The 71,565-nt window shown below is 45.0% G+C and overlaps 2 protein-coding genes across 5 annotated transcripts in view; one reads left to right on the forward strand and one right to left on the reverse strand.

The window, feature by feature from the left end:
• Positions 1–11,509: 11,509 nt before the first annotated feature.
• Positions 11,510–43,617, reverse strand: TMEM40 (transmembrane protein 40). 4 transcript variants are annotated; one of them, XM_059387916.1, is made up of 12 exons: positions 43,541–43,617; positions 28,578–28,658; positions 27,784–27,924; positions 22,936–23,025; positions 21,122–21,175; positions 17,694–17,729; positions 17,290–17,322; positions 16,876–16,923; positions 13,157–13,228; positions 13,001–13,075; positions 12,432–12,494; positions 11,510–11,666 (listed from the first exon to the last, which is right to left on the reverse strand). In XM_059387916.1, exons 2-12 carry the CDS (start codon positions 28,648–28,650, stop codon positions 11,647–11,649), a joined length of 705 nt encoding a protein of 234 aa, XP_059243899.1. In that variant the 5' UTR covers positions 28,651–28,658; positions 43,541–43,617; the 3' UTR covers positions 11,510–11,646. The 4 variants fall into 4 exon arrangements, with proteins under 4 accessions (XP_059243899.1, XP_059243896.1, XP_059243898.1 ...); XM_059387913.1 differs by lacking the exon at positions 22,936–23,025 and having other exon boundaries at positions 17,694–17,732; XM_059387915.1 differs by lacking the exons at positions 22,936–23,025; positions 43,541–43,617 and adding an exon at positions 42,738–42,801.
• A 24,722-nt stretch (positions 43,618–68,339) lies between these two features.
• CAND2 (cullin associated and neddylation dissociated 2 (putative)) overlaps positions 68,340–71,565 on the forward strand; it is a 34,191-nt gene continuing 30,965 nt past the window's right edge. Inside the window, exons 1-2 of the mRNA XM_059390370.1 lie at positions 68,340–68,573; positions 68,823–68,915. Of these exons, the coding sequence (XP_059246353.1) occupies positions 68,524–68,573; positions 68,823–68,915 (143 nt within the window). The 5' untranslated portion in view covers positions 68,340–68,523. The remainder of the gene's footprint in view (positions 68,574–68,822; positions 68,916–71,565) is intronic.

The raw sequence follows: 71,565 nt of genomic DNA on the forward strand, positions 1-71,565 counted from the left end.
TTCTCCCCTGCCTCAGGCCAGACCTGTGGAGAACTGCCACAGCTGGGCCACCTCTGCAGTAGCCCTGGCTGGTCCACTCTGAACACTGGCTCAGCTCCCTAGGCTTGGTAGCCTTGGGTCTTTCCCAATAGGTAGGGCATCCTCCCAGAATCCTTTGCTCAGCAGCTGGGCCACTGACAGCACCAGCCTGCTGCTGTCCAATCCTTCCCCCTCTCACCCTACCCCCGCCCCCATCCTGCCACATATCAAAGCCCCCCACATCCTCTGGACTAATATCCCCCTTTCTCTATGTCAGTCTCCCTTCATCCAGGCTCCATCCAGCTTCTCCCTGCCTATAGCCAGAGGGAGCTCCCCCAGACTCAGAGCTGAGTGCTTTGTGCCCCTCTCTTGCAATTTCCTTCTGTGGCTCCCTTACAGCCATTAGGAAAAGCCCCAGCTCCTCCCCAATTAAGGCCCTTTGACATCTGGCCCCACCCCCCTGGGCCACTGTATTTCCTGCTACTCCCCCATGGCCCCAAACTCTGACCTCTTCAGAAGTGCTCAGTGTGACCACATAGGCATCAGAGAGCCTCCAAGTCTGCACACATTATTTCTTCTTCTTGAACCACCCTTTCCCTACCTCTCCATCTGGGAGCACATGAGGTTAGGGGGTGGGGAACAAATGAAGGATGATAGGGCCTCTCCAGGGAGGGTTAAGACTCTTTTCTGTACTTGAAGTTTTGGTGACCTCATCCAGTCTTGGGACCTTGAATTCCATCCTCATGCTGATGTCTCCCAAACATGTATCTGCAGCCCAGACCACCCCGAGATCTCCAGACTCATAGAATCAGCCACCCACATTTCTACATGGGTGTCTGTTAATGTCTCAAAGTTTACACACTACAGCAAGAACCCTGCTCTTCCCAACCACACTCCCCCTACCCCACTGCAAACCCCACTCCTCCATTCCATCCCAGTCTGCTTGGTCTCAGTTGGCTGAGCCACCATCATCTCTTGCCTTCTAGTATCTCCTATTAGTGGAACCATACAATACTCATTTGTCAGAATCTCCTTCCTTTTTTTTTTTTTTTAAGATTTTATGTATTTATTTTAGAGATAGACCTTGAGTGGGGGAAGGATCAGAGAAAGAGGGGCAAGCAGATCTGCACTGAGGACAGAGTCCAGTGTGGGGCTGGATCCCACAACCCCAAGATCATGACCTGAGCCAAAACCAGGAGGCAGACAGTCAACCAACAGAGCCACCCAGGAGACCCAGCATATCCTTCCTTTTTATGGTTGAATAACATTCCATTGTACAGGTAGAGTGCATTTTGTCTCTATGCATTCATTCATCAATGGATGGACACTTGGGTTGGTTCCACATTTTAGCTACTGTGAATAATGCTGCTATGAATATGGGAGTGCAAGCACCTGTTTGAGTCCCTATTTTTAATTTTTTTGAATGTACATCTAGGAGTAGAATTGCCAGCTTTTTTTTTAAAAAAAGATTTTATTAATTCATTTGAGAGAAGGCGAGAGAGAGAGAGAGCGAGAGAGAGCGAGCGCACAAGCAGGTGGAGGGGGTAGGAGGACAGAGGGAGAAGCAGACTCACCACTGAGCAGGGAGCCCGATATGGGACTCCTGGGCGACCCTGGGATCACAACCTGAGCTGAAGGCAGACACTTAACCGACTGAGCGATGAATTGCTGGCTTCTATGTTTAACTTTCTTAGAAACTGTTGAACTGTTTTTGATAGTGGCTGCGTCATTTTACATTCTGATCAGCAACGTACAAGGAAGGTCTGGCAGGCATCCAGCTCCACATCCTTGCTAACACTTGCTATATTCTTGGTTTTTTGTTTTTGTCTTAAATACAATAGCCAGGGGTGCCTGGGTGGCTCAGTGGGTTAAAGCCTCTGCCTCAGGTCATGATCTCAGGGTTCCTGGGATCAAGCCCTGTATCGGGCCCTCTGCTCAGCAGGGAGCCTGTTCCCCCTCTCTCTCTGCCTGCCTCTCTGCCTACTTGTTATCTCTGTCTGTCAAATAAATAAATAAAATATTTTTAAATAAATAAATACAATAGCCATTCTAATGGGTGTGAAGTGATATCTCACTGTGGTTTTGATTTTCATCTCCCTAATGACTAAAGATAATGAGCGCCTTTTCCTGTGCTTATTGACCTTTTGTATATATCTTCTTTGGAGAAATGTCTATTTAATGCCTTTGCCTTTTTTCCCTCCCAGTTTTGAATTTGGTGTTTGTGGTTGTTGAGTTGTAGGAGTTCTTTATATATTCTGGGTATTTATCCCCTTATTGGATATGTAATTTGCAAATACTTCCCCCACCCCCACCATTCCATGGGCTGTCTTTCCACTCTCTTGATGCACAAAAGGGTGTAGGCTTATTCTTTGAAGGAAAATTGGAGTGGCAAAAAGCACCAGGGAGACAAATAGCAAATAACAACTACAACCATCCACTAAAAGGCCCAAACCAGAGCTCCAGGATCATCTGAGATTCTCCTTTTTAATTTACTTCATCTATCCATCCATTCATTCATTCACTCGCACACTCATTCACTCATTCATTTATTTATTGAAGAAACTCAGAATCTAGTGGGAGAGAAAAATACAGACATAGATAATCCTCATGCTGGGTGTCAAGAGCTACAACCCTAAGGAAAGCCAAGGGGGGCTGAGGGTGGGTGTACAAGTTGAAGACATCCCATGGCTTAGCCCTTTAAAATGCCTTCAAATTCATCCCTCCTCTCTGTTCCTGTGGCCACCAGTAGCCCCTGTCTCTAGTCTCACCCTGTTAGTCTGGGCCCTCTGAGAAGCTAATGCCAGGACAGGATAAACTATAGAAGGATTTTTATTAGGTGAAACACCCGTGTGAGAGGTAATGAGGAGGGAGTGGAAGGCTGGGAGAGCTGTCAAGCTGTGATATACATCTAGCCCCAGGTGAAGAAGAGAGGGAAGGAAGGTTGGGTAGAAGGATCTATCCTGCTAGATTGTCTAAAGAAGGTCTGGTAAATGTCAGGCAGTCCCATGTCTCCCAGGAAGGGACCTGCCTTAGTAAACCCCTTGTGTTAAGTCATTGGCTGGCGCATCCCATGGGAAGCCTGGCCTTGATGCAAACAAAGAGCACAGCAACCCTTTGTCAGTTACAGTCTCTGGAGTTCAAGGTCCGTGAGGCTCATTTTCTTGAACCCCACAACCCCCACAGAGGTGCCAGAGTGATCTTTGTAAAATGCAATCTCACTGTGCTCAAACACCTTCCATGGCTCCCCAGTGTCCTCAGGGTAAATCTTTTAAAATCCCTAAATTCTTATCCTGGTTCTCAAAGTCCATTGCCCACTAATCCTCACTATTAAACACAGCCTATATCCCTCAACCACACTGGACAGACTATCCATTGCTTCCCAGATGTATATTCTCTTCTATTCCCTTATGCCTTTGCCCACATTGTGCCCTCTGCCTAGAAAGTCCTTCCTTACATCTCTCCCATCAAAGCCTAGCTCAATGTCAAGTGCTTTCTCGAGCTTCCCAGTCAGCAGCATTCCTGGCTCTATCTCTGGTTCAGGCCCGCATCCTCTGGAGTAGACAGTAGATTCCTGTGGCTGTGACAGAAGAAGGGGGCAAACAACTATCACTGTCCTCTCGGGCTTTGCTCCTACCTTCCCAGAGCAAGCTGGCTTATATGGCCTCAAAACAGTCTCACACCGCCATCTTCTCTCCAGTGGTTGCAACAGAAACCCACTGCACAGAATCCAGGGCAACCAGAGACTGAAGCCCACCCCGATCCAAGGGCTTTCTCTCTCCCTCCTCCACTTGCAGTCCTGCCTTCCTGGACTTAGGATGTAATGGTTTATTTTTAGACCACATACTGGACTGGGAATCTGCTTGATGCCTGAGGTGTAACCAGACTCTGGGGTGGCACTAGCCTTGAGCTCTATCTTGGCAGAGGAACCATGAGAAGATTCAAAGGCTATACTGGGGGCTGGGGCCCCTGGGAGGCAGCACACTAGGACAGATGAACCCTCTACTGAGCTCCAGAGGGTGGGGGTGCTTTCTTTCAGGGCATGAGGTGCTCCTACAACCTGACCCACTGAGCCCCTCTTTTGACAGTTGGAGCTCAGAGAGGCCAAGGTTACCAGAGGTAGACCAGGGACTGAATTCATGTCCCCACAGCATGGTCAGGCTTCCCAAAGTTGGAAAGTGGAGCAGAAATGATTGTGTCCTTGTTCTTGCTCTAGTGTTCTCTCCCATTCTGTGTGCACCTCCAACTACACACCCTGGAGAAACCCCCAACAGAGAGGGCCTGCAGGCTGGATCCAGTTTTGTTTGGTCACAGATTATTTTGAATTTTTTTTTTAAATTGTGGTAAGATACACATAACATAAAATTTACCATCTTAACCATTTTTAAGTGTACAGTACAATGACACTGAACCGTTAAATGTCATGCAGCCAGCCCCACCATCCATGCTCAGAACTTTCTCATCTTCCCCAGCTAAAACTGTACCCATCAAACAGGAACTTTCCATTCCCCTACCCCAGCCAGCCCCTGGCATTAGCCTTTCTATTTCTGTCTCTGTAAATCTGATGACTCTAGAGACCTCATCTAAGAGGAACTATACAGTATCTGTCCTTTTATAACTGGTTGATTTCACTTAGCATTATGTCCTCCGGGTTCATCCATGTGGTAGCACGTGTCAGAATTTCCTCCTTTTTAAGACTGAGTAATATTCCATTTATGGATAGACCACATTTAGTTATCCATTCATCCACTGATGGACCCTTGGGTTGTTCCTACCTTTTAGAATTGTGATTAAGGCTGTTATGAATGGGGGTGTGCAAATATCTGTTTGAATCCCTGCTTTCAATTCTTTAGGGCATATGCCTCAATGTGGATTTGCTGGATCATGTAGAATAATACTTTTAATTTTTTGAGGAACCATTTTTCACAACAGAATTTGAATTTTTAAAAAATTAGTTACCAGCATTAGAAAAAATTTGTTAGTGTACAAGAAAGCAACTGGTTTTTGTATCCTGCCACATTACTGAATTGCTATATGAGTTCTAGTAGTTTGGGGGTGGAGTCTTTGGGTTTTCCATATAAAGTGTCATGTCATTTGTGAAGAGAGAGAGTTTGACTTCTTCTTTGCCAGTTTGGATACCTTTTATTTCTTTCTGTTGTCTGATTGCTACTTCTAGGACTTCTAGTACTGTGTTGAACAACAGTGGTGAGAATGGGCATCCTTGTCATGTTCCTGATTGCAATGGGAAGGCTGTCAGCTTTTCCCGATTGAGGATGATATTCGCTGTGGGTTTTTCATACATAGATTTTGTAAAGTTAAGGAATGTTCCCTCTATCCCTATACTTTGAATTGTTTTAATCAGGAACGGATGCTGTATGTGGTCAAATGCTTTTTCTGCATCAACTGAGAAGACCATGTGGTTCTTTTCTCTTGTTGATTTGTTCTATCACATTGATTGATTTGCAAATGTTGAACCACCCTTGCATTTCTTGGATAAATCTCACCTGGTCATGGTGGATAATGTTTTTAAAGTACTGTTGGATCCTATTAGCTAGGATCTTGTTGAGAATCTTGGCATCCATATTTATCAGGGATACTGGTCTGAAATTCTCCTTTTTGGTGGGGTCTTGCCTGGTTTGGGGATCAGGGTAGAGCTGGCTTCATAAAAAGAGTCTGGAAGTTTTCCTTCTGTTTCTATTTTTTTTTAAACAGCTTCAGGAGAATTGGTATTATTTCTTCCTTGAGTGTTTGATAGAATTCTCCAGGGAATCCATCAGGTCCTGGGCTCTTGTTTTTTGGGAGGTTTTTGATCACTGCTTCAATCTTGTTACTAGATATTGGTCTATTCAGATTGTCAATTTCTTCCTAATTCAGTTTTGGAAGTTTATAGGTTTCCAGGAATGCATCCATTTTGTCCAGATTGCTTAATTTATTGGCATACAACTAACTGTTGATTATAATTTCTGATGATTATTTCTATTTCCTTGGTGTTAGTCACGATCTCTCCCTTTTCGTTCATAATTTTATTAATTTGGGTCCTCTTCTCTTTTTTTTGGATTAGTTTGGCCAATGGTTTATCAATCTTATTGATTCTTTCAAAAAACCAGCTTCCAGTTTCACTGATGTGTTCTACTGTATCTCTAGTTTCTATCTCATTGATCTTTGCTCTAATCTTGATTATTTCCCTTCTTGTGTGTGGGGTTGGCTTAATTTGTTGTTGATTCTCCAGTTCTTTAAGGTGTAAAGAGAGCTGATGTATTCTGGATTTTTCAATTTTTTTGAGGGAGGCTTGGATGGCTATGTATTTCCCCCTTAGGACCGCCTTTGCCATATCCCATAGGTTTTGGATTGAAGTGTCTTCATCAAGATCAAAAGCTTCTGTTCCACAAAGGAAATAGCCAACAAAACAAAGAGGCAACCCACGGAATGGGAGAAGATATTCATGAATGACACTACAGACAAAGGGCTGATATCCAAGATCTATAAAGAACTCCTCAAATTCAACACACACAAAACAGATAATCACTTCAAAAAATGGGGAGAAGACATGAACAGAGACTTCTTCAATGGCTATCAGACAAATGAAAAAATGTTCATCATCATTAGCCATCAGGGAGATTCAAATCAAAAGCACATTGAGGTACCACCTTACACCAGTTAGAATGGCCATAATTAACAAGACAGTAAACAAGTGTTGGAGAGGATGTGAAGAAAGGGGAACCCTCTTACACTGTTGGTGGGAATGCAAGTTGGTGCAGCTACTTTGGAAAACAGTGTGGAGATTCCTTAAGAAATGAAAAATAGAGCTACCCTATGACCCTGCAATTGCACTACTAGTTATTTACCCCAAAGATACAGATGTAGTGAAAAGAAGGGCCATCTGTACCCCAATGTTCATAGCAGCAATGGCCGCAGTCGCCAAAAGGTGGAAAGAACCAAGATGCCCTTCAAAGGACATATGGATAAAGAAGATATGGTCCATATATACTATGGAGTATTATGTATCCATCAGAAAGGATGAGTACCCAACTTTTGTATCAACATGGACGGGACTGGAAGAGATTATGCTAAGTGAAATAAATCAAGCAGAGGGAGTCAATTATCATGTGGTTTCCCTTACTTTTGGAGCATAAGGAATAACACGGAGGACATGGGAAGATGGAGAGGAGAAGGGAGTTGGGGGAAATTGGAGGGGGAGACAAACCATGATAGATTGTGGGCTCTGAGAAACAAACTGAGGGTTTTGGAGGGGAGAAGGGTGGGGGGTTGGTGAGCCTGGTGGTGGGTATTATGGAGGCCACATATTGCACAGAGCACTGGGTGTGGTGCATAAAGAATGAATTTTGGAACACTGAAAAAAATCAAATAAAATAAAAATTTTTAAAAATTCCGCTTCTGTTGAGAGATTGGATGGAGTTCTGATATCACTGGTCCTGAGCCAGCCTCACTGTCCCTGGAGAGACACCAGTCCAACAAAAGCAGTGCCCCCTCCTCAAAGGGCTGGGATGCAGCTCTGTGGGGCCCTGTCCTGAGCTTCTTGGTTGTAAGAACTCAAACTTCTTTCCTTTCTTCCCCAGCCCTAGGTAGGCTCTGTGATACCTCAGTGACCCCTTTAGCCTTTTCATTCCTTATGTATGTGTTTAACATATCCCCTATATTAGATCTGTCTGTTGAAACACCTGGTATGGTTCCATTTTCCTGGCTGGCTCTGGCCTGTAGCACTTGGCTGCTATTCCTGCCTGGTGATGCTGGACAGCGGCTGACCCCCCAGATCAGGTATCATCCTGCCTGGTCACCTTTCCCTGACTTCTTGTTTTTCTACCTCAAGCTAACTTGGCCTGCCTGAGATCAGATGTGTGCCCCTGCTCTGATCAAGTACCTTCCAAGGAGATGCTCCTTATTGAGCAACTTACTGTGTGCCAGAGACCATGTATAAGACTTTATACATCAACTATACTCAAATAATAAAAGCAGACACCAAAAAAACAAAAAACAAACAAAAAAAAACCCACAAAAAGGATTTCAAATAAGAGAATATAAACCTGAAAGAAAATTCTCAAATAATAGGGTTTTAATAAAACCAATTATTATAATATATGAGACATAAAGCTAGGCATCTAATAATAATCTGTATGGATGATTCTTTAAAAATAAAGACGGTAGGGGCACCTGGGTGGCTCAGTGGGTTAAAGCCTCTGCCTTCAGCTCGGGTCATGATCCCAGGGTCCTGGGATCAAGCCCCATATCGGGCTCTCTGCTCAGCAGGGAGCCTGCTTCCTCCTCTCTCTCTGCCTACTTGTGATCTCTGTCTTGTCAAATAAATAAATAAAGATCTTTAAAAAAATAAAAATAAATACTTTATGCACTAATCCCAAGTAGTCCTTGCCACCATTGTGAAGTGGTGCTGCTCTGATCCCCACTATACAGAAGGAGACACTGAGTTCGGAACAGAGAAGGACTTGGCCAAAATCCCTGCCAGGCTGTAGCAGAGCCAGTCACAAGGACACAGCATTCTCACGAAATGAGGCTAACCACACTGTCCCTGAGTCAGTAGGTTCCTTTTTCTATCATAAAAATCTATATTCTATAACTGTTTGGTAAATATCTGACCTAGATTTGTGTCTTCATTTTCTCATCTCTAAAATGGAGATCATGACAGATGCTACCTCACTCACATGGGTTTCAGGGAAGATATGGTGTTCACCAAGTGCCTGGCTCCACAGTCAGCACATAAGAAGGGCTGAACAGATGTTAACCATTGATATGATTACCTAGATCTGGAAGGATTATTATGCAAACCATGAAATGCACAGTGGGTGGAGATGATGCTTATGGAAATATCCTTATTATGTAATGGAAAAATCCTTATCCTATGTGCAAGAGAAAAGGGCCCAAAATAAAAATAAATAACTCATGCACTAAAGACTCACAGGAAACGCACCCAAACATTAACTGTGGTTGATTCTGGGTGCTGGGATTTGGGGCAAATTTTTTTTTTCTAATGTAAATATTAAAAAGGTAATAAATCAGTTAAAAAAAAAAAGAAGAAGAAGCAGCAGCACCATACCCTTCAAATTTATCTACAGATGCAGTGCAATCCTATCACAATTCCCACTGGTTTCTTTGTGAAGTTGATAAGCTGCTTCTAAAATTCATGTGGAAATGCAAGGGACCCAGCACAACAAAACAATTTTGAGGAAGAGGAGTGCCCCAGGCATCTACATCAGGGCCGGGATCAGAGCTGAATGCTGAGACAGCACGATCCTGCTTACCGAGAACATTCCCTACTCAGAGGTCACTGTTCTTCTGAAATAATTCCTTAAGCTTCATTGAGAGAGGTGTCTTAGAATGAGAGTAGAAAAATGAAAATTTAAAAGTCCTTGGAAATTCTCTGGTTTTGTGGTTTCTGAGAGATGACTTTTTCACCAGACCACAGTGATTCGAGGAAAAAGGACACACAGTAAAGTTTTCATAAAGCTTCATTTATTCATTTAAAACCCTCTTTTGTTTCCAGTGATAACTTCCCTGCCTCCTTTTTTTTTAAGATTTTAATTATATCTTAATTAAAGATCTCTCTCTGAGAGAGAGAGCACGAGAGGGTGCGGGACAGAGGAAGAAGAGGACTCTCTGCTGAGCAGGGAGCATGACATGAGGCTTGATCCCAGGACCCCAGGATCATGCCTGAGCAAAGGCAGACGCTTAGCTGACTGAGCCACCCAGGTTCCCCTTCCCTGCTTTTTTGATGTGAAACTATTCTTTCTTTTATAAAATGATGCTGATGTTGTTATTGTCTTCAATCAGCAAGAGAAAGAGTTGGTAGCCTTCCTTTGACTATTTATTTATTCACTTGAGAGTGCACATGAACACCTGCAAGTGGAGGCTGGGGAGGGGCCGAGGGAGAGAGAGAATCTTAAGCAGGCTCTACGTCCATCATTGAGCCAGATGCAGGTCTTGATCTCAGGATCCTGAGCCAAAATAAGAGCTGGCTGCTTAACCAACTGAACCACCCAGGCTATTGAATTTATTTTTTAATATTTTATTTTTAAGTAATATCTACACCCAACACGGGACTTGAACTTACAATCCCAAGATCCAGAGCTGAATGCTCCATCAATTAAGCCAGCCAGACACCACTCCCCTCATTTAAAAAACAAACAAACAAACAAACAAAAAAACCCCAAAATCTCTCTAACTCAGAAATCCCAAGGTCTGGGAAACACAGGGGAAAACTGCAGCTGCCTTGGGGCTGCTCTCCCTGGAGTGGGGGCCTAGGTTGGCCAAGCTCTATAAGGCAGCTTGGCATAAGGAGAACATAAGCTTGGTTCAAATGGCGGCTCTGTCACTTGCTTACTGTGGGAACTTGAGCAAGTTACTCAAGTTCCTTGAGTCTCTTTCTCCTTCTGCAAAATTAGGCTGATCAACATGTCAAGGGTGCTGTGAGAATTAAATCAGATAACATGTGACTGTACTTGAACCATCATAAATGCTTGAGAAAGTATCATCTAAGAGTCTGTGAGCTCAGGGAAGGCTCCACTTTTCTCTTCTGTAAACTGAAGAGTTCTTATCTCTTCAGTCATTCTTTATAGTCCCACTCTGGTCTCTTCTATATGTTCTCTAGTTTGTCACTATTGCTCTTGAGATGTGAATCTACAACTGAATACATGCTATTGGTGTGGACTAGCTGTATAAAGAACTACTATCACCTCCTTCAATCTAGACTCTGTACCTCCATTTATGCAATCCAAGTTTGTAGTGAATTTTTGTGTATGTGTGTTTCTGTTTCATTCCTTTGGTATTTGTTGGGCTTAGAGTACCTAACAGCCCCAGATCTTTTCATAGGAATGTTTGCAAAACCCTCTTTCTGAACTTGTGCAATTGGAGTCTTGGCTCTAAAGTGAGGGGCTGTACATTTACTCTCTTTTATACTTTATCCAATAGACAAGTTGCCTTCCCTGACTAGATGGGGTCAAAGGAGACTCCAAATGTGTTCTCATACTTAAGAAACCTGAAGGAACATTTAGCTGACTCTTTTTTTAGTCCAGGGAAGAAAACATTTATTTGAATCTTGTTGGAATCCAAAGCAGCAGGGCCGGCACTAGGCAATGGGGCTAGAGAAGATGCCTTGATGCTGTGGCTTTAGTCCCCAGCAGCTCCCTGTATCAGGCTTACCCTAGGGGCATGGCATGATGGCTCCCTGCCTCAGGGCAGTAGGTTCTCTTTCTTTGGATGACTCTGTAAGGCTTAGAGGCCACCTGGATGGCCTGGCAATTTGAGAGGAATAAGAGGCTCACGCGGATTATAGCTTGTAGGGCCCAGGGGTCTCCTACTGTCTTCTGAGAAAGTAACATCCTAGAATCCTCCTGCTGATCCAGGAACCACGAAGGGCATAGGTGTGGTACCTTTCCTCTGCCTTCCAACCTGGCAGCTGGATTGAATGCCAGTACCGCCCAAATGATGCCTGGGTCCAGGCTGGTGTCAGCGTTCAGACTACATGGAAGGAAAAGCGCTCTCTTTATTGCTCTAGACTGGCCCGCCCGTGTGTCTCCCAGGACGGCGCTCTGCCCTTGTGCACTCAGGAGATGCAGTATGGTCATACTGGGGCCGAGCGTGGCTGCTGGCCCAGCACTGGCCTCAGTCAGTCTTCCTGAATCCTGGAAAGCAAAGCCCACAGGATGGCATGGGATTCTGAAGGCAGCAAGGTCTCATCTATACTATTCCCCTCAGTTGCCCAGATACTTCTCACAGCTGGAATAATGTGGTCACCCTAGAAGCCATGGCTCTCCATCACCTGCAGCCACTGCAATTAATTTCCCTTTCATAAATTAAATAGGTTATAGGAGACAGCCTCAGCATAGAGCCACACAGCCCCCTGGCCTCTCAGTTTTGAGACATCATGGTAGGCACAGAGCTGCTGTCAGAAAGAAAGAGGAGCTAGCTCCTTTAGCCTAGCCCAACCACACTAGCTGTGTGACCCTTGGCAAATCACTCCACCTCTCTGGGTCTCAGTTCCCTCATCAGTCCTTTGCAACATAACTGCAGCACACTTAGTAGGCAAATAAAATCCTGGCAAAAATGGTGTTTGGGTAAATGCAAAGGTCTATGAGAGAATGAGGAACACCCAGATTCCCTTCACTTTTCTACTGTGTTCTACACTTGAAAACTTTCACCTCTGTTTCTCACATGCTTTTGCACAACACCATTGTGCAGTGGGTATTACTACACCCATCATCCAGTGGAGGAAACAGAGGCTGAAAGATGATCCTGGGCCCCAAAGCTGGTGAATCAGCAAGAGCAGCCCTTGAACCCAGGCCCCTGACTCCAGACTCTGTGCTCTTTCCTATAGGGTAAGCCTCGTTTGCCACCAGAGACCCTGATAGGGAGAAAGAGGGTGAATGAAAGAAGGGTGGGAACATTACCCATCAGCCTAAGCTTCTGAAAGAGCGGGATGAAGCCGTGCAGAACACTGTGGATCCGGTAAACTGCTCACAAACAAAGAAAAGGAGTTTGACCTTTGTGCCCCAACAAGGGACTCAGGCTCACCCCCCACCCACCCGCAGACAAAAGCTTAAACCACACACACAGGGATTAGCAGTGGAATTTCAGGCAGCAGGTTGAGCTTAGATAATAGTACTGGAGTTATTATTATTAAAAACAATGACCTCCAATAGCAATAACAGTGCCAGGAAACTCAGTGAATTCAGTACCCCGCTCCTAAACTGCCCTGTTTTCCATCTCTGGCTAATTCTGTTTGTTTGCCACTTTAAACTGTTTTTGTTGCATTTTTGTGGAGCTACCCATTTTTTCCGTGGGGTTTTGCCAATGACCTCACCATGACCTTGAAAGTGGTCAGGAAGAAAACATAAGCATAAGGAGATCTTTAAGAAATGTTTATGTGGTGGCTTTCTGACCCTTGGTGGGCATCTGTGGGCGTCCAGTCACCACCCCTAAAGAGTCTGTGTGGGGGGGGGGCTGGGGGGGAGCTTACCCAGCCCAAAATAGATGCCGACAGTCTCCAGGGAGGCGAAGGTAAGTAGGCCGACCCCAAGGGACATGAACCAGTCTGGAAGGGCAGCAAGGGAGAGAAGTGTCAGCCTGCAAGTCTGGACCCTCCTATCCCCCCACCTGTTTCCATGGTCCTCACCTGCATAATAGTGATAACACACCAGCAAGGTCCCAATGGCAAAGCAGAGCAGGACAAAATGGAAAAACTCATCTGTAAAGGCAGAGGTGGGAAATTACTATTTGCCTCTTTCTCTCTCTCTTCTTTTTTCTTTTTGTTACTAAAAGTAGTGCTGTCTCTGCTCCAATGTAACTTTATTCAGAACCCAACTAAAAAATCACCCCAGCCCCACTCCTTTCCAGGCTTTATCTCTTTTTATTATTTTTCTGACACTGACGCCACTCAACTTATTTATTTCCACACTTATTCTCAAAAAACAAACAAACAAAAAAAGTGAAACAGATTTATTCTCTGTTCCTCTCAGTAGAATGGTAGGTAGGAATTTTGCTCAGAGACTAAAGTACTGCCAGGCGTGCAGAGCTGCCCAATACTTTGTTTGTCAAATGAATATTAAAGAAGACAATTGTATAAAATGCAAATGTGTCAAACCTAAAAGTTTCACAATCCCCCATTTTCCCTCTCTAATCCCCCTCCTTAAAGACAGCTTCCAGGCATATATATGCACATTCAAAAAAACCAAAAGCAGGGGCGCCTAGGTGCCTCGGTGGCTCAGAGGATTAAGCCTCTGCTTTAGGCTAAGGTCATGATCTCAAGATCCTGGAATGGAGCCCCGGCATGGGGCTCTCTGCTCAGCAGGGAGCCTGCTTTCCCCCCACCCTGCCTGTCTCTCTGCCTACTTGTGATCTTTCACTGTCAAATAAATAAATAAAGTCTTAGAAAAAAAAAAACAAGAACCAAAAGCAGGGAGGCGTCACAATCCCAGATTTAAAGATACACTACAAAGCTGTAGTAATCAAAACAGTATGAAATTAGTATAAAAATAGACACACAGATAAATAGAACCAAGTAAGGGCTCCTGGGTGGCTCAGTCATTAAGCATCTGCCTTCAGCTCAAGTCATGACCCCAAGGTCCTAGGATGGAATCCCATGTCAGGCTCCCTGCTCGGTGGGAAGCCTGCTTCTCCCTCTCCCACTCCCCCTGTTTTTGTTCCCTCTCTTGCTGTGTCTCTCTCTGTCAAATAAATAAATAAAATCATAAATAAATAGATATCCAGATAGATAGACAGAACAAAATAGATAGTTCAGAAATAAAGCCATGCTTTTATGGTCAATTAATCATCAACAAAGGAGGCAAGACTTTCCAATGGAAAAAAAAAACAGCCTCTTCAATAAAAGGTATTGGGAAAACTGGACAGAAACATGCAAAAGAATGAAACTGGACCACTGTCTTACATCATACACAAAATAAATTCAAAATAGAAGGAAGACCTAAATGAGAGACAGGAAACCATAAAACTCCTAGAAGAAAATATAGACAGTAATTTCTTTGACATCAGCCATAGCAAGTTCTTTCTAGATATGTCTCCTGATGTCAGGGAAACAAAAGCAAAATTAAACAAATGGGACTGTACCAAAATAAAAAGCTGCACAGCAAAGGAAACCATCAACAAAACAAAAGGAAACCTAGTGAATGGGAGGAGACTTTTGCAAATGATACATCTGATAAGGGATAATATCCAAAGTATATAAAAAGCTTATATAACCGCACACCAATATTAATAATAATACTAATAATCCAATCAAAAATGCACAGAAGACATGAACAGACATTTTTCCAAAAAAGACATCCAGATGGCTGAGAGACACATAAAAAAATGATGAGCATCACTCATCATTAGGGAAATGAAAATGAAAACCACAATGAGATATTACCTCACACCTGTCAGAATGGCTTAAATAAAAAAGAAAAGAAATAACAACTATGTGCAGGGTGTAGAGAAAAAGGAACCCTCATGTACTGTTGTTGGGAATGAAAACTGGTGTAATCACTGTGGAAAACCAATTATGGGGGTTCCTTAAAAAATTAAAAATAGAATTATTATACAATCCAGTAATTCCACTACCGGGTGTTTACTCAAATAAAAAAAAAACCACTAATTCGAAAAGATATATGTACCCCTATGTCTATTGTAACTTTATAACAGCCAAATTATGGAAGCAACTCAAAATGTCCATCAAAGGATGAATGGATAAGAAAAATATGGTATGTGTATGTTATGGAATATTACCCAGCCATAAAAAGAATGAGATCTTGCCATTTGTAACAACATGGATGAAGTATAATGTTATGTGTACCAAGTCAATCAGAGAAAGACAAACACAAGAGACAAAACAAAGAAAAAAGGGAGACAAACAAAAGAACCAGATTCTTAACACACTGATGGTCACCAGAGGAGAGGTGGGGGGGGGGGAAGGGGTGAAACAGGTGAAGGGGATTAAGAGTATACTTATCATGATGAGCAGAGTAATATATAGAATTACTTAACCATAATATTGTACACGTGAAACTAATGTATCACGTGAAACTAATGTATCACTGTATGTTAATTATACTTGAATTTTTTTTAAAAAGCAGGACCAGTTTGTACACCTGCAGCTCCATCATTTATTTTATTCCTCTCATAGATAGATCAGGGCCATCTTTCCATCTCAGAACATATGTAGATCAGCACTGTTCTTTTGGAAGGCTGCATAGTGTTCCATGGTATAAACTTAACCTAATTTATTTGTCTGGTCCCCCACTGATGAACCTAGAAGTGTCTGATTTTTCACTGTTACTGATGCTGCACCAAATACCACTACACATGAATCTCTGTGCACATATTTCTGTGGACCCCATGCCTAGAAGTGGAATTGTAGGCTTGGAGGGTTCTCCAAGGAGAGGCGCTGAAAGTGGGTTCTGTGCCTTGAGCAGTTGTTCAAGTGTTCTCTGTGAATGAGGCCCTCCTGCACTTAGTCAGGTGCTGGGCTAGTCCCTGGGGAGATGACCCAGGGCCCTCGACTCAGTGGAGGGGCTGAGATTAGTCGAGGCTCTGCTGTCTGTGTCCAAAGGACAATGAGCAAGGGTCAGGTTGGCATTAAAGGCACAGGGGTATCAAACTGAGATCATGCTCTAGGAAGGAGAGCAGAAAGGGGAATCACCTTCTTGCTTTAGGATATAATGTCATGTTCTGCACTTTAAGAGTCCTGGTTTTAGTCCAATGAGGCACATTTCATAGCCCAGGGAAGATCTAAAACTCTGGTTCATTTACTGAACAGAGACAGAGTTAGGGGCTCACATGGAGTCTCCCACTCCCTGAAGGTGGGACTTTGCAACAACCCCAGATTTTCTAGGACAACTGCCATTTGTTTAATCACACACCCTGGGCTTCTGCCGCCTTCTTACCCTCCTCCCTGAAGCCCTCAAAGACCCCAGGCTTAAGAGTGAAAGAGTTCCTTCCAGTTCTTATGGCTCCTTCTCTGGAGTCAAGGCTAATCTAGCCTCATGGCTTCCTCATCCCCCCCACCAGCACCCCCTCGTGGCCAGAGGGCTAGGGGGCATTTATCATTCCTAGAACTCCACATATAGCAGAAACAGCCCAGGACCAGGGTTCAAGCCCAGGTTGTGCCACTTGCTAGCTGAAAGTCCACACTCCATCCTTAAGCCTTAGTTTCCATATCTGCACAATGGGAGTCATCATACCACCTTCCTGAGGGGATTGCAAGCTGAGGAGTCTGCAAGCAGGGGACACAACAGAGGTGGGCTATGATCATTGGAAAGTCTGCCACTGGCCGACTTTCTACCCATAGAAATCGGGACCAGACAGGCAGAAGCAGCTTCGGGGCATGAATTTCCTTACCATCTTTCTTTATATTCAGTCTTCTTAACTCAGAGGCCTCCACTTCTCCTTAGGAACAAGAGAGAGATGAGTGTTGAACTCTGATGAGGGAGGCACGTGGGGTTTTCTCTTCCCTGCTTCACTGAGACTGACTCTCCTGGGTTCTTCTTCCTGGGTAGGAGGGCACTCACCCCAGGACTAGTCAGAGCAAAGCTGTGGGCCCCCACTCACCCCTCTCTTCTCTGCACAGGCCTGAGTCTGCATTCTGTTTCCCTTCTCCTGAGCTTAGAGGTCCCTTTCCAGAATCAAGGTGACCCTCTGGCTGGTGACAGCATCCCTGCTGTGACTGACCCACCCTCTCGGGCTGTCTGGTCCTGTTCTATACCCCCGGAATCCAGACCCTTCCTCCTTTCTTCTCAGAGTTTGTGTATTTACCACTTGCTGGGTCAGAGCCTCGTCTTCGGAGTCCTGGAAATGAGAAACTCAACATCAGTGCCAGGCTAGGTTGGGAACTTAACAAGTGCCTCTAACCCAGTGGGGGAAATAGGTGACCTCTGAAAATGCCGTGTCAGTTTCTGCAGCCCTCAAAGGAGCTTTCCATCTATCACTTTCTGGCTGTAATCCCTTTGCCTCTTGCCTGAAACCCTTTTCTAATCTGCACTGGACCCCTGCCTGGCTGAGCCCAGGTCAGAGCCCCAGGACCCCAAGTGGATTTGGAGTTCTATCTTACACCCATGAACCCAACAGTAGCTGGCTCTCCCAGGGGAAAGAAAGTACCCAAACCTGTCCATCATCAGCACTGACACCCCCTCTCACCCAATTCTCTAGAGGCCACTCACCCGATTCTCCAGAGGGCACCACCTCTCCAGGGGCACCTACTTGGAAGAAAAATCAGTGATTATATATCCCTTACATTCTGGGTGGAGAGAAGTTACACTGTGGGGAAGGCAGATCTCACTCAGAGACTTTGCAGGTGACCTGAGTGGGCCAAGTGGGTGACTGGAGCAAGCTAGAAGCTTATTGCTTCTAAAGGGGCAGCCCCCACCCATCTGCCATGCTAGTGTTATAGGTTATTCAATTTCCCACGAGAAGCCAGAAATCCAGGTTTTCACATCCACTTCTTGATTATAAAAAAGGTTGGAAACTCTTGGATTCCACAGAATCAAAGATGTCATCCTTCATGAAACATGACATTATTATACACATTACTATGTAAGGAAAACCACTGCCAATTTTAATTGTAAGTTGTCAGTGATTTTTAAGATGCATCTTGATTTCAGAGATGTCTAAATGTGAAAAAGTATGAGTTGATGAAATGTAGTAATAATAGGGCGCCTGGGTGGCTCAGTGGGTTAGGCCTCTGCCTTTGGCTCAGGTCATGATCTCAGGGTCCTGGGATTGAGCCCCACATCGGGCTCTCTGCTCAGCAGGGAGCCTGCTTCCCTCTCTCTCTCCCTCTGCCTGCCTTTCAGCCTACTTGTGATCTCTGTCAAATAAATAAATAAAATCTTAAAAAAAAACCCAGAAATGTAGTAATAATAATAACAATAATAATAATAGTAAATGCTCTATGAGCCAGACAAAACACACCTGCACACACATGGGCACCAGTTTGCCACCTGTGCCTGTTCTTGACTATGCAAGATGCAGGTGATGACACTCAGCAAGTGGACCCAGCCTCACGAGGCCCTGAGTTCATGGGAGCCAAGCCAGGCTACACACTGGTAACCACAGCCCCACATCCTGAGTGTTGAGCTCCCCGTCTGTGCTGCTAAGGGTGATGTGAGCTCTGTGTACTTGTCCCAAGCAGGAACAGCCTCCCCATTAATCTGGTCTAGGGTGGCCTACCAATTTACCCTTATTCTTGGTGCCTATTTTAGTTCCTAGGGACCTCTCTCCTAGGCTGTCAGATCCCTCCCCTCAAGGGCAGGCAGGACCCCGTGTAGCACCCCCACCCCACCACTAGTAGTACATTTTCCATTGTTTGGGTCAGCCCCAGGACACAGACACCAGAAGGGGACACTCGGCACATGAAAATCAACATGCTGGATTTTATGCATGGCTAATATGCAAATGAGAAGCATCATCAGCATGTGACCCAAGAGTGGCCAGTGCTGAAGGTAAGGAGAACATTCCTACTAGAAAGGCATGAAATGAGACTCCAAGAGTGTAACCTCCAATGTCTTGGGCAGGAAAGGTGATTCACAAGTTTGTGGCGAAATCTGCAGTCAAATGCTCTACCCCTGAGCTATACCCCTCCATTTGTGGTGAAATATATGTTCTCTACAGTAAATATGAATTACTTTTATGATGAGAAAAAAAACCTTTTGAAAAATATCTCATTTTAAAGTAATCTTTACACCCAATGTGGGGCTTGAATTCACAACCCTAAGATCAAGAGTCTCATGCTCCCCTGACTGAGCCAGCCAGGCACCCCAAAAACATTTTTTTAAAGACTTGTTTATTTGAGGGAGGAGGGGAGAAACAGAGGGAGAGAGAGAATCCGAAGCAAACTGCACACTGAGCACACAGAACCCAGTATGGGGGTCAATCTCATGACTCCTGAGATCATGACTTGAGCCAAAATCAAGAGTCAGATGCTTGGGCGCCTGGGTGGCTCAGTGGGTTAAGCCGCTGCCTTCAGCTTGGGTCATGATCTCAGGGTCCTGGGATCGAGTCCTGCATCGGGCTCTCTGCTCCGCAGGGAGCCTGCTTCCTCCTCTCTCTCTGCCTGCCTCTCCATCTACTTGTGATTTCTCTCTGTCAAATAAATAAATAAAATCTTTAAAAAAAAAAAAAGAGTCAGATGCTTAACTGATTAAGCCACCCAGGTGTCCCCAAAAACATTTAAAAATATATGTAAATGTAACAGTTTTTCTCTCTCTCATTTTATACTCAGTGAAACCATTCTTACACTACTTGAATAATTAAAAACATTTTTTCTAAACCAAGTAAGACTTGCTTTTGTGTAAAAAGAAAAAAGGAAGAAAGAAAATCAGGAAATTCAGTTAAGCAAATAAAACAGTGTAAAAATTACTCACAATGCTACCACCCAGAGGCAGCCAGGGGTAATATCTTGATGCAGAAATTAATGTATTTCATTTACATTTCTTAGAATGTGTCTATGTTTCTTGTTGGTTCTTGGGTTATTATCAGGTATTGGGAAACTACATAGATTATAGAAATGTTGGATTAAACAAAATTAAGATTTTTTAAAAATTATTTGACAGTCAGAGATCACAAGTAGGCAGAGAGGCAGGCAGAGAGAGGGAGGGGGAAGTAGGCTCCCTGCTGAGCAGAGAGCCCGATGTGGGGCTCGATCCCAGGACCCTGAGATCATGACCTGAACTGAAGGCAGAGGCTTAACCCACTGAGCCACGCAGGTGCCCCCCAAATTAAGATTTTTTAAAAGTAATCTCTATACCCAACGTGGGGGTTGAACTCACAACCCCAAGATCAAGAGTTACATGCTTTCCTGACTGAGCCAGCCAGGTACCCCAGGGATTAAACAAATTAACTGAGTTTTCTTTTCTTTTTCTTTTTTTTTTTTTTTATTTATTTGACAGACAGAGATCACAAGTAGGCAGAGAGGCAGGCAGAGAGAGAGAGAGAGAGGAGGAAGCAGGCTCCCTGCGGAGCAGAGAGCCCGATGTGGGGCTCGATCCCAGGACCCCGGGATCATGACCTGAGCAGAGGCTTTAACCCACTGAGCCACCCAGGCGCCCTTAACTGGGTTTCTTAACATTTGTTAGTCTTTTTGGCAAACTGGTTCATTCCTACAAATTGTCCCCATTTCATCAAAGTGCTTCCAAGGCAAGTACCAGAATGTTTATATCTCCTTGCTGTAATAATCACGATGTCTGGAGAGAATTATTCCATAACATGAGTTTTTTAGAGATGAGAGTCTTAATTTTCCTGTGCACCTGAAAACAGCCCAGTATTCCAACACAGTAGGTGCTAATCATGTTCCATTTTGCTGGCTGGGAAGTTCAGGCCTAGAATGATTGGGTGACTGCACTAAAGTCACCCTACAAGTCAAGGTTATAGTTCAGAAGAGAATCCAGAACAGTCTCACCATGGCAGAAAATGCTTGCCTCTATCTCCATCTGCTAATGCTAACCATTCATCTTGCCATGTCTCCTATATTTTCCTAGCACTTTTCAGCCATGAAACACCCTCATGAACTTGTTTCTGTCCAACAAAACTCAAAGCACTCATGTCCTTTGTGTAACTCCATTTTCGCCAAAGCCACTGGACAATGACTTACCTTCATAGAGCTGAAGCTCATCCTTCAAAAGGTCAGGCTCCTCATGCTCAGCACCTGAGTGGAGACAACCGTCTTTAGTCAGCATTCCCATCACTGCACCCCAGAGTAGCTTCCATCTCCCGCACATCTGAAGCCTTAAAAAGTAACACAGTCCTTGTTTGTGCTGGGGGTGAGCCAGGCAGTCTTCAAGAGACAAGGCAGCTTTACAAATACTTCCCCTTTACCCTGTCTATGCCTCCCCACACACACTCAGAGGTGACTGTGGTCATTTTCCTGAAAAAGAATTGAGGGTCTGAGTGGGCCTCCTTCAAAGTCAGTAAAAAGCATTGCCATTTATTGAGCACTTACTAGGTATAATATGGAACTAAATAACTTATATTTAATATTTCATTAGATCCTTACAAAAATCTTATCAAGAAGGTATTAGTACCTCTCCCTCACCCATTTTATGAGTAAGGAAACTGAGGCTCACAAAGTTAAATTATTCCCTCAAGGTAACATAGTAACATAGCCAGTAAGTGGAAATTCCAGGGTTCAAACCCAGATCTGACACCCAAGCATGCAATCCTAATCCTTTTTCTTTTTCTTTTTTTTTTTTTTTTTTTAAGATTTTATTTATTTATTTGACAGACAAAGATCACAAGTAGGCAGAGAGGCAGGCAGAGAGAGAGGAGGAAGCAGGCTCCCTGCTGTGCAGAGAGTCCGATGCAGGACTCAATCCCAGGACCCTGAGATCATGACCTGAGCCAAAGGCAGAGGCTTTAACCCACTGAGCCACCCAGGTGCCCCAATCCTAATCCTTTTTCTAAATATATTTATTTGAGAGAGAGAGAGAGAGCAAGAACGAGAGCAGGAGAGGGTGCACAAGCAAATGTGCAGGGGTAGGGAAGAGGGAGAGAATCTTCAAGCAGACTCCCCACTGAGCATGGAGCCTGAGGTGGGGCTCCGTCTCTCAAACTACGAGATCAAGACCTGAGCCAAGACCAAGAATCAGATGCTTTACCAACTGCACCACCCAGGCATCCCCAATCGCTTTTATTTTCAGAAAAATAACCCAGAGGGAGGCTCAGTCGCTTAAGCCTCTGCCTTCAGCTCAGGTCATGATCCCAGGCTCCTGGGATTGAGTACCGCATTGGGCTCCCTGTCCTCAGGGAGCCTGCTACTCCCTCTGCTTCTGCCTCTGTGCTCTCTCTCGCTCTCTCTCTCAAATAAATAAATAAAATCTTTAAATAAAGAAAAGAAAAATAACCCAGACGGCAACTCCAGCTTCAAGGGCAGCATTTATTAAGTATCTCATGTGTGCCAGGTTCCATCCTAGGCATTAATCTAGGCTCTTTCCTTCCCACAATCCATTTTGGCCAAAATTTACTTAAAATTTTTATTTTTCAAAAAATTTTCTTCTGGTTGTCAAAACAGAACATGCTCACTATATAATATTTATAGGATAGGTCAAAAGAGCAAAAATAAAAATCACCTATGATTAACCATCCAGAGATAACCACTACTTCCATTTTGCTATTTTTCCTTCCAGTATTATTTATCACCATGTATGTGTGAATTTTTAGAGTGTGTATGAGATCAAACAAATCATACAACTTGATGTCTTTCTCATTTACTTCAGAGCTATGTGAAGAGCAGAGCTATAGGCAGGACAGGGTGTCCTTTGCCAGTGTTGGACCTTAGGCTGCTTGCTACTGCTGCCTACTATCAACAAAGCTGAGAGGAACACCCTCCTGCAGGCACGCTCAGTCCCACTGAGAAACTCAGTAGTGAACTGGGCAGGCAAAGGAGAAAGGGCAAGGCCTACTGCCTACCAGGTGAGCTGTCCCTGGGGGGGTGTCTGGCTCCCTGGCTTTGCTGATGTTTCCCAGTCACTCCTGGGTGCTGGTCCTCATCACTGCTCTCTGCAGGGAACAAACACAAGCTATAGGGGAACCTCGGTCTGAAATGAGCCTGAAATACATTTGTTCTGGTGTTCTCAGAATTTAGCTTATATGAGTGTGGTTTGGAAGAAAGATAGCTCTTGGGGGGATAAGAGGGGTAGGAGATCGGCCACAAGCTTTCTGTGTGATCTTGGACAAATCATTTAATATTTCCATTGCTGCTTTAATGAAGATAAGAGAAGATCATCCAAGGTATCCTAGGACAAGCACAGGGGTGTGTTCCCACACCATGCTGACTTTGTTTGCTCCCACCTAGAAGGCCCTTCCCATTTTTCTTCTTTATCTTAAAGATTAAGGGGTAGGAAGTCTTTTCCAACTGCCCCAGCTCATGCTCATCTTGGCCCTCCTTCGTTTGGGGTTACTATAGCATCAACTGTCTGTGCTTGACACGGTGGGCCTGAGGGCCAGTGGTGGTGGTGTTCATCTCTCCAACCATCTTGAGCTCCTGAAGGACAAGGCCTCGGTCCTCACTGTTCTGAGGGTACCTGGAGGAGGAGATTGATTGAGACCTGAAGAATGATAGACTTGTTTGCACTCTTGGACTATCAGCATTGCAGGAAGTTCCTGGTTTCAGGTCCAGAGGACTCCCATTTCCTTAGGATGACCAAGATGGCTCCAGCAGTGCTGATATCCCTCAGTGTGCTTGGGGAGCTCCTGCTCAATCGATAAATTTCAAATTTCCAGGAAGCCAGATTAACTGTGCTTTAAAATCAGTGCATATGTGATCTCAGCTAGATACAGAGAAAAAGGTATCAGGAAGTACATCAAGATTACAACAGTAGTATTTACCTCAGAGGATAGGATTTGGGTTGGCTTCTATTTTCTTCTTTTCTGTATTTTATAAATCAGTGTAAAAAAAAAAAATGCTTTTTTGAATGCCTGGTGGCTCAATTGATTAAGTGGCTCAGGTCATGATCCCTGTGTCCTGTAATCGAGTGCCATGTTGGGCTCCCTGCTCGGTGGGGAGTCTGCTTCTTCCCCTGCCTGACACTCAACCTGCTCATACACCACCCTCTCTCTCTCTCAAATAATAAATAGAATCTTAAAGGAGGGGGCGCTTTTTCATTGCATTTTGCAAAATATCAAACAAGACAGAAAATTAAAACAAAAATTACTCCAAATTCTATCTGCCAGGGACAACCTCGATCACATGCAGATGAACATTATTTTAGCTTTCTCTATGATATATTCATAATATATAATTTTTTTTAAGTGTGGAGCCCAGTGTGGGACTTTAACTCATGACCCTGAGATCAAGACCTGAGCTGAGATCAAGAGTATTTTTGGGAGCTCCTGGATGCCTCAGTCATTAAGCATCTGCCTTTGGCTTGGGTCATGATCCCAGTGTCCTGGGATTGAGTCCCGTACTGGGCTCCCTTCTTAGTAGGAAGCCTGCTTCTCCCTCTCCCACTCCCTCTGCTTATGTTCCCTCTCTTGCTGTTTCTCTCTCTGTCAAATGAATAAATAAAATCTTTAAAAGAAATGAACAAAAAGATTTATTTAGAAAAAGTATTTTTTATAAAAGGTATTATAAAATTATATGCTGTCTAAAACGAGGACAAGGGGCGCCTGGGTGGCTCAATGGTTAAAGCCTCTGTCTTCCACTCAGGTCATGATCCCATGGTCCTGGGATCAAGCCCCGCATCCGGCTCTCTGCTAAGCAGGGAGCCTGTTTCCCCCCCATCTCTGCCTGCCTCTCTGCCTACTTGTGATCTCTGTCTGTCAAATAAATAAATAAAATCTTTAAAAAAATAAAAATAAAATGAGGACAACTCTATGTGCTTTCTAATTCAGTTACTTAAGAAATTAACCCTGGCAGAAAGAGTCACAGTTTGTTGCTGGTACCCCTAGTATCCATCCCAGAGCCTGGCGCATTTGGTGCTCAACAAATATTTATTGAATAAATGTAAGGAAACACACTAATATGTGTTTAGTAGTTATCTCTGGGTGACAGAGCAAAGGATGATTTTTTATTCTTTCTACTTCCTATATGCTCCACATTTTCCACAGTGTTTCTATGTGTAACCTTTCACAATAAAAAGTTGTCTTGTTTTGTTTAGAGAGAGAGAGCACACACACGTGAGCAGGGGGAGAGGGAGAGAAAAAATCTTAAGCAGGCTCCATGCTCAGCACAGAGCCTGATGTGGGGCTCAATCTCATGACCCTCAGATCATGACCTGAGCTGAAATCAAGAGTTGGCCGCCCAACTGATTGAGCCACCCAGGTGCCTCTCACAATAAAAAGTTTTAATTAAAAACCAACAGGATACAGTAAAAACAAAAAGAAATGTAGGCAGAGCAGTACTGGATGCTAGACTATGAGTTCGGGTCCTGTGTGTGGAGGAAGGCTGGCGCTGCAGTGAGGTATCCAGCCAGGCTCAGGGCCTTGGGAGCCATCCAAGCCCAAAGAATGGGCAGGGTCTGAGTTCTAGCAGCAGGCCAGCCACTGTGGACCAGAGATCAGAATCCTGATATCAGTATGTCTCTGTGCTTCTGTTTATTTTCTTGTTGCTTTTTTCTTAGCGTTCTGCTTTGCTAACTAGTACCATGTACAATGTGGAGACCTGAGGGAAGGGGTTCAGAGCCATACTTGGGGGGGGACATCTGTAGGGGAGCAGCATCCCTGAGGATCAACCACAATCAGAAGACAAAATGTCACCTTCCACCCAGAAGGAGAAACAAAAGGACAGGCAAGATCCCCCTTGCACCTGGAAGCTCTTCTTCCAGGGCTACCCCTAACAGGTTGGCTCTTGAACAGTACAGGTTTGAGCTGCACAGGTCCACTTACACACAGATTTTTCAGTGCACTGTATTACGAATATATTTTCTCTTCCTTTTCTCAATAACTTCTTTTCTCTAGCTTGCGTTATTGTAAGAATACAATATACATGATATAATACACATATTATACATACAAGACACAGAATATGTAGCAATCACTGTTTATGTTTTTGGTGAAGCTTCCAGACAACAGTAGGCTTTAGTAGTTAAGGCTGGGGGCAGTCAAAAGTTATACACAGATTTTCAACTGCCGGGGAGTCAGGGTCCTTAGCCCCCATGTTCTTCAAGGGTCAGTTGTACTTTTTTTTTTTTTAAGATTTTATTTATTTACTTGACAGACAGAGATCACAAGTAGGCAGAGATGCAGGCAGAGAGAGAGAGGGAGGGAGGAGGAAGCAGGTTCCTCGCTGATCAGAGAGCCTGATGCGGGGCTCGATCCCAGGACCCTGAGATCATGATCCGAGCTGAAGGCAGAGGCTTTAATCCACTGAGCCACCCAGGCGCCCCGGGTCAGTTGTACTTTTTAATAAGGACAGTGGCAGGGCACCTGGGTGGCTCAGTGGGTTAAGTGTCTGCCTTTGGCTCAAGTCATGATCCCAGAATCCTGGGATCAAGCCCCATGTTAGGCTCCCTGATCAGCAGGGGGGTCTACTCTGTCTCTCCCTCTGCCCCTCCCCCTGCTCAAGCTCTCCGTCTGTCCCTCTCTCAAAAAAAATAAATAAATAAAGTCTTTAAAAAAATAATAGTAAGGACAGTGACTTCCTTTCCAGTCCCACAAGGAGACTGGCTAAATAAACCCACTGGACCCACCAATCACTCACTTTCCTCTATCTGGAGAAAAAGCATAGATTTTGTGGTCTTGAGCCTCAGTCCCATCATTTGCAACGTGAGGATGTGAGGCCAGGGATTTGCGAGCATTTTTCAGGATTTAGCCTGAGAATTCTTTTTCCAAATAAAAGCTCAGGCCCAAGCCCACTCTGTAAAGCATGTCGTAGTGCAGGCATTCTGATGGAGGAGTAAACCAGAGCCCACCCCTTAGTCTCTCCAGTCCCAGAAAGACCTCCAGGGATCCCGAGTTGGTTACTGAGCCCTCTGACAGCAGGTCAGTCAGCCTCCCCGTGCCTCGGTTTCCTCACTTGTAAAATGGAAATAATAATAATAGCACCTTCCTCAACGGGTCTCTTTGATAATGAACTGAGTTATTACATGGCTTGCCATGGTACCTGGCCCATAGTAAGTGCTCAATGAATGCCAGCCATGACATTGCTGCTGCTATCCATTCAGCCTAACATTCTGAATTAAGAGAACAGAAATGAAGGGACATTCCATTTTCATGGGAGAATAATGTGGCAATTTATAATCAAGGCTCAATGGGAAATGTTCACTTCCTGTTAACCCACTGAAGGACTTGTGGGGAATCGATGCTGAGGACACAATTTGTGCCAAAAATTCAAAAAGTAAAAGCCTTTGAGCAAAGATGCCTATGAGCATGATAAACTGGTAGAAGGTTGGGGGATAATCTGTACAGTTCTTTTTTTTAGAGCTTTTACAATGTGCTAGGTACTGACTTGAAATGTGTACAAAATGTAATCCTCACAATAATCTTATGAGGTAGTAACTTCTGTTATCATTCCCAAATTCCAGATGAGGACCCGAGGCATGTAAGCATGAAAATTAGCTGCAAACATATTATAGAATAACCTGTCAGAATACCTGAGATGTGCCAGCAAACATTTTAAACAGAGGACAAAATTATCTGTCTGGTAGTTTTAACTGTGTACAAGTTATGTGTACTGTTAGGTATGGTCTGGAAGGGGATATGGAAAAATAGAATTAAAGTATCAAGGTGGGAGGTCACAGGGCATTGTTTTTCCATGTAAATGCTTTTCTTGAATAATACTGTGAATATATGTATACATATATGTTAATATTGCTATACCTGAGGAAGAGGAGGATGATGAGGAGGAAGAGGAGGAGGACGAGGAGGAGGAAGAGGAGGTAGAAGACTTGTCTCTCTTGGGTTGTTCGTGAGAAAATAGTCCAGCTTCCCTGTCTGGCTTGTGGAAATCCATCTCTTCATCTGGGAGGCACACATAGAAAAGGATGAGTGTTTCTTGTCTTTCCCACCCCAGAGTCCACCAAGACCACCCCAGGCATCTACTTGGACTTGGAGGCCAGGAATGACTGGATTATCTGGGACACTCTCCCAAACAAACAGGGCCAATGGAAGGTGCAGGATATCAGAGCTCTCAGAGACCCCAGGGGCTCAAGGAAGGCCCAAAGCATAAATTTCTCTGAATATGGAAACCAGAAAGGGCCTTCGAAGCGTCCCATTCTGCCCAGAGGCCACTAGACTGTGTATAATAGTTGCCAACTTAGGATTCATTGTAATTTACAGGGCAGGTATGATCTGGCTAAGTGAACCTTTTCATCCCCAGTTCTGGGGTAGTGCAGGAACCTCCCTGCCTTCTCAGGGCCCTCCCTAGTGTCAGCCCAAGCCTCCAGAGCCCCCTTGAGATTTGGGGAGCAACTGAAGGTCCCACAAACTAGAAAGTTCTAGGGGACAGACTGACCAAGCATGTGTGTGTGTAAAACATTACTTCTCTAGAGGATTCAGCTGTGACTTGAGCCATTATGTCACATGAGGGGAATAAGGTCTTCTTCTGTTCCACCCACTGCTGGACTCTACCTCCCATGTGGCTTTGCCCAGAGGGTAAGAGAAGGCAAACATACAGTCTAGATCTTCTGTTTCTCCATGGACTCGACTATGATCTGGAGTCTGGGAGGAAGGTCCTGACATCTCCATGATTTTCTCTGGAGGAATAAAATAATAAGTAATTAATTAGTACCACCTTAGTTAATCCCCTAAACATATAAAGAGTTTGGCAAATAAAGAAGAAAAAGACAAACACCCAATCCTCAAAAGTATAAGTGAATAACTTATTAAAAAAATACACAAAATTAGGGAAATTTGAACAATTGGTCATCTTTTGATAATATTAATAACTTATTTATTTTTAGTTTTTAGAACAGTTTGAGGTTCATAGCACAACTGAATGGAACGTATAAACAGAGCTAACCAACATGCTCCCTGGCCTCAAACACACATAGCCTTTCCTCATTATCAACAACCTTCACCAGAGTATTTTTTTAGGTCATATTTATATTGAGATTGTATTGATTTGAAGTGTCCTTAAATGTAAGGATACGGAAATTTTTATGATGAAATTATATGATATCTGGGACTTTCTTCAACATGATCTTGTTGAGGAGTCCAAGGACATAGGTAGGGATCCAAATAAGCACACAAGAGCCTGAGATGGTAGTTACTGGAGCTATATCAAAATATAAATAGTAGTTACCTCTGGGTGGTGGTCCGAATTTTCAACATTATTGTTTTTGTTATAATAAAATCACCAACAGGGACGCATGCCCGGGTGGCTCAGTCTGTTGAGCATCTGGCTCTTGATTTTGGCTTGGATCATGGTCTCAGGGTCATGGGAGTGAACCCTGCTATGGGCTTCAAACTCAATGTGGAGTCACCTTAAGATTCTCTCTCTCCCTCTCCCTCTGTCCCTTTCCTCATCAGGCGCTGGTTCTCCCAATCTCTCTCAAATAAATAAATAAAATTTAAAATAAATTTTTAAAATATAAAATCACCAATAACTTTTCCTTATGTATTTAAAAATGTAATATGCCCATATCTTGTCTCAGTGCAGTCCTTCATGGTTTTACAAAGGGCTTATCTGAGGCTGTCACAAACCAGTCAGGTAGGAATTGGGATTCATGGCTCCTCACGTTTGAACTGTAGTTTCTAGACAACAAAACTGCCCCAAAGATTGTCTCATTTGATTCTTACAATAACGCTGCAAGTACGTTTTATTATCCCTATTTTATAGAGGCACTCCAGAACCCACATTCTGTTTTATACACCCCAAAAGGCTGGTCTGGGGGCACAGAACTGGAGTCTGTCCCTGCCAGCATGCCTGTCAGGATTGTGGATGCAAGCAGTGAACCTAACTGCAGAAAGCAGGCACTTGAAGTGACGAGCAAAGTTTGGGAAGCTGTCCCTTCAGGACACCACACTCTGTACTTTCCTGAAATTCTGAGTGGAAGCTAGAGGCAACTCTGGAGGTCAGCCTTCCAGTGAGGCCACAAGAAGGCCATAATGGTGACTCTGGAAGATCCAAATGTCTAACTTCAGTCAGCTAGTGCTCTCCCCTGGGCAAAACACATGGAGTGGGGCTCCCCTACAAAGCCATTATTTTTGCTGGGCACATGGCCAGCCAGCTAGAGACTATGGCTGCTAGCATCCCCTGAAGCTAAGTGTGGCCATTTGACTGCATTTCTGCTCATGGAATGTGGGTGGATGGGATATGTGTCGTGGTGTGCCCAGAATGTTTAATGGCTCTCCAGGAAGAAAAAAGTACACACACACACACACACACACACACAGAGGTTATAAATTTTGTTGATGTAAAAAACATATAGCATACAGTTCACAAATAATAAAATATATAGCAGTCTTTACTACAAATTCAACACACCTATAACTTCAGAGTGCTTTGGAATTTCTTGCAAAACCCACTATCAGTTTTTACCAACAACAGGGTCACAAAATTTGATATATTTTTGAATACTACCAGTTTCAGCAAAAAACTTGCCGACATCAGTGATGAACAGTAGTATTTCCAGTGTGAATGTTAGCTGCTGTTTTCTTTCACATTAATGAATAAGAAAAAAGTAAATCAACTAAGACATTTCTTGTCATGATTTGACAGTGATATGAGCAACACTGAATTGAATCAGTTTTCAAATTCTGAAAGAATATTTTCTCGATTTTTAGGCTACTCACAATGTAATGGCTATAGGTGCAATGTGGTTTTTTAGGTTCAATCTGCATTATTAGTGTTTTCTTGATCACTTTCTAAAATGCAGGCAGTCCACAAAAAAACATTGAGCTCTGATTTGCAGAGTTTACTGATCCCTATGGTGTAAACACTCCCACCATGGCTGATTTCAAACTACCTGTGGTCATGGAGTGTGAAGCTGGGAAGGGCTGCCATAGAACACACCATACAATGTTTCCACCATACTGATAAAACAGGTATGAAAATCTCAAGTGCCTAGGTTAATAGTAGAAGGTAGTAAAATAAATCAGGAAATGATACCCTTTGAGTACTTATTAACTTTGTTTTTTAATAGAATTTATTTAATTGTACATTTTTATAATTAAATAATGGTTGGGTTTAACAATTGGCTCCCAAAATTCCTAAAGATTTAATGATTCAGTGATCTGCTTTCACAGGCAATACAGCCCAGTGTCAGCCCTGGACATATCTGCTTGCCTTCTACTTCCTCTTTCCTGCTTTTGTGTATGCTGGAGCGGCAGACTCACAGACTCGCAGACTCAGGGGTGGGGGGATGGGGGTTGTGAACTACCTCAATCATGCAGAACAAGTCAATACCCCAGGGAATTCCTAAGCAAGAAGTCAAAAGGAAATCTAAGTCTTGCCAGACCTCACGCACAAAGCTGCCTGGCTACCTGAACCTGCTTCTGATCAGCTATGTGCTCAGGAAATAAGCTTCTCTTTTATTTGAGCCCTGTGATTTGGTCTATTTGTTACAGCAGCATAGCTGAGTTGCACAGGCTTCATTTTAAAGCCTCCCCTGGGGGCACCTGAGTTGCTCAGTGGGTTAAGTCTCTGCCTTCCACTCAGGTCATGATCTCAGGGTCCTGGGATTGAGCCCCACATGCCCACATCCCCGCATCATCCCCGCATCATCCCCGCATCCCCATATCCCCAGGAAGCCTGCTTCCCACCCCCTCTCTGCTTACTTGTAATCTCTGCCTGTCAAATAAATAAATAAAATCTTAAAGCCTCCCCTATTTCTCCCAGCTCTGAGTCAAAGTCCTCAACTGGGAGAGGGGATAGCTTCACTACTCTCTGATTAGTTTCGATTAGGGTTCTCAACCTCAACACTCCTTACATTTGGGCCTGAGGATTCTTTGCATTGTAAGATGTCGAGCCTCCCACTAGATGACAGTAGCATCCCCCAACCAGTTGTGATGACCAAAAATGTCTCCAGACATTACCAGATGTCCCGTGGGGGTGAAAATCACCGCCACTCATTGAGAAGCACTGGTCTAGAGAATCTACTCTTTTTAAAAATTTTAATTGTATTAAAAGTGTTTATTGTGGTGTAATTGCCGTATAGTATTATATTTGTTTCAGGTGTGCAACGTAATGATTCAATATTTCTATACATTGTGAATGATCACCACAATAAGTCTAGTTCCCACCTCTTCCCATACATAGTTACAAATTCTTTTTCTTATGATGAGAACTTTTGAGATCTACTCTTTTAGCAACTTCCAAATATGCAATACATTATTATTATTATTATTATTATTATTATTATTAAAGATTTATTTAGAGAGGGAAAGTACGTGCATGTGTGCATGCATGAGCAGAGGAAGGGGCAGAGGCAGAGAGAGAGAATTGCCAGCAGATTCCACGCTGAGCATGGAGCCCTCTGCAGGGCTCAATCCCATGACCCTGAGATCATGACTCCAGCCAAAATCACAAGCTGGATGTTTAACCAACTAAGCCACCCAGGCACCCCCTTCAGTACCATATTAGTAACTATATTCACCATGTTGTACATTAATCCCCATGACTTATTTCTTTTATTGATGGAAGTTTGTACCTTCTGACTGCCCATATTAGCCACCCACCACTGCCACCTCTGGCAACCACCAATCTGTTCTCTGTTTATCTATGAGTTTGGGATTTATGTTTGTTTTTGGTACAGAAGCTACTCTCAATCCATGAAGACCTTGGCAAGGCAGTATCCTTCCCTGTGCCTGAGAGGTGGACCATCTGGGCTTGGATCCTATCTAATGTTCTTGGTCATGGGATCTTGAGCAATTATTAACCTCTTGCTGTCTCAGTTCCCTCAGCTGTAACATGGGACAATAATAGTGCTTATCTCATAGTGTCATTGTGAAATGGCATGAATTAAAACATGTAAAGTGCTGGGGCGCCTGGGTGGCTCAGTGGGTTAAGCCGCTGCCTTCGGCTCAGGTCATGATCTCAGGGTCCTGGGATCGAGTCCTGTATCAGGCTCTCTGCTCAGCAGGGAGCCTGCTTCCTCCTCTCTCTCTGCCTGCCTCTCTGTCTGCTTGTCATCTCTCTCTGTCAAATAAATAAATAAAACTTAAAAAAAAAAAAAAAAAACATGTAAAGTGCTTACAACAGGGCTTGGTATAGAGCAGGTATGGAATAAATGCCAGAGGAGATGATTTCAGGTCTCCAGACCTAAGCCTTTTTTTCTTATTTTCAAAATTGTATCTGACCTTTCAGGCACAGCTCAAATACCACCTCCTTCATGAAACTTTGTGCTATTTGCCTAACTAGTGCCACCCTCCTTACCCCACTCCCTTAATCCTCCTTCCCCCAGCACCCCTGTACTTTCTTGCTAACAAAACTGCAGTTTTGTTCATTATTACAACAGGAGTAGCATCAAGACAGTATGTATGTCACAGCAAGAGCATGAGCTTTGGGATCAGACTGACCAGGGTTCAACCATATTCCAGTCATCTGCACACAGGATGACCTTGGGCAGAACGGTCCCCTTTTCTTGGCTCTAGTTACCTCAGTTGTGAACTGGTGATGGTAGTACCTTAGGGAGGAAGGATGGCAGTGCTCAGTGAATGTGAGGTTCCTCTTCTACAGACCTCCTATTACCCTCAGATATTCGGTGTCTAGCCACAACCCTGCCCACACTCTGTCAAAATTATTTCTGACCTTCCAAGCACAGCTAAAATAACTCCTCCTTTAGAAAGCCCTATGCTAGTTACCTAACCAGTCCTCATCCTTCCTACCCCACACCTTTAATCCTCCTTGCTCTCATCAGTCCTACCCTTCTTTCTTACTAATGAAACTACAATTTTGTTATTCCAGTCCCAGTTAGATACTAGTTTTGTCATCCTTCCTTGTAGCTGAAGTTGGCTAGGGTTCTGAGAAGGGTTTTTCTTCTCCTGACAAAAGAAGCCAACAGTGCTGGTGGTGTGTCTTGCCTCTCCTTCCTTACTTGGACATAAATGTGATGGCAAGAGCACCCAGTGACCACCTTGTGACCATGAGGAAAAACCAAAACAAATGTGGAGACATTGTTGAGTCGCTGAGTCCTTGCCAACAGCTGCCTGTTTTCCTGTTGTTTGAGAAAAAATGAAACTTCGTAGTCCGGATCTTTGATACACACTTTCCCTCTCCTATATTACATCTGTTAAGTGAGCATCTACTGTGTGCTAAAACGGGAATACATGATAAACAAGTTGCATCCCTGTCCTCAAGGAATTTCATGGTAGACTAGGGAGCTGTGGGAGCCCAGGGGCCAAGTCAGACCAGGGTTAGTCAGGGAAAGTTCCTGAAGGAGAGAGTGCTGGGGTGAGTTCAGAAGGGCCAGAGGGGACCATGTACAAAGGCATAGAGGCAAAGGGCCTTGTCCCACAAGGGAAGTAGTTGCAGAAGGCAACTCTAAAGAAGAAAGAGATTGGGGGGAGGCCCAGAGGGCGCCTCCAGCTGGTCCCCAGGCATATCACCCTCCTGAGCCTCATCAGTTCTGCCTTGTGCCAGACTCTTCTTCCTCAGGGTAGGGCACCTTGTTGCACAACTCCACGGCCACTGTTCCTAGTCACACACAAATCTCTGCTCAGGACTCAGCAGGGTGTGTCTCCTCCACTAGAGCCTGAACCCATCAAGGGAGAGACTGAAACTGATTCATTTCTGTGTCACCTGAAGCCTGCACCAGGCCTGGCAAAAAACAAAAATGATGAAGATGATGATAATAATGATGATTATGGTGATGACGACAACAACCAAGTACTTCCCATCTTGCAGGCAACCCTCTAAGCATGTTACAGGTGTCATCTCATGTATTTCTCACAACTCTGTGATGGCTCACTGTGGTTGTGCCCACTTTCTAGATGGTACAGGGAGACCAAGAAACTTTCCTGGGGCCAGAGCTAGTAAGCAGCTGAGCAAAGGGAGTTGCTTAGTCTGTGTTGGGAGATGGGAAGGAGTGAAGCTGTCACCTCTCCTCAGGCCCCTGTTATTAGTACCAGGAATGAAGCCACTAAGTCATGGGAGTGCTATGCAAATGATGCTGACTTGGCTCTAGTCAGTCATCCTGGAGCCCCGAGCAGTGTCCTCATGGCCCGGGGAACTGCCTCAGGCATTTGCTCAGCTTATCTGTCAGAAGCAAGGGAAATGGAATTATCATGGAGGTGGGACCTGGGGAAGCCCTATTTCTCCTTTTAATGTCCTTGCCCCATCGCTCCCCCTCCACATTTCTATTATGAGAAAGGAGAAATGGAGTTTTGAAAAAATTAAAGTTCAAGGATCGGGGTGCGGAGCAATGCTTAACTCAAAAGGGCAGACCTAATGGTGGAGCATCAGGCATTGGCCGATGGATTTCTGGGATGGGCTTCCAAAGCTCAAGGGCACAGTGTGTGCACTCTGAAACAAGATGAACCACGAGGTCTTAAGACAGGAGAAGTGAAGCAAGCAAAAGGAGGAGAGAGAACATGGCATGTTCCCCAAGATCTTATTTCATGAATGTAAGTCTTATTTTATGCAGAAGAAACTGAGGTTCAGATAGACAGGTGACTTGTTCAAGGTCTCCTAGCTGATGTGTGTACTCGAATCCAACCCCTGCCCCCAGCAGAGAAGCCCCTTTCCCTCTATTAGGGATTCCCTAAATCCCTCTGATTTAGAGGCCCCTAAAATCCCCTCTCACAGGTGCTCCCCACCACCATCCAAATCCGAGGCTGGTCCTACAAGGAAACAGAATGCCTGACTTTCTAGCATATTTTTCCCAAAGGCCCAGCCCTGCTGAGTCACTGGTGGGGCCAGGGCCTCTATACCCACAGGTCTTGCTAAACTGGATTTCCCTTTCAGTTCAACCCACATTTCCTAAGCTCCTCTGTCAAAAGGGCCTGGGCCCAGAGTGGGAGGGACACTAGGGGACACCCAGCCATCACAGACTCACAGTGCTTTCCCAGCCCAGATCCTCATGTGAACCAGGAGGGAAGCAGAGAGGGGATTCTTGTCCTATTTTATAAACAGGGAAACTGAGACCCAGAAATGGAGAAGAACTTGCACAAGGTCTCAAGGCAGCTTAGGGGCAAGGCTGACTCCAGAGCCCTGACTCTTGATTTAGGAGCTCCTTACCCTCCCCTGTTGCCCCACTTTGGAGGAGGGGAGTGAGGTAGATTTCAACAGGTGGCAAAAGGCAGAAGGGGATAAAGGTTTACTAGAGGAAGTGGGTGGCAGGCAGTTGAAGGGGTAGGAAGCCTGTGAGGTCGGGAAAATCATCCTGGACTTGAATGTCAGGCGAATGGCCCTTTCCCTGTAGGTAGACTGTAGCCTTGTGCCTCTGAATCACAAAAACAGGCCCAGGGCAGTAAAGGGATTAAGGGAATTGGAAGCAGAAACAGTAGCCCTGCAGAGAACAGAGCTGACTAAGGGTGGAAGCTTGTTTTTGCCTACCTGGGATTGAAGCCCTTTCTTCTGGAGGTTATACCAAAGTCCTCCAGAATCTCCTTTGGCTTCCCAAGCCACCCCAAACAGGCATACACCCTAATTTCAAATGTATCCTGGTTTGGCTGACACAGCTCCAGGATAAGCAGTCACTGCCCTGGACCCAGGTAAGACCATCAGCCTGTCCCTTTTGGGAATATGACTTGTGACACAACACAAATTTAGTCTCTCACAGTTCTGCTGGTGAGAAGTCTAACTCAGGTATCCCTGGGATCAGCAGGACTGCATTCCTTTCTGTAGCCTCTAGAGGAAAATCCGTTTCCTTACTCTTGTTCCTTGCTGCTGCTGTTTCTCCAACACCTGTACTGACTGAGCCAGCCAGATGCCCCTTTCCTCTTCCACTTTTAAGGACCCTTGTGTCACTGTGACATTGAGCCACCCAGGTCATTCAGGATCAACTCCCTGTTTTAAGGTCAGCCAATGAGCAACGTTACTTCCATCTGCAATGTGAATTCTCCTTTGCCATGTAAGCTTACTTAGTCCATTTCCAGAGATTAGGATGCAGACATCTTTGGGGGCAGAGTGTAGTCCACTTAGACTACCAGAACCTCTCCCTGCCTGCCTCTGGCCTCGCCCCTCCTTAGGCTTCAGTTACCCCATATGTAGAAGCTGGGCTGCCTTCTGTAAGGTTCTTTCAGCTTTGGCATTCTAGCGCTCTCCTCCAGTTAATGTCTACCTGATTCATCCAGTTAGCAAAGAACTTTGGGACTCGGTTGATATGACCTGCAGGAAGGCCCAGGACAGCAAGTTCTAACAATAAGATGCATCTAGTTTCTTGTGGGGAACAGCAAGCCATTGAAATGCCCCAAGATTTTGTGTTCAAAGATGTTTGTGTGACACTGCTTTCCATAGCCCCCACCTTGGAGTTCTAAAATGTGCAATTGCATATTAAATCCTCTGAAAAGGCCTGCAGAAGAGAAAGCTCTTTTACCCTATTCCTATGCTTCCCTAAAGCATGCAAGAGCATAGCTCTTTTCCCCCAGAATATGGTTTAGTGTATTTTGGAGCAGCTTTGGGAAATGTCACAGACCTCAATCCCTGACATCTTCCAGGTCAGCCTTTCCATCTTGGAGTCCAGGCCTGGGCACTATTGCTGCACATTTTGGACAGTGCCAATGCCCAGGTCCGGAGCTGTTCTATCCCACCATCAGGACAGTTAGGGAGGGGAATGAATCAGGAACAGACCCTTGGAAGCCAGAGGCCTGAAACCGAAATGATCTTATCATCAGCTTTTGGGATCCCAAGGTGTGGCTCATAAGTCCTCTCAGCACCGTCAGGGCAGGGACAAGGGTGAGGGAGGAAACTGACTCAACCGTCATAAGACCAAGAGCTTTGTCCTGGTCGTGCCTCCAACCCACCCTGGGCCCTTGGGCACATCACTTCCACCCTCTGGGTTTTTATTCTCATTTGCAAGACAGATAATAACATCACTCTTGTTATTCATATTTTGGAGTGCATATGGGGTTGTGGATAGGAAAGTACATGGTAAAATTATCATGTCTTTTGCTGGGACATTATACTGAGAGGTATTTTGATTAAGTCACTGAGGCAATGGGGTCTGACAGAGCCCATTCAAGTAGTGCTTTATCACTTTGCTTCCCAGCTCTGTAGTAAATCTTTGGGTAAATCACTTTACCTCTGTAAGCCTCAGTTTCTTTGCCTGTAAAATGGGGATTGGTGTCCTTGTTTGCAGGGTTGCTGTGAGGATTGAAGTTAAAAAGACTTTACTTCTGAGCTCCCTAGGAAGAGGAATCATGTTTTTCTTGCTCTCTATTACATTCTAGTCCCTGGCATAGACAAAGTGCTTCATAAAAAGAAGTGGAAGAGTACTGAATTTAAGAGCTTCGAGAAATGCCAGCCTACAAAGTTTCTTTAGGATCTCCTTCTTTCCTTTATACTACTTGTTCATACACCTTCTTCTTTAACCTCACCCCCACCCCACCCCCAGTTTCCCAGGTTTGGTTGGTCTCTCCCTTTCTCCAAGCTACAATTCCACAGAGTTGTAGCCAGGACACCAAAGCCAAGCCCCAGAAAGGGAAAGGGACTTGCCCAAGGTCACACAGCAAGGCGTCTAGATATAAACTCAAATCTGAGTCTGAAGTCAAGCATGAGGGGAACCTCACAGAGAGAAAGAAGGGAGATGCTTCAGTTTCCACCTCCTCCACCATCCTGTCTCAAGTCTGTCCAGGCAGTTTAATGGTGGGATAACAACGCAAACTGCCCCCAGCCAGTGGACCACGGGCCAGATGGACCCGTTATGAATCTACGTGACCTTTTGGCCACAGCACACCCAGCAAAGCAGCCAGGGCCTAAGGTTGCCTCTGAGCAGTGCACCTAGGCCAAACCTAGAAAGTTAAAAAGGAACAAAGTCGGGAGGCCTAGGTGGCTCAGTTGATTAAGTGTCTGCCTTTGGCTCAGGTCATGATCCCAGAGTCCTGGGATCGAGTCCAACATTGGGCTCCTTGCTCAGTGGGAAGCCTGCTTCTCCTTTGTCTGCCACTCCCCTGCTTGTGCTTTCTCTCTCTCTGACAAATAAATAAAATCTTTAAAAATAAATAAATAAATAAAATAGAAAAATAAAAAGGGACAAAATCAAGTTGTGCAGAAAGAGGATGGGTGAACCCAGCTTGGAGGCTGTTCATACAGAAAGACCTAGGAGTTTTCAAAGACCCTCTGAAAGATAAGTAAATGTTAGCATAAGCATCTAACTTGGTGTCCAGCAGATAGCAGGTGCATAACCATTGTTTGTTAAAGTGTAATATGAGCCAACAAAGTGATAGAGCTACAGAACAAAGCTAACACACTCTTAGGTCATATTAACAGAAAGACAGAGACTCCAGTGAAGAAGGTGACCCATATTTCACCATCTCCCATCCTATGTTCAATCCTGGCTTCTGAAGAGAATAGGGTCTAGACAAACAGATAATCCAGGGGATGTCTGGGGTATTAAGATCAAAGCCAAGAGAAGTGGCTGGAGGAACAGAAGCCTAGGGATAAGCACTGCGTGGACAGACTTGGTCACTGTCCCCCAGTATCTGCAGGGGTTCCTGCAGGACAGAGGGACCACATGGGGCTGTGAGCTCCAGAGGCCAGGACCTGGGATGTCACTAGGGCAGATGCCAGCTCAATATATAAGAACAATTTTCTAAAATTCTTTAGAGAACTGCTTTGGTTGGTCATGGGCACCCTATCATGAAGGGTGGCAGAGGTTGGCCTAGATGTCCTTAGCTCAGAAGCTACCAGTCTCTCAAATTATAACCTCCAAAGTACAGGAGGGACATATTAGTCCACCTATTTCTACTAAACTTTTAACTAAAAATAGCTAACAGTATATAGTTCAACCCTGATGTACACCCTTGGCTATATGTCAGATACTGAATGTTATGCCTACTAAGTGGGCATCCCAAGCCCAATGGGAAGCCCCACAATAGGTCTGTTGTGACCCTGTCTTTCATTTCTCTAGATTCACCCTATTACCATATATTGGGATACACTGGTGCCAGGTTGGGTGGATTTGAGGCTCAAACAATGCATTTTAACCGAATCAACTTCTACAGAGTAGAAAAATGGCTTCAAAGAGTTCCTACAAAGAAACCACAGATGGGAGATAACTCTAATCCAGAAAGTGCAAGCAAGCAGCAGGAAAAGTGCAGCACAGACTGCTAGCTGCTCCTCACTCAAGGCCTTTATCAGCCACCTTACCATGTTGAAAACAACAATGAATGGGATCTCACACACGTGGAGAGGTAATTTCAGTAAGCAATACACATGTGAATGTCCATGGCAGCTTTATTCATAATAGCCACAAAGTAGAAACAACCCAAGTGTTCATTAACTGATGAATGGATTTAAAAAATGTAATACAATTGTATAACACCATTCAGCCAGAAAGAGGGATGAAGTCCTGATGACATGCCACAGCATGGATAACAATACAATGTGTATTGCTTAATGAAATTCCTATAGGAAAACTACTCAGAATGTGGACTTTCATCCACTATTTTCGTGATTAAATTCACACTGAGTGTATATTGGGCCTTTAGACATTAGCTAATCATCACAGTCCTTGTATATCATTTCCAAATCTATAAATATGTATCTGTTGGGGGTGCCTAAAGCTTTTTTCTTGGGAAGGCTGTGCAATCTAGAAGTGTGACTGGGGCGCCTGGGTGGCTCATTCAGTTGGGCATCGGACTTTTGATTTTGGCTCAGGTGGTGATCTCAGGGTAGTGGGATTGAGCCCTGCTTCAGGCTCTGTGCTGGGTATGGAGTCTGCTTGGAATTCTGTCTCTCTTTTTCCCTCTGTCCCTGCCCATATTCTGTCCCCCACCCCCGAAAAAAAAGAGGAAAAAAAAAAAGCATGGCAACCATTGCTTCAGATCCTTGGACACAGCTAAACACTAGGGGATGTTGCTCTCTGGTTGGGTTTCAAGGTTGAATCGGATTTGTTTCAGATTTAGGAACTAAGAAAAACTAGGGGGCAGTGAGCCCCCTTGTAAAAATTGTTGAGCCCCTCCCCCACAACATTTGAAGATTAATGGGAAGAAACCGAAACCTCTTAAAAGGTTTTCCCGAGCTCTGACTCTCCGAGGTGGGTGCCTATTTAAACAGCCAGAGCCACTCCAGCCTCCCTTCTCATTTTGTCACCAAAGTTTCTCTCTCTTTTTCATCTTTTTCTCTTGTCTCTCTCTCCCCCTCTCCCTACAACATAGATGCAATTTGGCAACAGTGAAAACCAGAAAGGAGGCATCCAGTTCTAGAGAAGGAGCTTGCTGGGTCTTGAAAGTCAATAGACCTGGATTGAGTTCCCACCGCCACCCTCCACTAAATGGGATCACTGCACACCACATTCATTCTCAGAGCCTCAGAGCCCTCCCCTGGAAAAACAAGCATGCCTACTACTCAACAATACTAGGACAACCTAATTTGAAAATCAAAAGATTTGAACAGACATTTCTCTAAAGAAATGGTCAGTAGTACCTGGAATAATGTTTGACATCTCTTTATTAAGAGAAACACAAATCAAAAGCACAATGAGAGGCGTCTGGCTGGCTCATTCAGAGGAGCATATGACTTGATGTCAGGGTCATGAGTTTGAGCCCTATATTGAGCACAGATACTACCTAAATAACTAAAACTTTAAAAAGACACAAAACAAAACCACAACGAGATACTGCTTCATACCCTCTAGGATGGCTACGATAAGAAATCCAGATAATAACCAGTGCTAACAAGGATGTGGAAAATTGGGAGACTTCATGTATAGTTGGTGGGATTGCAGAATGGTACAGCTCCTTTGGGAAAGCTTAGTGACTTCTCTAAATGTCAAACATAAATTCACCATATGACCCCGCAAGTCCACTCCTAGGTATACATCCAACAGAACTGAAGACCTATGTCCACACAAAAACTCCTTTCACATGAATGTCCACGCAGCTTTATTCATAATAGCCACAAAGTAGAAACAACCCAAGTGTCTATTCACTGATAAACGGATAAATAAAATGTGATACAATCATACAACACCACTTGGCCAGAAAGAGGGATGAAGTCCTGATGACTTGCCACCGCATGGATAAACCTTGAAAACATGCTATGTGGAAAAAAATAAAATAAAGCCAGTCAGAAAGGAGCACCTGTTAAATGATTCCATTTATATAAAATATCCAGAATAAGCAAATCCACAGAGATAATTCATAACGTAGATTAGAGGTTTTCAGGGGAAGGAGGAAATGTGGGGCGACTGCTAAAGGGTCCGGGGTTTATTTGGGGGTGATAAAAATTCTAAATTCTAAATTAGATAGTGGTGATGGGTGCAGGACACTGAATATACTAAAAAAACACTGACTGGTACACTTGAATAGTGTGAATTTGATGGTATGTGAATGATATCTCAGTAAAGATGTTATGGAACGGAAAAAAAGAATGAGGAAGACCCCCCCCCCAGGTCCAGCACGCACGCCCCCACCCCCACCCCCGGGACCCCGCGGCGGAGCCGGAGCGGGAGGGAGAGCAGAGAGCGCTCTAGGAGAGTGGCCTGAGGGGATTTCACAGCACAGGTTTAGAGGCGTTTTAGAGGGCTGCACTAGCCCCAGTTTCACGGGTGTCAGAGACAGGAGAGGGCCCATAACTTACAGGTCCGCTTGGTTTGGACCCCGCACAGAACACCGCATCCTTCCCTCACCACAACTCCCCCAACACACTCCTGACTCAACTTTTCTGGCAGTTTCTAAACAAAGCAGCATAAAATAATAAGCACAGGACTCTCATCTTTTGTCCCCCTTACCAAAGATTGGCTGAAGGCCTGAAGGCCACCTCTGAGGAGACGGGTTGGAACGCTCCCTACCAGCGGAGAGGCTCCCGCGACCAAGGTAGCTGCGTTAGGGGAGGGGGGACTGAAGGGGCGGGACTGAGGGGGGCGGGACTGGGGGGCGGGGCTCCCTCGCAGGCCCCTCAGCCTGGGTGAGCCTCTGACACGCAACAGGGCTCCCTTCCCCCACGGCCCGGCTCTGCAAGTTCAGCGTTTTCTCCCCAGAGGTGCTATTGAGCCCAAGGCAGAGAGGCCTCCTCAACTTCTCGAGTCAATCAGGCCCAGCCCAGACGGCCCAGGGCGCCTTCGGAGGGGATGTCCGGAGGGCAGCTGCCTTCACGTGCTAGTCAAAGCACAGAAACTGGGATGTTTTGGAGGGAAACACCTTCGTCCTCCCAAGTGTTTGGTCCCGCAAGGGCAGAGTGGACGCAGCTTTCAGAGATCTAGTTTGGCCCTTCATTTCACAAATGGGGAAACAGGCTCAGAGCCATCAAAGATTTTTCTGAAGGTCCCGTAGCAAGCTGGCGACAGAAACAGGAGTTGGTCACCTGCTATGACCAGATAAGGGCTGGCCCAATCCTCAAAACAACCCAGGGAAGTGAGTATTTGTCATCTTCCCCTGACACCTCCAGAGATGGAGACTGAGGTGCTCACCCAGGTAGGAAGGTGCAGAGCAATTCCAGGTCCACCTAGGAACCACAAAACATCAGGCCGGTGGAAGAGCCTGTTCTAAAAATTAACCCTTCTCCCCGCCCCTCACCCGGCAGGTGTCCCAGTACCTGTGGTCTGGAGCCCCGTGTTGGCTGCCAGGAAAGCCGTGTGTGGACTGTGCAGATGCCAGACTGGGCAGGGGAAGAGGGCGGCAGGAGAGGCCAGGCCACACCCCCGTGACAGGGAGGGGGCGGGGCATGAGTTGTCCTGGGTCACACTCGTTCACCAGGGTGGCATTCCTTCCTGCTGGTACTATCGGGCCCCAGGCCTTCCTGTCTGATTTGAAATTTCCTCATGACACCCCTGGCACAGCAGATGAGGCAGCTAAGTCCCTAGAACCACCCCCTGAGCATGGCCATGACTGCTTAGTCAGGGGGCAGTGATGTGTGGGGTGGTTGCACCCGGCTTGGCTGGGCCAAACTGTCAGCAGGGAGGAGGTGGGGTGTGTCCCAGATCCCACCTCACTGGTGAGACTGACTCAGGACCCAGCCGTGTAGGCCAACCCAGTGCTTTCCCAAGGGGTGAGGTTGGGCATAGAGCAGGACCCAAGGCCCAGTTCTTAGAGGACTGAGGGACTCCTGTGAATGGGACTGGCAGTGCCGTCTCCAGTGAGGAAACTGGGCAAAGGCTAGAATATCCATTGCCTTGTGCAGACAGGAAAACACAGGTCCCAAGGGGGTGAGGGGTGGGGACTAACCTACAGTGAGTCCAAGAATAACTCCAGCTCAGCCTGCCTTTGCTTCTTACTCACTTATCAAACAACTTGAAAGCAGAATAGTAAACAAGTCCTATACTGCTTTGGGAAGCACCTAGGCAAGCTAGAGACAGGCCATGACAGGCCACATTAGGGCAAGGCCCAGAGAGCTGTGGGTTCCCAGGAGGGCTTCCTGGAAGAGGAGTTATTTGGATCCTAAGCTCAGGCCAAGATCTGAGTCATCCTTGACTCTTTGCTCTTTCATACTCTGTATCTGACATATCTGGAAAACCCTGTTGGCCCCCCATCAATGTATCCCAAAACCAACCTCTTCTCTCTACCTCATAGCAACCATGCTGGTCTAGCCAACATGATCACTAGTCTGTCTACTCCTACCCTCAGCCCAGTAGCTGTCCTAATCATGGCAATCAGAAGTATCAGGTTAAAACCCAAGTCAGCTCATGTCCCTCCTCCACTCAGCACCATTGCAGGACTCCCACCTCACTCAGGATAAAACTTGAGTTCTTACATAGCCCTCCACTATCTGGGACCCACCTCTTGCTCTCTCTAACCTTAGTTCCAATGACTTCCTCTCTCACTCTGCCCAGCTAGACTGGAATGTGCCCCAAATATTCCAGTTAGATTCTACCCTCAGGGCCTTTGCACTGGCTGTTCCCTCTGCCTAGAATGCTTTTTCCCCAGTAGCCACCTGGTTCCTTTCCTTACTTCTTCAGGTCTCTGCTCTAAAGTCACCAAGAGGCCTTCCCTGACCACCAGGTACAAGGAGTAACTGCCAGCACCACCTTTCCCTATCATCTCGATTTATTGTTCGTCATCTGACATACTATATGTTTTTGGTAATACACATTTCCTCCGTATGTATTGTTTGTTCCAGGACCTAGGCTGGTGTCTGACACATAGTACGTGCTCAATAAAGTTTGTTGACTGAAGGAGTGACATGAAAGGGAAGCCGAAGAAGAATTGCAAGGACATTCCAGACAGGGGGAACCATGTATGCAAAGGTTTAGGAAGAAGAGACACTGCTTGTCCTGAGGATCTGGAAATAACTCAGCACAGCAGTAGAGTGGGACCTGGAAGAGGGGAGAAGGGAAAGCAAGAGGCAGGGCCTTGGGAGCCAGACCAAGGAGGCCAAATGTTATCCTGAGAGCAACAGGGAGCCACACAAGGGGGACATGATCAAATCTACAATTTAGACAATTTGGCTGCCATGTTATGGATTAGGGAGGCTGTGAGGGGCAGGTATCCACAAGCCATGACAGGGGAGATAAGGACTAGGGACAGGGGCACTGCCCAGTCCCCAACAGTAGCCACAGGCCACATGTGGTTATAGAGTCCTCAAAATGTGGCGGGTCAGAGTTGAGATGTGCTATAAGTGTAAAATACATCCAAGACATGCTATGAAAAACAAGAATATACAAGAGCTCAATAATATTTTTGATATTAGTTACCTGTTAAAAAGATACTATTTTGGATACACTGGGTTAAAGAAAATATGTGATTAAAATTGGTTCCACCTGCTTCTTTTTGCTATTTTTATTATTTTATTTTATTTTTTAAAAGATTTTGTTTATTTGACAGAGATCACAAATGGGCAGAGAGGCAGGCAGAGAGAGAAGAAGAAGCAGGCTCCCTGCCGAGCAGAGAGCCTGATGCGGGACTCGATCCCAGGACCCTGGGATCATGACCCCAAGCCAAAGACAGAGGCTTTAACCCACTGAGCCACCCAGGCACCCTCTTTTTGCTATTTTTAATGAGGTTACTTGAAAGTTAAAAATTTTTGTAGGTACATAGAGCTCACAACATATTCCTGTTGGACAGCCCTGATCTAGAAGGTAGAATAGGCAGGGCTTGGTTGGTGAACTGGGAGGGTAAGGGAGACCCTCAGTCTAACTATACATCTCCTCTCCTTTCCAGCTGCTCCTGGCTGATAACACCTTGTAATCCAGAGGCAGAAAGAATGGGCTGCAAGGAAAGGCCAATACAGTTAGTTTTCATCTCAACACAAGCACACACACAAAATTCTTGTCTTTTCAGTAAGAACAATCCAGAAATGGGATAGGTTGAGAGAAGAGGCAGTGAATCCCCCGTCTCTGGAGATTTCTAAGAAGAAAGTTAAAGACTACTATTAAACATGGGAAAGAAAGTTGAACTGATTAGTTACTTTCAAAATGTGGACCAGCAGTATTAGCATCATGTGAAGATGCTTTAGAAATGCAAATTCTCAGGTCCAATCCCAGTCCTACTGAATGAGCAACTCTGTAGGTGAGACCCATAATTTGTATTTAACTAGCCCTCCAGGTGCTTCTGATGTTTGTTCAAGGATCACTGGACTAAAGAATACTTCATATCATTTAAAGGTTTCAAGGACTGGCACATAGTAAGTGCTCAGAAAAACCCGGTTTCACCTGGTTGCTTCCTGATCCCAGGTGAAGGTACTTCCCCTCTCTGAGTAAATGAAGAGTTTATTTCCTGCCTCACCTGTAGCACCAGGTTGTATGGACCTGACACAGGATGGAGGCACAACCTCAGGGCATTTCCTATCTCTCCAACATGGCCAGATGACCAGGGCTGTGGCGGGGCTGCCAGGAAGCCCCCGCTCAGCTCCCTCCCGAGGTGACCTCACTGCCCTATGTGTGTGTATGGGGGTGGTGGTGATTCATGAGACAACCTCCCACTGTCCTGTGGACACAGCTGACAGCCCCAGGGAAGCCAACTCAGCAGCTGAGCGTGGCATCTGGCTTCCCTGCATTCCAGAACTGCCTGCTGGGGGCCCACCTGACTCAGCAAGCACGTGCACTGTGCACTCTGGAGGCAACAGAAAGCTCGGCCTCAGTCTCCACATCCATCAAAATGGGGAGATGGCAGTCCCTATCCATGGTGACATGATTGGTATAAAGTGCTTGGAAGCATGCCTGCACACAGTAAGCCCACTCTGCCTCTGCGTTCTTATGATGAGGCTACTGGGATCCCTCAGGCAGATGGGAACTCCCCATGGACTTGTTAGGTCTGAGAGTTATGCCATGCAGGTGTAGGGGGGAAAGAACGTCCTCCTACTACGCACACCCAGGAGCCTGGTTCTCTACGTGAACTTGTACTGAGTCACCAAACGGATATCTGTGAGGACAGCGTCTGTCTTAAGCACCTCGAAACATATATTAAATGGATCCTCTAAGTCAGGGGGCATTGGCCCCATTTCATGGATGAGAAAACTGAGGATCAGAGCTGAAATGATTTGCTCCAGGTCACATAACTAAGCCTAAACTGACTGGGTGGGTCAGGATTTGAAACCCAGTTTCCCTGACTGCAAAGCTGGGACTTTTTCCACTCCTCTGTGCAGAAACCCCAACCTAAACGTCTGGTTTAGAAACCCCTGTATATGTCACTGAAATCCATGTTTGAAGAGTTAGCCTCTGGCGGAGACTTGAATCTTTGCAACTCCATAGTCTGAGAACCAACATCCGCAGCTGATGCTATATGAGGTGGAATTTAAAATATTCCTAAATCCAGATTAAGCATGACTCATGCTGGCCTTTGGGCCTCAGTTGTTCTGCCTATAAAATGGGCAGGATGAAAACCAGCCTTAGTTGAAGGCAGAGTTTGAACCTGGTGACCCTGACAGTGCTTCTAACTCTCAGATGCCAGGGTCTCTATGTCTACTTTAAAAAACGAAGACCAAAGTTACATTTTAAAAATTCATAAAGAGACGGGGCACTTTAACCCACTGGGTGGCTCAGTGGGTTAAGCCTCTGTCTTTGGCTCAGGTCATGATCTCAGGGTCCTGGGATCGAGCCCCGCTTCAGGCTCTCTGCTCAGCGGAGATCCTGCTTCCCCCTCTCTCTCTGCCTGCCTCTGCCTACTTGTGATCTCTCTCTCTGTCAAATAAATAAATAAAATCTTTAAAAAACGTGAATAAAAATTCATAAAGAGGGATGCTTGGGTGGATAAATCAATTAAACAGCTGATTTCAGTTCAGATCATGATCTCCGAGTTCTGGGGCTTGAGCCCCCTCTTCAGGCTTCCTGCTCAGTGGGGAGCCTGCTTCTCCTCTCACTCTGCCCCTTCCCACCACTCATTCTCTCTTTCTCAAATAAATTAATTAATTAAATATTAAACATTAAACAAAAAAACTACCTCTGACCATTTTTTTCTTTAATAAAACTTTTTATAATGTATTTGAAATAATTATTTATTTGAGATAATCACATGCAGTTTTAAGAAGTTATACAGAGGTCCCATATGTCCTTTATCTAGCTTCCCCCATGGGAACATCTTGAAAAACTTCAGGACAGTTTCATAAAGAGGGATATTAACATTGACACTCTTAAAATACAGAACATTTCCATCACTACCTGGATCCCTCAAGCTGCCTTTTGAGAGCCACCACCCACTCTTCTCACTTTTCCCCTCCCTGATCCTTGGCAACCACTAATCTCTTCTCCATTTCTATAATTTCATTGTTTCAAGAATGTTATATAAAGGAACCATATAGTTTGTGACCTTTGGAGATTAGTTTCTTTCATTCTGCTTACTTCTCTGTTATATTTGTTCCTGTTGTTGTTTGTATCAATAGCTTGCTCCTTTTCATTGCTGAGCCCTATTCCATGGTATGGGTCTGTTATAGATCATTAGCCATTCACCTACCGAAGGACACTTGGTTGTTTCCAGTTCTATTATGAATAAAGCTGTTACGAACATTCATATACTGGCTTTTACATGGAAATAAATTTTCACCCTTCTGGGAATAAATGCCCATGAATGCAATTATCAAGTTATATGGTTATTACCTGTTTGTATATTAAGAAAGTGTCATAATCTTTTTTAGAGTGGCTGTACCATTTTGCATTCCCACCAGCCATGGACAAGTTATCCAGTTAATCCAGATCCTTGCCAGCATTTGATGCTGCTGCCATGTTTTACCTGAATCCTTCTGATGGGTCTCATTGTGCATTTCCCCAATGGCTCATGATGTTGGACATCTTTCCTTGTGCTTATTTGCCATCTGTGTACATCCTCTTTGGTGAAATGTCTACTCATGTCTTTTGCCCATTTTCTAGTTGAGATGTTTATATCTTTACTGTTGAGTTGTTAGATATGTGGTTTGCCAATATTTTGTCCCAGTCCATGGGCCACCCTTCAAAGTGCCAGTTATTTTCTCTTCCAGTTCTCAGGATCTGGCTGAACAAGGATGCAAACTGAACAAACATTCTTTTTTTTTTTTTTTTTAAGATTTTACTTATTCACTGGGAGAGAAAGCATGTACATAGGAGAGCAGTGGGAGGGGGAGGGGCAGAGGAAGAGGCAGACTCCCTGCTGAGCAGGGAGCCTGATTCCAGGCTTGGTCCCAGGACTCTGGGATCATGACCTGAGCCAAAGGCAGATGCTTAACCAACTGAGCCACCCAGGTGCCCCTGAACAAGCATTCTTGAACACATTTTACTGGTGAGGAAACAGAGGTCCAGAGATTAAACAGACCTGACCACCGATGTGTAGAAAGTTTGGGGGCAGAGGTGGGACTAGAACCCAGAACTCCTGACCCTCAGCCCAGTGATCACACCACTTTGTAGAAAAAAGAGACACTCCTCTCCTCCACTGTTACCTCAGGTGCTCAAAGCACAGTCTAGAGCTGTTGCCCTCATTGAGGCTTTCAGTCAAAGAAGAGGGATGTCTGCGCCTGAAGATGGGCCAGTTTCACAAAAGGATCCTGTGTTCAGAAAATGAACCTTCCTCCAGGTGAGGGAAGGGTCTGACCCTGGAGCAGATATAACACAAGAAGCTTCATGGGAGAGAAGCTAAAACCCTGAGGGGTTAAGTAACTTGCCCCAGGCCACAAAGTGATGAAATTATGAGATATGGGGTTGAACCACAGTTACCAAACTCCTGACAGCCCCTTCCTTTCAGTTCTGAGTCTGGCTTTATATAGGAAAGGAAGAGAGAAATCAGGTGTATTCAATGGCTCCGGTAGGAATAAACATTCAGCCAGCAGGAAAAAAAGGAAAAAAGCAGCACTCCTTGGAGAAAAGTGAACAGTGACAATCAGGGACAGGGTGGGGGAGTCCTCTGTCCTGGGGAGCTGTAGTGCCATTAGAAGAAAGGGGGAGAAGTGAGTTGGGAACTTGGGTCCTATGGCTGAGTATGGGCCCTGGGGTTCTTAGGGTTTGTTTTTCCTGAAGGTCAGAGAATCAGGGGAAAGAGAAATGAATCAAGTTCCCCATCAGAAGGGGGAGGGCTCAAATCCCAGGCTCCAGGAGTTGGGGCCCCACAGTTCTCCCCAAATAGCAATGCCCTTCATTTGCAGAGCAGGAAGAACAGGCAAAACTCCGAACCCTGCGGCTCTGGTGGGGGGATTGGGGGGAGCAGAAAGTGGCCTCCAGGGAAACAGGACAGCGAGGGCTGACCCCGCCCAAGACTGCTGAACTCACTACTGGGTTAGGGGGAACCTGGTCTCATCTTGAGGGCCTACTTGTGTCCAGCACCCAGCTGCAGCTTTGAAGAAGGGATGTGATGCATTTCCTATTGCTGTGTGCCTTGCAGCTGGTCTAGGAGGCAAAACTGTGGAAATGCCATAGTTACAGAATCCAGAGCCAAATGGAACCCCAAGGGCCATCACTGTCCTCCAGCCAGAGGCTACTGGAACCACCTGTGGTTAAACAAGGTGGGTTTGCTACTCATTGAGATGAGGGAGAACACACCTGTGGGAACCATGGGGGGGTGTCTTTTTTTTTTTTTTTTAAGATTTTATTTATCTATTTGGGAAAGAAAGAGAGCAAGTGTATGTATACAGGGTAGGAGGAGGGGGAGATGAGGGGGAGGAGGAGGGGGGGTGAAAGAGAAGCAGACACCCCACTGAGTAAGGAACCCAACATGGGGCTCCCTTCCAGGACTTCCAAATCATGACCTGAGCCAAGGCAGATGCGCTTAAGGGACTGAGCCCCCCCAGGTGCCCCCATGGGTTATCTTGATAGAGGGTACTAGAAGGAGCCTTTATAGGATTGCTGCTTTGGCCGGATGGTTTGGGAGAGGGCCTGAGGTAGCAGGGGTTCACTAGATTGGATGCTGCCAGAAAGGAGGGGCTAGCCTATGATGAGAGATCTTGATAAACCTCATCTACAGGGAGGGGAGCTACGATCCATAAAGATGTAGCACTCCCACTGATTTTAGCCAAGAGAGGGGTGCTAGGTATTTAGTGGGTGGCACAGGGACCTTGTTTTGTCTGGGCTGAAGCACAGTTGTCAAGTGGCCTTGCTTTGTCTCTATCACAGTCCCAGAGGGACCTTATCTAAGGTTGGTGTTTCATGAAACTGCTTATGTCTTGGCAGAGAATAGCGCAGCCCAACTGTGAGCACATGGCTAGCTTCCAGATGATAGTGGCTGTTCTTTCTCCTTCCTTCCTCTCTCTCCTTCCCTCCCTCCTTCCCCTCTCTCTCTCTCTCTCTGTCTCTCTCTTTCTCTCTTTCATAGGGCTTTTGAAGCTTTAAATCAGCAGTACAGGATAAAAATTGAGGACAGTGTCTTTGATATAAAACAGATCTGTTATTTACTAACTCTGTGACTTGAGGGAGGACAGCCTCAGTTTCCTTATTTGTAGAATGGGGATGATAATATGCTTTCCTAAGAATCCAGTTGCAAATAGACATCTTGGACACAATCTGGGAGATCTGAATGTGGATTAACTATTAGATTATTTAAGGCCCATTGTTATTTTTGTTAGGTGTGATGATAGCACAGTCAGTTATATAAAAACAATGTGATCTGTCAGTGATGCAGAGTAAAGTGATTACTAGTGATATGACAGTGTCTGGGGTGTGCTTTAAAGGATTCCAACAATGGAGAAAATGTGGGAGCAGGAGAAAGGAATCACAATGAGTTAATGTTGATAAGAGCTGAAGCTGGGTGATTTGTAGGTGGGAGTTCATCACACAACCCTTCCTACTTCTGTGTATGTTTGAAGTTTCCATCATAAAAGTCTTTAAGAATACAGTATGTTGGGGTGCCTGGGTGGCTCAGTGAGTTAAGCCTCTGCCTTCAGCTTGGGTCTTGATCCCAGAGTCCTGGGATGGAGCCCCACATGGGGCTCTCTGCTCAACAGGGAACCTGCTTCCTCCTCTCTCTGCTACTTGAAATCTCTGTCTGTCAATAAATAAATAAAGTCTTTTTTTTTTTAAAGATTTTATTTATTTATTTATTTGACAGACAGAGATCACAGGTAGGCAGAGAGGCAGGCAGAGAGAGAGGGGAAGCAGGCTCCCCGCTGAGCAGAGAGCCCCATGCGGGGCTCGATCCCAGAACCTCAGGATCATGACCTGAGCCAAAGACAGAGGCTTTAACCCACTGAGCCCCCCGGGCGCCCCAAGTAAATAAAGTCTTTTTTTTTTTTTAAAGATTTTATTTATCCATTTGACAGAGAGAGATCACAAGCAGGCAGAGAGAGAGGAGGAAGCAGGCTCCCCGCCGAGCAGAGAGCCCGATGCGGGGCTCGATCCGAGGACCATGGGACCATGACCTGAGCCGAAGGCAGAGGCTTTAACCCACTGAGCCACCCAGGCACCCCGTAAATAAAGTCTTAAAAAAATAAAAGAATGCGGTATGTCACTGGACCCACATTCCTCAGTGATAGAGAGGTCCTGTTCTTTATTTTATTTTATTTTTTTAAAGATTTTTATTTATTTATTTGACAGACAGAGATCCAAGTAGGCAGAGAGGCAGGCAGAGAGAGAGGAGGAAGCAGGCTCCCCACTGAGCAGAGAACCAGATGCGGGGCTCGATCCCAGGACCCCGAGATCATGACCTGAGCTGAAGGCAGAGGCATTAACCCACTGAGCCACCCAGGCGCCCCAGGTCCTGTTCTTTAATAGTGACTGGACTGTGGCCTCCATGTCTTTGTTTAAACCCAGTGTTTAAATATTTAGCAATCAGACACTGGACACCAGAAGATTCCCAGCTAGAAACAGTGTCGTGGAACCTCTGGCTGTGAACTGTGAACCCATCCTGGTGTTGTCTGACCCACAAGTACAGTCATGTTCTATAGGAGAGGTTCACCCATTTCTGTACGTTGGGAAGTGTGGGTTGTTAACCTCTATGGCGGAAAGAAAGAATGGGAAGAAGAGAGGAGAGCAGGGAGAAAGGATGGGAAGGAGGGAGAAGAAAAAAGAAAAGAGAAAAATGAACTGGAGGGAGGGAAGATGGGAGAAGTTAGGTTTTTTAAAAAGACTTTATTTATTTATTTGAGAGAAGGGGGGGTGAGCAAGAGCAAGAGAGAGAACACAAGGGGCAGAAGGATAGGGAGAAGCAGGCTCCCCACTGAGCAGGGAGCCCACAGGGCTCAATCCCAGGACCTTGAGATCATGACCTGAGCTGAAGGCAGATGCTCAACCAACTGAGCCACCCAGAGGCTCCAGGAGGAAGATTTTTAAAGAGGAAGCTTTTGAGAGCATCTTGAGATCCAAGACCAAGAGTCTGGAAATAAGTAATTTCTGCTGGAGGAGATAGTGCCTTAGCCTGAGAATTCTCCTAAGAACTCTGGGAAGTGACTTCCCTGCAAGTCTGTCCAGACTGGGCTCAAGGCCAGATGTCACAGGACACACCTGTCCTGTGGGTGTGAGGGGCAGGCTCAGGATACCCAGTGATGAAGCCTGAGGTTGCACAGATGCAAGCTTGTGTGTCTGGAATGGCAGCCCAGTGCTCTGCCTGGAGGACATACCCGCTCCTCAAGGTCTGACTCAGACATTCCACCTCTCTCCTCTGTGTTCCCATAATCCTTCCTCAGCCACCACACAATGGCAGTGTATGTCTCCCTTGCTAGGTGTCATGACAATAATACAGCAAAAACTGACAGCTACCATTCACTGCAGGCTTTCCACATGCCAAGTATTCTGCCAAAAGTTTACCTCCTGAGGTGGATGTTGTTATTTCAATTTTATAGATGTAGAAACTGAGGCTCAGAGAGATTGAGTCATTAGCCTAAGCTCACACAGCTAGAGGGTACTCAAACTTAGCTCTGTCTTCCCACAAAGTAAATTATTCTAAGCTGGAGCTCTAAGCTCTAAGCTCAACTTGCCTTTATATCCTCCTATGCCTTGCAAATGGCCTGGCTCCTTGGTAAATGCTTGATGGAACATTCACTTCGATCCTTGGCTTCCTCCCACAGCTGGGAGATGCCAATCTTTCCCAGCAACCTGCCTGCCTCATTCACTCCTCAGTTATATGATGCAACAAGAGTTCAACCTTATTTGCTTCAAGCCACAAACATCTTTCTCTCAGAAAGAGGTTTAGTCTTATAAATAGTGCAGAGCTGAGAGTTGAGGGACCTCAATTTGAGCTCTGAGTTGAGTCAAATTGCTTAACCTCTCTGAGCCACATTTTCTTCAGATGGCAAATGGAGAAGTCACCTGCCAACAGGAGAAAGTGTCTAAGAGTGCTCAGTAAGTGCTTCTTTTGAGTCCTGCAGTAAGTTAAAGAATTCATCCAAGCCCCTCTGAAGTGGGCTAAGATCTCATAACATGGAGTGCCAAGAGACAGACAGGGAGTTTTGCTGAGATCCAGACAGAAGTGAGACATAGGGGAGTCTGGCCTCCCCACAGGACCAAGTGAAATAACCCCGGGGGCAGAGGGGTGTCTGGGGGAAAGGGGCTGGTTCTGCTGCCTGGGCCGTCTCCTCAGGCAACACTGTAAGTCCTGACTAGGAACCAATATGAGTGAAGAGAAAGATTTGTTGATAAAACCCATCTTTAGTTACCTATGGGTACCTATAGGTGGAAAGTCCAGGAATTAACCAGTTCTGATCCCTATTCTAGAAAAATAGCTGGCACATGGCTACATTTTCCAGTGCTCTAATACCTACATGTGGCCAAGAAATTGTAAGTGAACGTATCTCCTCCTACTGGAATGTAGAGGTGATGGCAGGAGTCAGAGTAGCAATATTTGACTGTGAGGCAATGCCAGGAAGGTTGGTTATAATGAGAGCCAACACGTAAATGCAACAATATAAACCAGAAAATAATAGATCATATCTTCACAGTGGTGAAAGAAAATAACTATCAACTTAAAATTCAAAATCCACCTAAATATTTAAGAGCAAAGACTTAATAAAGGCATCATGGAGTGAGTACATTTATCATTCCTAGATTTTTGCTGAAAAAAACTTTCATGGTTTCCTAGATCAATAAAAAAAAAAAACTGAACAAAGGAGGAAGGAAAGAATCAAAGAATCAAAATTTTGTGAGTTTTACTTCCAGAAATCTCACTAAATTCTTCAAATGAAGAGCACAGAGAGATGTCCTCCTGGTTCTGACAGGAGATAAAGAGTAATTGCCATGAAATGCACCCAGAGTATTCTCTATAGCAAACCGCAACACTCCAAGGAAAACGTCTTTACCAATCCTTATCCCATCTAGGGGAACGACATTTCTCCCACTCCAGATTCCACTGGCTATTCTATACCACCTAAAGTGGAGGAATAAAGCTAAGAAACATGCACAAGACTCACAGTCCAGGGACACAGATGCACAGAAATACTGAGATTTAATCATAAGTTTATAAAACACTTCTCCTCTTTCACCCCTTACTACACCACAATAGGACTCCAGATTAATAACAGTAGACTATGGTTGAAAGATGTAGATTCTCTCTGAGGAGGAGAATCTAGGGAAGCCCAAAGTCAATAGGGAAAAATGAAGACAAAGATGTGAGAATTTGAAGCTTCTAGCTGCTATAGCTACAGAAAACACTAGCCAACCCCAACTCCAAGCCAGATTAACATAAATTCTCACACTAGAGGCTTATTTACCTCAGTTCCTACTTACTGAAACATTGTGTCTGGCTTTTGACAAAAAACAAACAAACAAACCAAAAAAACCAAAAACAAACCCAAAATGCATGCTAAAGAACAAGACAAATCAGCTTGAAGAGACAAAGCAAGCATGAAGACCAGATGCAGATATGACACAGATGCTGAAAATATCAGACTATTTAAAATACCTGCGATTAACATTGTTAAGGGCTCTAAAGGAAAGTGTAAACAACATGTAAGTGCATTTAGGTAAAGTAAGCAGAGAGATGGAAACTTTAAGAATGAATCAAAAGGACATACTAAAAAGCAAAAACACTATGATAGAAGTGAAGAATGACATTGATGGGCTCATTAGACTGGTTGTGGCTGAAGAAAAATCAGTTCAAATACCAATTCTCCCCTGTTTGATTTTTGGTTCAACATAATCCTAAAAAAATCCCAGCAAACTATCTTAGAGACATCAACAAACTGATTCTAACATGTATATGGAAAGGCAAAAGACTTCAAAGAGCCAGCACAGTACTGAAGAACAAATTCAGAGGGCTGATACTACACACATTCAACACTTGATATAAAACTACAGTAGTCATGAGAGTATGGTATTGGTGAGAGAAGAGATAAATAGAGCAATGGAACAGAACTGAGAACCCAGAAAGAGATCCACATAAAAATAGTCAACTCTTCTTTGACAGAGGAGCAAAGGCAATTCAATAGAGATAGGATCATCTTTTCAACAAATGGTACTGGAACAATAGTACACCCACATGCAAAAAGCAGACATAGATATAGACCTTCTACCTTTCATAGCAATAACCCAAAATTAATCCTGGACCTACATATAAAACATAGAAGTATAAAACATCTGGAAGAAAATATTGGGGGGAAATCACTATGAGGTTGGGTTCGGTGATGAGTTATTAGATACACAACAAAAGCATGATCTATGAAAGAAAAAATTAGTAAGTGGGACTTTATTAAAAGTAAAACCTACTGGGGCTCCTGGGTGGCTCATTCAGTTGAGAGTCTGCCTTTGGCTTGTCATGATCCCAGCATTTGGGACCGAGCCCTATATCAGGCTCCCTACTCAGCAGGGAACCTGCTTCTCCTTCACCCTCTCCCTTTCCCTCTGCCATTCCTCCTGCTTGTGCTCTCTTCCTCTCTGTCTCTGTCAAATAAATAAATAAAATCTTAAAAAAAAAAAAAAAGTAAAACCTAGTGCTCTGCAAAAGACACTATTACTCCCACAGACTGGGAGTAAATAATTGCAAATCACAGTTCTGGTAAAGGACTTATATCCAAAAACACACCAATTTAAGACTCTTAAAATTCGACAGTAAGAACACGCCTCACTGAAGATACAGAGAGAGCAAATACGCATATAAAAAATGATCATTATCGTTGTCATTAGGAAATTGTAAATTGGAACAATAATATACCACAAGACACCTATTAGAATGGCCAAAATCCAAAAAGCTAACACCACCAAATACTAGTGAGGATGTGGAGCAACAGAAACTCTCATTTATTTTTGGTGGGAATACAAAGTGGTTCAGGCACTTTGGAGGACATTTTGGAAATTTCCTAAAAAGCTATATATAGCTTAGCATATGACCCAGCAATCCCACTCCTAGGCATCTATGCAACTGATGTGAAAACTCATGTCCACACAAAAACCTGCATGTGAATGTTTATAGCAGCTTTATTCACAGTTGGTAAAAACTGGAAGCAACCAAAATGGCCTTTGATAGGTGAATGGACGGACAAACTACGGTATGTCCATGCAATAGAATATTATTCAGCAATAAAAAAAAAAAGAGCTGGGGCGCCTGGGTGACTCAGTTGGTTAAGCCTCTGCCTTCAGCTCAGATGATGATCCCGGGGTCCTGGGATCTAGCCCTGCATTAGGCTCCCTGCTCAGCGGGGAGTCTGCTTACCCCTCCCCCTCTGCCTGCTGCTCCCCCTGCTTGTGCACTCTCTCTTTCCCTCTGTCAAATAAATAAATAACATTTTTAAAAAGAAAAAAAGAGAAAGAAGTGAGCTATCGAGCCACAAAAGACATGGGTGAATCTTTTTTTTTTTTTTTTTTTTTTTAGATTTTTATTTATTTATTTGACAGAGAGAGATCACAAGTAGGCAGAGAGGCAGGCAGAGAGAGGAAAGGAAGCAGGATCCCTGCTGAGCAGAGATCCCAGGACCCTGAGATCATGACCTGAGCTGAAGGCAGAGGCTTCAACCCACTTAGCCACCCAGGCACCCTGACATGGGTGAATCTTAAATGCATGTTGTTAAGTAACAGAGTGAATCTGAAAGGACTACGCATTGTATAATTCCACCTAAATGACATTCTGGAAAATGTAAAACTGTAGATAGAGTAAAAAAGATGAGTGGCTGCCAGGGAATCCAGGAGAAGGAAGAGGAACAAATAAGTGGAACAGAGAGGACTTTTTAGGATGATGAATTTATTCTTTATGATAGTGAACACATGATATTTTTTCTCAAAACTCAGAGCTCTACAGCATAAAGGGTAAATCTTAATATATTCAAATTTTATAAAACCATTTAGGGGGGGACAGAAGATTTGAAGATGGAATGCAGAATGTGACAAAACAATCTAATTATGGGCGCCTGGATGGCTCAGTGGGTTAAGCCGCTGCCTTCGGCTCAGGTCATGATCTCAGGGTCCTGGGATCGAGTCCCACATCGGGCTCTCTGCTCAGCAGGGAGCCTGCTTCCCTCTCTCAGTCTCTCTCTGCCTGCCTCTCTGCCTACTTGTGATCTCTGTCAGTCAAATAAATAAATAAAATCTTAAAAAAAATCTAATTATATTATAAAAGTATGCAACAACGTCATTGAATAGAGTGGGGGAGAAGGATGCTGACCTAAATCCTTTGGAAATGAGTGAAATTTGCAAAACTGAAGACAAAAGAAGATATACAAAGTACTATACTCAATCAAATTGTTTCCCATGAAGATACAGGTTCACAACTCTGATGTTGTTGTACATATACACTGGAACTGAACAATTAGGTAAGTGGGTGGCTGATGGTGGGAGCCAGGTTTCTCATTGTTGGAGTAGGAGGTTATAGTTATTAAAGGAAGGAGGCTTAATAGAGATAAAAATGGTTACACATAGACATTTCTAGAGGTATTTGGATATAAGTAGGTTCTTGCTACTCCTTGTTCTGTCAGCTAAGAGGATCTGCGAGCAATGACATCCCAGTAGCAACAAGCACATCCCACACTCAGAAACTGGTTTCTAATACCATTCTCCAGTCAAAGGAATCAGGACTCCTTAGAGAAATGGCTAACATTAGGATTGGGTGAGGAAATACACAGGATGAGTCTGAAGTACCTTATAGTGCCAGAAGATAAGGAAATGCTCCATCCCCAGCGCCCCCACCCTGACATACACACACACACACACACACACACACATACACACGCTGATCAGGGTATGTCAAATGGACACAAGAACCAACCAAAATTGCTCCCAGTGGTCAAAGCTGAAATAATTCGAGCAACACAATAAAGTAGTACCAGATTATAACCCAAAGTATAAAATAAATATTCATACTGATATAAATAAATGATTGAGTAAATAAAGAAATGAGAGAGAATAAACAAATAGTTAGTGCAGAAGAATTTAAAATAATATATGTGGATACCCTACCCTCAAGAAGGTAGAGCATAACTCCCACAGTTGGAATCTGAGGCATCCCCTAGAGTCTTGCTCTAAACCTTGTTTCTATTTGAGCTTTTTTGTGTGAGTTTGTGAGCCACTTAAAATGCATTTCTGACTCAAGTGAAAATAGAATTAATTCCATGACTGATGTAATAGGATCTTGTAGGGTTAGAATTAAGTCAGGAATGACTTGACCAGACACTCTAGGTCATCTGAAACAGAAGTCTATTCTCCATATGTTGTCTTCGTTCTTATACAGCAACAGCTCTGGACTATGAATTTCCAGGATCACCTTCAGTGGGAAGAATCTAGTTCAAGATCTGTAGGAAAAGAGAGTCTCTTTTTCAGAAGCCCCTGTCGCTGCCTCATTGTAATACAATGGCTCTGGTTGGGTCACAAGCCCATTCCTGAGTCAATGACCTTAGCCAGAGGAATGGTCTAGTGTTGTTTTTTTTTTTTTTAAAGGTTTTTATTTATTTGACAGATCACAAGTAGGCAGAGAGGCAGGCAGAGAGAGAGAGAGAGAGAGGAGGAGGCAGGCTCCCTGCGGAGCAGAGAGCCCGATGCGGGGCTTGATCCCAGGACCCTGGGATCATGACCTGAGCTGAAGGTAGAGGCTTTAACCACTGAGCCACCCAGGCGCCCCGGTCTAGTGTATTTAAACCTAGGTCATGTGGCCCATCTTAGAGCTATAGGTGCTGCCTCACCCATGGACTGAAAGTGGAGAAAGAAAATTTCTATTTCTCCAAATAGAAGTCAGTGCTGCTGGCAAATGGATCAGGGATGAAAGCAAGCAAGCAAGTCCGGTGAAGATACAACTTCCTGCATGACAGTGAGGGTAAACTGAAGCATATCAGTGTGCCTTATGAAATATAACTATAACAAGGCTAGTACTTAATAAATGCTGCTTTCTCTTTTAAAAAATGAATGAAGGGGCGCCTGGGTGGCTCAGTGGGTTAAGCCGCTGCCTTCGGCTCAGGTCATGATCTCAGGGTCCTGGGATCGAGCTCCGCATCGGGCTCTCTGCTAGGCAGGGAGCCTGCTTCCCTTCCTCCCTCTCTGCCTGCCTCTCTGCCTACTTGTGATCTCTCACTGTCAAATAAATAAATAAAATATTTAAAAAAAATAAAAATAAAAAATGAATGAAGGAGCACCTGGATGTCTCAGTCGTTAAGCATCTGCCTTTGGCCTGGGTCATGATCCCAGGGCCCCGGGATCGAGCCCTGCACATTGGGCTCCCTGCTCAGCAAGAGGCCTGTTTTTCCCTCTCCACCCCCCACCCCCACTTGTGCCCTCTCTCGCAGTCTCTCTCTTGTCAAATAAACAAATAAAATCTTTTTTTTTTTAAAGATTTTATTTGTTTATTTGACAGAGAGAGAGAGATCACAAGTAGGAAGAGAGGCAGGCAGAGAGGGAGGAAGGGAAGCAGGCTCCCTGCCTAGCGGAGAGCCCGAAGCAGAGCTCGATCCCAGTACCCTGAGATCATGACCTGAGCCAAAGGCAGAGGTTTAACCCACTGAGCCACCCAGGCGCCCCAACAAATAAAATCTTAAAAAAGAAAAAGATGAGTGAGAAAGATCTCTGTGAGCCACTATGGAATGATTTCCATATAGATAGTTAAGGAGAAAAAAGTAAAATGAAAAAAAAAAATCTATGGCATATTACCTGTCCTGTAAGAAAGAAGAAGTTATAAGAAAATACACATGTGTTTGCTCATTTGTGCAAAAGAAATCCAGGAAGGGTGAACCAGAAATCAAAGAGACCAGTTACCTCCAGGGAGGAAAGGGGTGAAAAAAGCGGAGAATAGGACTGGGGTAGTAGGAATGAGAAGGAAGGAACACTTTCCTTAGTGTACCTTCTTGATAGTCTTTGACTCTTACAGCAATGGTGATGTTCACATCTCTCCCCAAATAAAAACACAATTAAAACCAACCAGGACAGGGCCACCTGGGTGGCTCTGTCAGTTAAGCTTCTGACTTCAGCTCAGGTCACGATCCCAGGGTCCTGGGATTCAGTCCCACATCAGGATCCCTGCTCACTGGGGAGTCTGCTTGCCCTTCTCCCTCCATCTCCCCCCATCCCCTGCTCTGGTGCCATCTCTCTGTTTCTCTCTCTCTCTCAAATAAATACATAATCCTTTAAAAAAAAAAAAAAAGACCCAAACAAACAAGCAAAAAACAAAACCAACCAGGACATTAGGGGAACCCAAAGTATTCACACTAACAAGGGCACCTGACTGTATTACAGATAAATACAAAGGACACTGAAGAGGGTGGGGAAGAGAGAGCCAACCTAAGTAACTTCGGAATATAGTATTTGAACTGGATTCTGTAAGGCTAAAGACAAAGAGAACTGCATACAAAAACTGTAGTTAGTGAGTTGATTTCTCCTGGGAGTAAGGGTTAGCAATTCTGAAACTACTGTATATGTGTATGTGGCATAATAAGAAATTAATATTTGATCTCTGCTCCCAGTTCCTGACAAACAGCTCCTAAAAACCCTTGTCATTTCCTGAGTTCATGGAGGTGACAGGAGCATCTCACACAGAGTTCCTAATTTCCTTGACATTTCCTGGTTGATGGGAATGTTTTCTGTTGTCATGAGGTGAGTCTCGATAGATGAGCTTTGGATAGTGTCAGAATGGGGCCTGGTCACCAGAAAGACCAAGCCATGATTAGAAGCCTGAAACTTTCAATCTCTAAGATTGGGTTAATCATGATCTTGCCTATGTGACAAAGCTGCCATAAAAAAATCTGCACTTGGGACCCTTCCAGACCTTGCCTTAAGCACCTCTTCATCTGGCGGTTCATCCGTATCCTTTATATCATTATCATAAACCAGTAAACATGAGTAAACTTTTCCTTGAGTTTTATGGGCCATTCTAGTAAATTAGTGAATCTAAGGAGGAGAATATGGGAACCCCTGATTCATAACCACTTGGTCAGGAATATCAGAGGGTCAGACTTGCAGTTAGCATCTGAAATGGGGACAATGTTATGCAGATAAGCTTTTTTTTTTTTTTTTAAGATTTTGTTTATTTGACAGAGAGACATGGCCAGAGAGGGAACACAAGCAGAGAGGTAACACAAGAAGAGGGAGAGGGAGAAGCAGGCTTCCCAATGAGAAGGGAGCCCAATGCAAAGCTCAATCCCAGGACCCTGGGATCATGAGCTGAGCTGAAGGCAGTCTTTTAACCAACTGAGCCACCCAGGTCACCCCACGCATATAAGCTCTTAAACTTTGGGGTTTGTGCCCAGTATGGGTAGTTAGTGTCAGAATTGCTTGGTGTGAGGGAAAAAAAGCACACATTTGAAAAGTCAGAAGCATTGTGAGTAGAGAAATAGGTCGTGATCTCAGGGTCATGAGATGGAGCCCTGCCTTGGACTCCAAGCTCAGCACAGAGTCTGCTTAAGACTCTTTCTCCCTCTCCCTCTGCCCCTCCCTGCTCTGTCTCTCAAATAAATAAATAAATAAATATTTAATTAATAAATAAATAAATTAATTTTAAAAAATAAAAGAGATCTAAGAAAGATCCCTCACCCTTTTTGCTGTGGGAGGACTCAGTGAAGATGGAGGCTGTCCCTGAACCAGTACACTGAATCAGCTAGTGCATTGATCTTGGACTTCCCAGACTCCAGAACTGTGAGAAATAAATTTCTCTTGTTTAGAAGCCACCCAGTCTATGGTATTTTGTTACAGCAACTCCAATGGACTAAGACATTATATTTATAATAAACACCACAAGTTCATACTGATGTGATTTCAATCCAACACCACAGGCAAGGTTCCTTCTAGCCTTCCCCTTTCCTTATATGTAACTTCCTTCTTTGACAGTGATAAATGTTGCTCTTGTTACCTATAACGCCTTTACTTATTGGTTCAGTCCTAGTGTTCTAAAGGAAAACTATTTCTCTACATTAAGGGAAGAAGTTGAGTGAAGGGTATATATAGAAATGCCATATTATTTTGCAACTTTTTGTTAATGTTCCCTCCTATTTTAACTTTTGGAAGAGTTTGAGAAGGATTGTTTTTTTGTTTTGTTTTAGATCTATTTATTTACTTATTTGAGAGAATGAGAATGAGTGGGTCAGAGGGGCAGAGGGAGAAGCAGACTTCTCACTGAGCAAGGAGCCAGATGCGGGGCTCGGTCCCAGGACCCTGAGATCATGACCTGAGTCAAAGGCAGAGGCTTAACCCACTGAGCCACTCAGGTACCCCTGTTTTTTTAATATTACCTTTTTAGTCTCTATTTCATTCATTTCTGTTCAGCTGTTTATTATTTTCTTCTTTCTATACAACTTTTTGGTAAGTCTAAATTTAATTCCTTTTCTCCCTATCTCTGATAATAATAGTTATTCCCACCTCCCCAATTTTCTTATATTCTTTTAAAATGCACATAATATCAAATTCACCATCTTAACCTCCTTTTTAAAAATCTTTTTATTTATTTATTTATTTGACAGACAGAAATTACAAGTAGGCGGAGAGGCAGGCCGAGAGAGAGAGGAAGCAGGCTCCCTGCTGAGCAGAGAGCCCAATGCGTGGCTCGATTCCAGGACCCTGGGATTTTGACCTGAGCCGAAGGCAGAGGCTTTAAACCACTGAGCCACCCAGGCACCCCACTTACCTTTTCCTAAATCCCTCTTTCCTTGGATTCTGGGATCTCACTATCTTCAACTTTTCCTCCTACCTTACCCCTATACCTTCTGAGTCTCCCTGTCTCCCTCTCCTCTCCCCAACCTTTGAATGTTGGAGTTCCATAGTTCACATCCCAGGCTCTCTTCTCTCTTATCTCCCCTCTCTAATGATCTCATTCACTTCTAAGACTTTATATATTCATTATTTCTTTTTAATCAGCTTTACTGAGGAGTAATTCTGCCTTCCTTTTTTTTATTTATTTATTTATTTATTTTGAGAGAGGAGAGAGCAAACAGGGACAGAGGCAGAGGGAGAGAATCCCAAGCAGACTCCATGCCCAGAGTAGAACCTGACTCAGAGCTCCTTCTTATCACCCTGAGATCATGACCTGAGCCAAAGTCAGAAGTCGACACTTAACTGACTGAACCACCCAGGCACCCCCTAACTCTGCCTTTTTAAGAACACAACTTGAGGGACGCCTGGGTGGCTCAGTGGGTTAAGCCGCTGCCTTCGGCTCAGGTCATGATCTCAGGGTCCTGGGATCGAGTCCCACATCGGGCTCTCTGCTCAGCAGGGGGCCTGCTTCCCTTCCTCTCTCTCTGCCTGCCTCTCTGCCTGCCTACTTGTGATTTCTCTCTGTCAAATAAATAAATAAAATCTTAAAAACAAAACAAAAACAAAACAAAACAAAAAGAACACAACTTGATAAAGTTTGACACCTGTATGTAGTGATGTAATCACCACTGCAATGAGGTATAAAACATTTCCATCACTCCAAACTGTTCCCTTTCCACTCAATCTTCCCACCCCCAGACCCTGGCAACCACTGATCTGATTTCTCTCTTTATGGTTTTGCCTTTTCTGGACATTCACATAAGTGGGATCACATAATATGTAGACTTTTGTGTCAGGCTCCTTTCACATAGCATAATGTTCTCAAGATTTATCTGTTTTTATCTGTTGCATATATCAGCAATTCATTCCTTTCAATTGCTAAGTAAAAGTCTATCATACCAATGTGCTGCAGTTGGTTTCCCCATTCACCAGTTGGTGGACATTTGAGTCATTTCCTGTTCCTGGTAATTAGGGAAAAAGCTGTTATGAAAATCCAATGTACAAGTATTAGTATGGACATAGGTTTTCATTTTTCTTGGGTAAATACCTATGAGTGTCACCACTGGGTCATATGGTATGTATACTTTATAAGAAACTGCCAAACTGTTTAGTAATTTCTGACTGGAAAAAATATATATATTTACTAACTTGTAAAATTATTATAAAAATACTGTTAAACAGAAAAATAAATGTATTAAATTATATATTTATTCATTTCCTTCCTTTCTACTGAGGCAAACTTACATATATCAAAATATAGCTTGATTAATTGATACATATGTACATATATATATGTAATTATAAGTCCCATCAAGATAGAGAATATTAAAGCACCTCAAGAAGGCTACCTTGTGGGGTGCCTGGGTGGCTCAGTGGTTTAAGCCTCTGCCCTCGGCTCAGGTCGTGATCTCAGGGTCTTGGGATTGAGCCTCACATCGGGCTCTCTGCTTGGCATGGAGCCTGCTTCCTTCTCTCTCTCTGCCTGCCTCTCTGCCTACTTGTGATCTCTGTCAAGTAAATGAATAAAATCTTTAATAAAAAAAAAAAAAAGGCTACCTTGTGCCCTTTCCCAACCAGTATCCCTTAGTTAAGTACTATTCTGACTTCTGTCACTTAGTTCTGCCTGGTTTTGAACTTCATACAAAAGGAATCATACAGTATGCACTCTTATGGTGCTTCTTTTATTCAGTATAATACCTCTGAAATTCATTCACATTATTTTGCATAAGAGCAGTTTGTTGGTTTTCATTACTATATAGTATTCTATTTTATAAATATATGTATATCCATAGGATATATGTATGTATATATGTATATTCATTCTTTTGTTGGATACACATGCATTCATATATCTTGGATACATGTCTAAGAGTGGAATTGCTTATGTGAGTCGGTCAAGGTAAATAGATACATGCTTAGCTTTTGTAAATATTGCCAAGCAGTCTTCCAATGTAGTCGCATCAATTAAAGCTCCCATCATAGAAGAGTTTTGTTTGTTGCACCTCCTTGGTAACACTTAGTGTTATCCACCCTTGTATACTCCCATCACTTTAAACACCATCTCCGTGTGAACTCCTTCCCTTGATCTCGATCTCTAACTCCAATGCTCTCCCCACCACACAAATGGCGTGTCCAATTGTCAATATGACATTTCTTCTTAGATGTCTTGTGGGCATCTCCAAGATAACAGGTCAATGCAAAGCTCTTAAGTCCTCCTTCCTTGCAAAGGGTTCCTTCCTCTGATTTCCTCGTCCTCATAAAAAGCATCATGATCTTCTCAGCTTGCTCCTGCTAAAAACCTGGACTCCTCCTTCTCCCTCACTTCCATATCCAATCTTTCAGTGAAGCTGCTGTAATCTATTTCTATAATATATCCAGAATCTGTCCACTTCTTCCCACCTTCACACTGCTCTGCTAATGCAAACCACCATCATTCTTTTCTTTTTTTTTTTTTTAAGATTTTATTTATTTATTTGACAGACAGAGATCACAAGTAGGCAGGGAGGATGGCAGAAAAGAGAGGGGGCGGCAGGCTCCCTGCCAAGCAGAGAACCCAATGCAGGGCTCAATCCCATGGCCCTGAGATCATGACCTGAGCAGAAGGTAGAGGCTTTAACCCACTGAGCCACCCAGGTGCCCCAAACCACTATCATTCTTGACTGCACTACTGCTCAGCAGCCAGAGGGAGCTTTCTAAAAAATAAACCAATCACATTGTCTCCTTGCTTAATGCCTTTCTGTGGTTCCCTAATGCTCTGACATGAAATCTAACTTCTTAACTTGGCCTGAAAGGCTGAGAATCATCTGGCCCCTGCCCATTTCTTTGACTTCTCTTCTAATAGGGAACTGACAGCATTCCAGCTATTGCCTTTTCCCAAATACATCAGGCTTGTTCGTACCTCAGGACCTTTGCCCTTGCTGTTCCCTCTGTTTGATAGGCTCTTCCCTCAAATCTTTGCCCAGCTGTCTCCTTCATCTATTCAGGCCTTAACCCAAATGTCTCTTCCTCAAAAAGGCTTTCTCTGACCATCTTAGTTAAAGTTGCCCCTCCATATGCCAGGCATTCTCTATTCCCTCACCCCCTCGTAAGTTTCAGTATAGCTCTTGTTTTCCTTATGTAATCACTTACTTCCTTAATGCTCATATCATCCACTAGAATATAAATCCCCAAGGGCCAGGGGCTGTGTTCCTACTGTCCTGTTCACTATGGTAGCCACCGGCCATGGGTAGCTATTTAAATTTAAATTAATTTAAAATAAATAGAACTAAGAATTCAGTTCCTCAGTTACACTAGTCCTATTTCAAGTGCTCAATAGCCACCCTGGCTAGTAGCTACCATATTGGGGAGAGCAAAGAAAATTTGAAGAAAGTTCTGTTGCAAAGCACTGCTCTAGAACCCAGCTACCCAGTAAGTGTGCTATAAAGGTATTTTTAATTCTTCATTTTATGGATGAGAAAAACATAGGCCAGAGAGGTTGTGTTATTATCCCAGAGTCACACAGCCAGGAAGCTGCCTAGCAGGGATTTGAACCCAGGATTGTTTTGCTCCAAAGCACATGCTACTCCCTTTCTTTAGAGCCAGAAGCCTCCGGGTTATTTAGAGAAGCACAGGGCTCTCTGGTACTCTTCTTACACATTCTCCAAGGCTGAGCTTGTACCTAACTGACGAAAGTGTGGGGAGTTTCACATAAGGATTGTTGCCCAAGGCGCGGAGAGATCTAGGGTCAGTCTTGATTCCACTGCGGATCTACTGGCTCTTGATCCTTAGTAAGTCTCTGCCTCTCTGGTTCTCAGCTGCATCTCTATATAATGAAGAAACTGACCTTATGGTCATGGTCTGAGGGTTGGAGATGGCAGGCAGGAGACCTGGTGACTGGGTACATCTTTTAGATCCTGCCTGATTCTGAAGCAGGTTAGCATGAAGAGTGGGTTGGAGGGTGGAAGTGCTTTGGTTGGCCTGACCTACAACAGTAACTCCTGCTTCTTGTATGCCTACAGATGAAAACGCTGAGGTTCAGAGGTGTAAAGTAACTTGGTCCAGGCTACATAGCAGAGGAACCGGCGGAACTGGGATTCGAAGATGAGACTCTACAATCCCATGCGCCTGGCATGCAACAATGGTCGGGACCCACAGGAATCATAGGGAGGCATTTATCGGTGAAAGGTGGTGAGTTCCCCGTCTCTAGGGGTGTGGGGTGCAAGTTGGAGCCGGGCGACGCACGGAGCTGTAGCTGATACCCGGGCGGAGACCGCAGAGCCTCTCGCAGGCCCCCTTCCGCCTCCCGCGGCTGCCCCGGCCTCGGCGCGAGCGCTGCGCCACCCGGGCCGGGCGGGGGCTGCTATTTCTGTCCGGTGAGTCCAGCCCGCGCCGCTAGGCGGGGGAGGGGGCAACGTGCCGCCATATTCGCTCCCGCAGGCCTGCCCCGCGGCGCGCAGCCACCATGAGCACCGCCGCCTTCCACATCTCCAGCCTCCTGGAGAAGATGACATCCAGCGACAAGGACTTCAGGTGCGCCCTGCTGCCGGCCCCCCGCCTCTGCGCCTCCCATTGAAACCCCGGCCTTCTTCGCCTCCCGCCGCGCCGGCCCATCCCCCACGGGCGTGCAGCCCCGATCCCTCTGCCCGCGTTAAGCTCCATCCCTCCCGTGACCGAGACCCCAGCCCCTGCATTTCCCGCCATCTGGCCCTGGCACCCTGCTCCCCGTGTCGCAGCCCTGCCCTCGATGCAGTCCCTGCTTGGTCTCCCACCGTTCGCGCGTCGCCCCTGCCCTGTTGCCTGATCGGAGCCCCACCTCCTCCCCTCGGCACCCTTCCTGTGCCTTCTCTCTCTCCATCTGTGCCCAGCCCTCATCTCTCCCCGCAGCTGACGCACCCAGGCCCCCCACCTCAACACACTCTCTCTCCATCTGTGCCCAACCTTCATCTCTCCCAGCTGACGCACCCAGGGCCCCGACCTCTACCCACGGTGAAGCCCTCGGCTCCTCCTTGGGGATTCCAGCGCCTGCCTCTTCATTCCCGCATTGAAACCCAGCCCCTTCCCGGGCCCACAACCCCGGGACCAACTTTTCCACGGCTACCCTCTGCACCCTGAGCTCCGCCCTCTTCTCCTCAAAGTCACCCCAGACCTCCAGCCTGCGCTTCATCAGGGCACCTTCTACTCTCCCCGCCCCTCCCAGGTTTGCTCTGACACAGCCTGAAGGAGGGGTCTGGGCTGAGTGGCTTTGCGGGTCCCAGGAAGAAGATGGTTGGGGTAGGGGCTTCAGCTTTTGGGTGCCACTCCCCTTCTCTTTGTTCCCATTTCGCCAGACATCACTGAGCCACACCGGAACGGAGCTGGAAAGAATGGAGGAAACCTCTCCTCCAACCCCCTTATCCTCAGGGGGAAACTGAGGCCCCCAGGGATGAAGGGATTGGCTCTGGTCCCACAGCCAGTTCTGGACCCTGGGAGCTGAAAGGAGCCTACAGAAAACAACATAGCCCACTTATTGAACATTCTGTCACTTTATCCCCAGTTTACAGATAGGGAAATGGAAGCTCAGAGTCAGGAAGGGGACAGTTGCAGTCACAGAGCTATGAAGTGGAGGATGTGGGGTCCAAATCCAGGTCAGTCTTCACACAGAGGCTGAGATCTTAGCGAGGCTATCTGAACCAGCCCTCTGACAGGTGAGGACTCCTCACCTCTGCTGGTCTGACTCCCACCTTCTCCTGGCACCCCTGAACAGCCTCTAGTAGAGCTTTAGGACCACAGTACTGGGTTCATATCCTGCCCCCAACCACTTGCTGGCTGTGTGACTCTAGACTTCTGAGCCTCCACTTCTGTTTCCAGAAGATGGGATAATAATAGAACCCACCTCAGAGGGTTGGTGTGAATTTGAAAAGAGTTTGATTCGTGCTTTGATTCGTGGCTGACACCAGATAAGTGCTTAGTAAGTTGATGCTTATGATTATGCGCACATCAGAAATCTGCCATGCCCTCTCCCCACTCTTTATCTGTAGTCCCTCCCCCCCCCACCATCATTTCCTCCCTTCATCTGGCTAGCTCCAACTCACTGTCCCCTCTTTGGGATGCCTCCTGACACCTAGGCAGGGCTGGCACTTCCCCTGGGCTCCAACAGCACCTGTCCCGCCCGACATTTCTACTGCATCACTTCTAGCCTTGAGATACTCAGAACCCCTGCACTGGGACTGTGTGCTTCCTTTTTGCATCCTCGAGCCTGTTCTGGGTACACAGCAAGTGCTCAGTGAATGTTTTCTGGGTACCAGGCTCCCTGCTGGGCTGTCCAGTGCAGTCTCATTCACTTCACCTAGCTGTCTGGGTGGTAGTGATTGTCCTTCCTGTTCTCCAGAGGTTCAGAGAGCTGAAGTGACTTGCCTATAGTCGGCTAGTGGTTGAGGGGATTTGCACCCCTGTCTCTTGGGCCCTGGGTCCAGTCTCTAGGAGAGGGAGTTGGCTCCTGCCAAAGCCTGAGAAGCCCTTTCAGCCTGCTCTGCTGGAGAACACTTAAAACCATCCCAAGCATATGAGAAAGGTGTCTATTTTTAAAGTCCAAATACCGGGAAAGCTGGGTCCTGCTGACCAACTGTCCAGGTGCCCATGTGGCCAAGTGTTTCAGCTGAGCTGTCTCTCTGGAATGAAACTGAAACTGTGCCCTCTGGCTTCTAGAGGCAGGTGGTGACTGCATGTGGGGGTCCCAGGCAGGGTCACATAAGCCGTTGATTCCTGTTGTCCCTCTTTGGGCAGGAGGCTGCTCAGTTCCCACTCAGACTCTAGCAGACAGATGGATAAACTGGGGTGGGGTGGGGGTCTTGCAGGAATCCCTAAATCATTTTTCAAAAACAGTAGTATTTGTTGAAGAGTTAGGAGACCTGAATGATGTGCTGAGGCTCCTCCCAACTTGCCGTGTGACCTTGGGCATTTCGTGCAGCCCCTCTGAGCCTGGTTTCCCCATCTGCCTCATGCTAAGAGCTGGATGTCCTATTGAAATCTCCTGAAGATGTTATGAGGGGAGGCAAAGAAAATTCCCATTTCAAAGGTGGAAAACTGAGACTCAGGAGTCGCCTAAGGTGACCTAGTTGATAAGTGGCAAGACCTATATAGTTACTTAAAGCCAAACTTCAGGGGTGCCTGGGTGGCTCTGTCAGTTGAGCAACTGACTCTT

Source organism: Mustela nigripes, chromosome 2 (genome assembly GCF_022355385.1).
Source record: "Mustela nigripes isolate SB6536 chromosome 2, MUSNIG.SB6536, whole genome shotgun sequence".
In the NCBI taxonomy this organism is placed as follows: Eukaryota; Metazoa; Chordata; class Mammalia; order Carnivora; family Mustelidae; genus Mustela; species Mustela nigripes.

What these genes read in the sequence shown, in the direction of transcription:
- TMEM40 (XM_059387916.1), bottom strand. Translation starts at nt 28,650, where the DNA reads ATGGAGATGTCAGGACCTTCCTCCCAGACTCCAGATCATAGTCGAGTC. An exon ending in AGAAACAGAAGATCTAGACT is followed by an intron (nt 27,925 to 28,577) that starts GTATGTTTGCCT and finishes TGTGCCTCCCAG; the next exon opens with ATGAAGAGATGGATTTCCAC. An exon ending in AGGCTCTGACCCAGCAAGTG is followed by an intron (nt 16,924 to 17,289) that starts GTAAATACACAA and finishes CTTGTTCCTAAG; the next exon opens with GAGAAGTGGAGGCCTCTGAG.